The 72089-nt window shown below is 34.5% G+C and overlaps 4 protein-coding genes and 2 non-coding genes across 8 annotated transcripts; 5 read left to right on the top strand and 1 right to left on the bottom strand.

Annotated features, from left to right (window-relative positions):
• Positions 1–2500: 2500 nt before the first annotated feature.
• Positions 2501–2908, top strand: LOC145628043 (uncharacterized). Its single transcript, XM_081680373.1, has one exon. The coding sequence runs from the start codon at positions 2501–2503 to the stop codon at positions 2906–2908; it is 408 nt and encodes a 135-aa protein (XP_081536499.1).
• An 11843-nt stretch (positions 2909–14751) lies between these two features.
• LOC145627111 (pathogen-related protein-like) lies at positions 14752–21073 on the top strand. The gene is made up of 4 exons (XM_081679508.1): positions 14752–14951; positions 15586–15718; positions 20027–20325; positions 20694–21073. Exons 1-4 carry the CDS (start codon positions 14808–14810, stop codon positions 20844–20846), a joined length of 729 nt encoding a protein of 242 aa, XP_081535634.1. The 5' UTR covers positions 14752–14807; the 3' UTR covers positions 20847–21073.
• A 24717-nt stretch (positions 21074–45790) lies between these two features.
• Positions 45791–58479, top strand: LOC145627110 (protection of telomeres protein 1b-like). 3 transcript variants are annotated; one of them, XM_081679505.1, is made up of 10 exons: positions 45791–45928; positions 47598–47734; positions 48865–49054; positions 50446–50510; positions 53539–53627; positions 53905–54186; positions 54349–54425; positions 54524–54588; positions 56674–56826; positions 58058–58477. In XM_081679505.1, exons 1-10 carry the CDS (start codon positions 45805–45807, stop codon positions 58271–58273), a joined length of 1398 nt encoding a protein of 465 aa, XP_081535631.1. In that variant the 5' UTR covers positions 45791–45804; the 3' UTR covers positions 58274–58477. The 3 variants fall into 3 exon arrangements, with proteins under 3 accessions (XP_081535631.1, XP_081535630.1, XP_081535632.1); XM_081679504.1 differs by having other exon boundaries at positions 53905–54425; positions 58058–58479; XM_081679506.1 differs by lacking the exon at positions 47598–47734 and having other exon boundaries at positions 53905–54425; positions 58058–58473.
• Positions 46035–46133, top strand: LOC145629831 (small nucleolar RNA snoR113). Its single transcript, XR_014111964.1, has one exon. It is a non-coding gene; the product is annotated as a small nucleolar RNA snoR113 (small nucleolar RNA).
• Positions 47365–47462, top strand: LOC145629832 (small nucleolar RNA snoR113). Its single transcript, XR_014111965.1, has one exon. It is a non-coding gene; the product is annotated as a small nucleolar RNA snoR113 (small nucleolar RNA).
• A 2509-nt stretch (positions 58480–60988) lies between the features above and the next one.
• On the bottom strand, positions 60989–71025 carry LOC145628042 (pathogen-related protein-like). The gene is made up of 4 exons (XM_081680372.1): positions 70781–71025; positions 70208–70340; positions 63924–64225; positions 60989–61156 (listed from the first exon to the last, which is right to left on the bottom strand). The coding sequence occupies exons 1-4, from the start codon at positions 70937–70939 to the stop codon at positions 60989–60991; spliced, it is 762 nt and encodes a 253-aa protein (XP_081536498.1). The 5' UTR covers positions 70940–71025.
• Between the last annotated feature and the right edge of the window lie 1064 nt (positions 71026–72089).

Genomic DNA, 72089 nt, shown 5'->3' with positions numbered 1-72089 from the left:
TCCCAAACCTGCAATAAAAATTTAAATTTACGGGCCGGGTCCGACCCGATTTGGGGGCAAAAAAATTCAGCCCAAAACCCGTCCAAAATCGGCTCGGGCCGGTCTAACTTTGATCACCTCTAGCCAAAGAACATAAAGTCTTTACAAAAAGAATATGATAATACATTAAAGAATATGTTCTTTTCCCTGGTTACTCGGTTTTTTTTTTATTTTTTTTTTATTTTAACATTAAAGAACATGTTCTTTTCCCTGGTTACTCGGTTTTTTTTTTTTTATTTTTTTTTATTTTAACATTAAAGAGCATGTTGTATAATGTAAAGAACATATATTTCTAACTCAAAGAACATAATAATCAAACTTAAAGAACATATTATGCTCATTCTTTATAAATATCTATAATGTTCTTTTTTTTCCATGTTCTTTTAAATATACCTAATGTTATTTCCGGGTGCACCATGCGCACATGGTGCACCCGGGTGCACCAACCACACATTAATCAATACGTACTATTGAACTCTAAATCGTTAAGCAATTTACACCGAGAGGGCGAGAGATGCTAATATGTGAAGGATATATATATATATATATATATATATATATATATATATATATATATATATATATATATATATATATATATATATATAACTCATGAGCAAAAGTAAGAGGGAGACATGAACATAATCTGCTCAGTTGGCTAGAGTTTGGTGCTGATAACGTGTTATAAATAAAGGGAAAACATCAGAGATTAAGAAAGAATAAAATGATTATTTTACTTGTATTTCATATAAGGAAGGTATACATATATATAGACAGTACAATTGATAAGGTTTGCTTGGAGAATAATAAACCCTAAAATCTAGAAAGTTCAATACAATGATGTAATGGGCATCCACAAATATATTTCATAACAATAAGATCCTTTTTTGCAAATTTTTTATTATAAGTTTTTTTTGACAAAAAGTAGTGGTATCAACCTACAATAAAAGGTCGTTTGTGACAAATCATTCTTTAATTTTCTTTCACTTATTTATTCATTATAGTTGTGTGTTAAGCAACAATTGAAATTGGAGATTATTTTCGAATTAGCCTCAAGCAACACATATGAGTGTTCCATATTGATAATTAGCCGATTGAAAAATGTTTTAAAGTTTGGCTAAATTGGCCAATTTTACTATTTTAGAATGTTTTCGAATTTGGCTAATTGGCCAAACACTCAGATTATATCAACTTTAAGTCCACTAATCAAGATTTGCCAAAGCAAGTATTGTACGGGGAACATTGATGGAATTAGTATTGAAGTAGCAAATTCTGAAACAACAACCATATCCCCTCTAACACGATAAAATATCTAAGAAATGAGAAAGAAACTTTCTATCTTCTTAATTTATAGGAAAATTTGAAAAATACCACCATGTAAAGTAGTGAATTTTGACATTATCACCTCAAGTTTTTTTTTTTTTAATCGTACCACCTAGTTTTTCCAAAACGTTTAAAAGCACTATCACTTTTCTGTGTGACGTATCATAGGTCCCACTTTTTCATTTTCCCTTTCTTTCCCCTATCTTCTCCCATTTTTCTACCTATTCATCTTGCAAATTTGATTTCAATTATAACATTTTCGCAAATTATGGTATTAATTAGTTTATGCAATATAAACCTTCAACGAATTGAATTGAGTTGTGTAATTTGGGTTTGGGTATTCAATTTGGGGGTTTTGCTCAATTAAAAAAAGTTAGGGTTTATGAATTGATTAATTGGATGAATAGTTGGACAATTAAAACATGTTATTGGGGTTCTATCTTTGAATCATGTTCTCTACCGCATTTTGAGCATCACTCACTCTCAATAACAACCTTCATATTAACCAGGTACAACAATTTAACTATACAACCTACCTAGCTCTATGTAAAATGTAAAATGTAAAACAGGTTGTATAGTAAATATTACACGATGAAGTGGGTGAGTTTTATCTTAAAATATTCACCATAATTCAATTAATCATACTACCGTACATTGAACCTACAATTTATTAATTTAACCAATTTTTAAAAGAAAATAATGCAAAATAGAAAGTTCGTTATTCGTGTTAGATGTAAATAATCTGGTGTAAAATTAGTTTGTAATTTACTATTGTATCGTTAGCCATAACCCTAGTATACACTTGTATATATAATCTTGTTTAATTAATGAGAAAGACACAAAAAATATTTTTCATATTCTCTCATGGTATCACGAGTCTAGGTTACGATCCGTCCTACTTCTCTTCCGCTCTTCTTCGTTTTCTCTTCTTTTCCATTCACCATGGCCGAATCCTCCAAGATCTATCCTGCGACCTTGGTCACAAACATCAAGACTTGCATCCCTATTGTTTTTTTTTATTACGATGGTACTCAATACAACAACTGGTCTATCCTTTTCCAACTTCATTTTCGTGCTAATTTGGTCATCGGCCATATTAAACCCAAACCTAAGATTGTTGTTGAACTGACCGCTAAGGATGTCGCACCTGTTGACATGGCTCTTTGGCAATGACTTGACGATATTGTGCGTATATGGATTTATGGGACAATATCCATTGACCTACTCAATTCCATCATTGATCCAGATGATAAAGCGGTTGATACGTTTCCACAATAATAAGTCTGCTAGAGCATTGCAATTGGATGCTCAATTCATAAACACCAAGCTTGAACATTTTGATGGTGTGAAGCCCTATTGCACCCGTCTTAAAACTCTTGCTGATAGCTTGAAAAATGTCGGAGATAAGGTCTTTGATAATCAAATGGCATTACAGCTTTTGAAAGGTTTATCGGAGGATTACAAACCCTTTCGAACTTTTGTCTGTCATCTAAATCCTTTGCCCTCTTTTGATGCCTTGCGCTCAATGCTTGAATTAGAAGAGTAAGACAATGCTGAACTTCAATTCGAGTCTCATGAGGAGGCGCATATAGCTCAATCCTCAACTCCGGCTTCGCAACCTCATGCTGAAAATTCTTAAGTATCTGGTATTCCTCATGGGAATAATGCACGAAATAGTGGCCGAAAACCTAACAAAGTAAAGGGCGACGGAGGCAAGGGAAAGAGCGGTGGTTTTGCTGGCCGGATTACCCAACCACAACAATAGTAGCAGCAAGGTTCAACCACCGCATCTCAGCAGCAACAACAGGCGGGGGTAGATGTTCCCACCATCGTGGGCCTACTAGCAACAAGAGCCATGACCTACACCCCCCTACCAGTACCCAACACAAGGTCCGAGTCCAGCACATTGGGCAGTAGCCGGGCCGAGTGAGGCAAACCATCAACTTGGTTTTCTAGGGCCTCGACCTCCTCAAGCATTCATGACCAATCCTTCTTCTACTTCGGGTTATATGCCAACCAGCATCGAGCAAGCATATGACGAACTCTCAAGGTAACTTATCGTCATATTTTCATTTTTAGCAAAAATCATAATAATTCTATTATTTTTTATGATGGTAGCAAAATTCCAATTCACGATTATGGTCACGATTCCTTAAACCAAAACACACTCCAACTCAAAAATGTCCTACATGTTCCCTAACTTTATTGTCAAAAATCTCATCTCAAAATTCACTGTTGATAATAATGTGTCTATTGAATTTGATCCTTTTGGGTTTTCTGTGAAGGACTTGCAGATAGGGAGCAAAATAGTGAGATGTAATAGCAATGGTGATCTCTATCCTTTCTTCACCGATCGTTAACACATTTCAAATTCCATTACGTCAGCTTTTGCAGTTATCTCTCCTAGTGTGTGGCATTTCCGTTTAGATCAACTGGGAAATGCAATTCTAAGTTCTTAGCGTAGTAGTAATTTCATCAATTGTAATAAGGCTATTAAACATGTATGATTCTATGTCTCATACTACTATGCCCTTTGATCTTGTTCATAGTGATTTATGGACAATTCCTACTCTAAGTTCTCTTGGTCACAAGTATTATGAACTTATGAAGTCATCCTAGTCAAGCTAGCAAACATGTGACAGGAAGAAAATTTTCCATTCTCCAGAGTAGTAGCCTAACTACATCAATGCCTAGCTTGCGGAAAATTTTAAGACATAATATTCAAAGTCAGGGTCTTCTATACTACAACCCTTCTACCAAGTTATAGTACCTAAAGGAAATTGTTTTTAGAACACCACTAATTAATTTTGGCACATCCTTAAGAGTATAGAAAACTGTGCTCTCATATAGAGGTGTGCCAAAATCCATTATGGTGTGCCAAAATCATTTCCCGAAAACAATGTATGAGTTTCAATCCGACTATCCAAATCTGTTTTTTTTTTTTTTTTTTTTGGGTTCAGTAGCCTTGGAGTTGCAATGATACTGGATTACTAACTACATCGTAAATAAACTCGTACTTGGTGTGCTGCAAACTATTTATGGACAATTGAGATGATATTAACAAGCAAATTTAAAATGCATGATACATGAAGATTATAATTATTAATTAAGAAGAAATAACAGAGAGCATGCTAGGCAATAGATCAAATTAATTAATATAGCTGATACAACTCTATCAACAAATAAAATTCTCCTTAATGAACAAATTCAAGAAGAAAGTACTTAGCTTTATTCTGAATTTCTGATCCCATGAAAGGTGCAACCAGAGTTTCAAATTGTGAGCAAACGAGGCGGGCACAATGAAGTTTATCTAGTTGAATACATTTGTGTCTTCCATCATTGCTTTGGTAGATAAACCAACCAGTAGACTGCAACTAACATATACATCAAAATTTTATATATTTTGTTAGAAAGGTATTTATATGTTCATTTTTTTTTTGTGAAAAATGACCTTATATGTTAAAAGTGGTGAAAAATGTCATTATAAGTCACTTTTGTTGCGATGAGGTACCTTGACGTCGAAATATGACAATTGACTTTACTTTTTCGGTGTTGACCATCACGCACGTGGCACGTAATGTTTTTAAAAAGCCCTTTCATTTATTTTTTTCCCCACGTTTTCACATTCTCTCTCTATCTATTCCCAATTTTTTCTAAAAATTCCTTCTCTTTCCTCAAAATCATGGTTAAAAAAGAAGGAAAAAAAAGACATTTTTTTAAAAATCACGTGCATGTCACATGATGGTCAATGCCGGAAAAGTAAAGTTAGGAGCCATATTCTAATGTCAAGATCTCTCCTCGCAACAAAAGTAACTTATAAGGACCTTTTTCACTACTTTGACATATAAAGGTCTTTTTCACAAATTGTGTATATATATATATATATATATATATATATATATATATATATATATATATACACACTACCTCTGTTACGTATTATTTGCAACGATTTGACATAAAGTAGAGAGAAAAAATGTCTAATCGTTGCAAATAATGTTTTGGTGTTTAGAGAGCCACAAAGGGCGGGGGTGTGCATCGATACCAAGATCTTTTACCGGGAGGGAAGCTCTAACTACTTGAGCTATCCCTCACTCTCTCGTATAGTTCCATAATGTAGTTCTTATTATTTGTATTTTTTCATGATATTTAAGAAATACTCCCTCCGTTTTTAAATACTTGCTCCAGTTTCCATTTGCGGCCGTTTTTAAATACTTGCTCCATTTCCTTATTTGGAAAGCTTTTACAATATTTAATCAATTTCTCTCACCTAGTGATCCCAACATATATTCTCTTTCCTCCAATTCTCCCCACTACTTTTGCTTTCTATAATTTTTTATTCTTCCACTAACCCGACTACCTCCATATTTTATTACCTTCTCTAATTTCTCCTAAAACTCCGCGCATGGAGAAATGGAGCAAGTATTTAAAAACGGAGGGAGTAGGAGAAGAAAGGGGATGAAATACATTTTTTTTTTGAACGGGAAGAATAATATCATTAAATAAAAGCCATACGACATCTACAATAATAAGGATCTGTAAACCACAGATTTAGAGAAAATATCATAACTTTTACAATCAAAATCATAACTAATTTGCATATTTGGCAGAGCTCATACTCCACCGCTTCAAGCTTGACGCGAGCAATGATTTTCGATGTCTTTGCATCTTTCCAAGTTGAGACCTCCGCAATCTGCGCTGATGTTTTGATCGACCGGTTGATGACAAATCCCAGACCCATAGGAATCCAAATCACCTTTCCAATTATTATAAGAACCCTAAAAATAAACCCAGAAAAATCCCAGAAAATTGGAAAAAAAACCCAGAAAATTGGGACAGACTTTCACAAATGGAGAGAACAAAACAAAACAAATAAAACCAAAATGAAAGTGGAAAAAAGTAAAAAGTATAATTACAAACAAAAGTTAGAGAGAGAAAGTGGAAAAAAGTACAAAGCATGTGCAAAATTCAAGGTTAATTTAGGAAACAAATAATAAAGTTAAATAAGTGATGGTATAATGGTCTTCACGAAGTACATACTAGTATCTAAAAATAAAAATAGAAAAAACATTTTGGATCTCCGAAATAGGAAAATAGGAACTATATTATGGGACGGATATAGTATATATATACCGCTAGATTATGTGTAATTATATACCCCTAGACTCTAGTGTAGCTATCTATTCCTACACCCCCTTCCTAAACAACACCTAAACAATCCCAATAACCCCACTTTTGGCAATTGTGTAGTAACTGCACAGTAACCACACTTTTTACCCCCTCGTTAATTTTTTTTAAAGAAAAAAAAAACCATCATTTCATTTTCTCTCTCCTTACCCATTTTTCTCCATTTTCTCTCTCTACACCCATTTTGTATTTTCTCTCTCCAAACCCATTGATATACTTTTTCTAATAGAAAATTTCTACGAATTAGTGACAAATTATCAATAAAAATTGTTCAATCATTACAAAATTCAACAAAACAAGGTCGAAATTCGAAAATATAAGAGATTCTGTTCATATTTGGTTCAAAAACAAGTATGAACCGTAGGTTTTACTAAATTTTTGTTGTTATTGTATTTCAAAACAAAAATCGAAACATCAACAATGGAAAATGCATCAACGTAAGTATTTGCTATATTTTTAGGAATTTTTGTTCAAAAACTAGTAAATCAAACCGGTTGATTTTTTTTTTTTTTTTTTTTTTTTTTTTTTTTTTTTTTTTTTTTTTTTTTTGTACAGTGAAGAAAACAATTCCAGAGAAGGAAAACATATGTTCTGGAAAAATTTAAGTATTAATAAAATTAATTCGTTGTGAATTTTTACTTTTGATAAATGTTCATTTTTATTTTGATAAATGCTCATCTATACATTTGTATACTATTATTCACATGTTTTTTTTTTTGTTTTTTTTTTGAAAAAACTATCATTTACATATTAATAATAATTAATATAAATGCTCATTTATTTAATAATTCATAGTCATTCGTGTAATAATGTTCATTTTTTTCATAGTTTGATGTTGAAAATTATTTTGACGAATGTTCATTTTTATTTTGGTAAATGTTCAATCACACAATAGTAGTTGGTCATTCACAATTTCACATATTAACATACGATTATTAGAAATTTGATAAATGTTCATATTCTTTTGTTATCTACTCCAAATGTTTCATGAACATTTCAATTTTGAATATTTCAATATATGCATTTTCTCATATGAATATATGGTCAATCACATATTGATATATAGCTTAAAGAGTTCATTCGCGTATATATTTCATGTTCATCAATTGTTATCTTTCATGTAAGATCATTTTCAAACTAATATATGCTCATTTATAAAGAAATAGTTGTTCATTTTCATATTGAATACGTAAATATGTTCATTTATGTGTTAATATATAGTTGTTCATTTTTATATCGATAAATGGTCATTTTCATACTAATATATATATATATATATATATATATATATATATATATATATATATATATATATATATATATATATATATATATATATATATATATATATATACACACATTATTTGCAACGATTACACATTTTTCCATAGTATAGATTTTCATTTCCATATCAATCATGTTAATTGTTATATTCACTCATTTTCATATTCATATAAATATTGGTTCAATTTAACACTTATTCTGATATTGCTCAAATCTAATACAGTAATTTTTTTTTTCTTATTAGTTAAACAAAGAATCATGGATATAGTGAGTTAGATCACACAATAGCAAGGAAAAAGGGAAGACATTACAGCAAAAATAAGGAGATCAATAAGGCATGGATTCGTCAAGCAACATGAACCAATAACATGGGCTTGGATTTTTCAAATTCGGATCGAAACGTTTATTGTGTTGGATAATATGTGTGGAGTTGTATTGTATATTTTAATATTTATTTTCATATTAATAGATATCCATTTTCATTCTAATCATTTCATTTTAATAGATAGATTTACATTGCAATATAATGATATAAGATGTTCATTTATTAGATGTTTGTTTAAGTTTTAATATATTTATTATATATAGAAAAATGTACAATTAATTTTTAATATTTATTCATTGTCATACATAAAGTTATTCATTTTATAACACACATATGTTCACTTTTAAATAATTATATGTTCATATTTATAAACATCTATTTTCATTTTGATATATATGTATTACAAAGTACAATATTTATACACATGGTTATTCACGTATTAATGTATATATGTTCATTTTCAATTCAATACAAGTGTTATTATTATTATAAAGAAGACTAAAAGACAGTCAATTAAATTACTCAGGAATACCAATAAAATAGTGTCTATCCTATAAAACATGCATCAGATGCATGTAATTATAAAACTACTAGTTGTTCAAACAAAAATTTATTATATAAAAAATGTTCATTTTTATATTGATAAATGCACATCTTTTATTATGATTCATTATCATTTTATTTTTAACAATTAAATGTATTTATTTTAAATAAAAATATACATATACTTAAATGTTCATTTTGATACTAAAACACCTATTATGTCATGAACTTGTTAATATTTTTTTTATATAAAATATACTTCGTATTCTAGAATGTAATAGTAAACGTTTACGCATATATAAATGAACATTAAAATATTACATATTCATGTTGATATATGTTCATTTGCATATTAATGAATAGTCTATAACATATCTTAATACTTGTATGTTATTAATTTTTAGATATAGAGTTATTTGTTCATAATAACTTTTGAAGGTTGTTTGTTTTTATTGATCACTAATAAATTTGTAAATAATACGTTAACCATAATAGGTGAATTTTAATACTCCATGATTAGATGTTCAATTATAAATAATTAAATGTTTATTTACAATCATTAAAAAATATTGTTCATTTATAAACTAGTACATGTTCAATCACGGTGTATAAAAGTTTTCCAATAATTTTTCCTATTCAATTTTCGTAAATCACGAATACAGGACTGCTGCAAAAATCAATAATACTCAATTTTACCAAATTGAACCTAATAACAATCATTTAAAAAAAACAAAAACAACAAATAATACAAAAGTAACAACCTACATTGCCAATAACAATAGCGATAACAAATGTAATTGAATAGGAAAAATACAACTAACTAAATTCAAATCAATAAAATCGAAAAAAATTGCAATCAAATCAAAAAACACAAATACATAAATCAATTGAATAGACGAAATTGCAATCAAACCATAAATTTAAACTAGATAAAAAATCAAAATAATCAAAATAAAAATACAACTATAAGAAAATGGAGAAAATAAATCTATAAAATTGACTCCATTGAATTGAGCTCGAAATCTCCATGGAAGAAGAGAAAGGGGAAAAAAATGGAGAAAGAAGATGAAATAAGTGAAAACAAGGAGAGAGAAAATGAAATTGGTGAAAAGAGGAGAGAGAAAATGAAGTAATTTGGTTATGTAAAAATATTTACATACTTGCTTGATTAGAAAGTAAAGAAAGAGAGGGAAAAAGCCAGCAAAAGATGTCACTAGATGATGAAATGACGTAATATAGAAGGGGGGTGTAGGGTGAGGTTATGGGGAATATGGATTAGATTTTGACTTGGCCTCAAATGTGAAAGTGATTAAATTTAGCTTTACATAAACTCATCCAAAACTACATGTGATTTGATGGGTACTATTTATTTTTTGGCTTGGCAAAATGACAACGGCTACTCTAATATTGATTTAGGTGGGTGTTGACCAATTGAGAGAGAGCTCATAAACATCGATGATGTTATGATTATTCCCCCACTAATTATAAAAATAGATGTATACACCCAAGTCTAAGATGCACCTACCTAAAGATAATTGTTTATTTAAAAATCTTAAAATGAATAAGAAAACATATTAAATAAGTAAAATACAATTCATGGGTGCATTTACCTCTATGTACACCCAAATGTATACTACCTCCGCTCCAATTTAATTGCAAGTTTGGGGGTGATTGCGAAGGCCGAAGCAAAAGATCATAAGCATGATTATTAAAAGATAAGGGTATATGCTTAACTTTTAATCCAACCTTAAAAAAAAAAAAAAAAAAAAAAAACAAATTCAACTAAATTTATACTACCACCACCACCATCACCGGCACCACCTAGATTTAAAGAAACCACCCATTGGCCACCACCACCACCTACCATCAAACCCAGCAAACCCAGCACCAACGACCCTCGGCCCGAACCCACCGACCCTAGCACCAACGAACCTACAACCTACCAACCCACCGATCCCAGTAAACCCACGAGCCGCAGTAACCTACGACCTACGAACCTACCGATCCCAGTAAACCCACCGACCCCAACACCGACGAATCTACGACCTACGACCCCCGAACCCACCGATCCTAATAAACCCACGAGCCGTAGTAACTAGAGCTGTCAATTCAGGTAAACGGGTCGGGTTTGAGTCGGGTCATCTCGAGTCGGGTCAATACGGGTTAATGTCATAATATATGCAGGTCGGGTTTTGGTTGGGTCATGCTTGAGTCTGGTCATGTCGGGCCATACATCTTATCGGGTTTGGGTCGGGTTTAGGTCGGGTTAGTAAAAGATCGGGTTACATTCGGGTCGGGTGAAAAATAGGTCGGGTTAAATTCGGGTCTTTACGGGTTTAAACGAGTTAGGGTCGTTCTCGGGTTCGAGTCGGGTTCGATTCAAGTCAATTATTTACGGGTTATAATCAGGTCGGGTCATTCTCAGGTTCAAGTCGGGTTCGGTTCAAGTCAATAATTTGCGGGTTATAACCAAGTCGGGTCATTTCCAAGTCGGGTCATTCTTGGGTTCGAGTCGAGTTTTGCGAAAAACATGTTTCGTCCCTGAAATTCGTCCCTAAAAACATGTTGTGAAACTAACCTCTTAAAATTCAAAGTGAAATATTGAAGCAATAGAGGTAGGATCCAAGTTTCGTTCTAATACCAACATGAGATAACGATCTATACATATTGATTCGATAACAAGTCGGGTTCAATTTGGGTCGGGTCAATAACAAGTCAGGTTGATTTGGGTCGGGTTTGTAATATGTCGGGTTGAAATTTGAGTCGCGTTTGTAGCAGGTCGGGTTAAATTCGGGTCGGGTTAGGAACAGGTCGGGTTGAATTCGGATCGGGTTAGGAGCAGGTCGGATTGAATTCGGGTTTTGACGGGTTAAAACGGGTTTGGGTCAATTTCGGTTCAGGTCGGATTCGGTTCAGGTCAATAATTTACGGGTCACATTCGGGTCGGGTCGTCTCTAGGTCGGTTAATATTCGGGTTCGGGTCTCAAATACTCGGGTCTAGGGTTGGTTTCAGGTCGGGTTAGGTCGGGTTTGGGTCACCATTTTTTTCGGGTTCAGACGGGTCGGTTAATAGGTCGGGTTAGGGTCGGTATTTCGGGTCGGGTCAGCTTTTGACAGCTTTAGTAGTAACCTCCCACCTACTGTAATACCCCTCATGATTCCTTAAAAAGGATTTGATATACTACTCATATCAATAAGGTGCATCTTTCTTTTAGGGAGCTCATTTGCTAAGATACTCCACAGTTAAGCGTGTTTGGCTGGGAGTAGTCTTGGGATGGGTGACCTCCTGGGAAGTTTTCCTGGGACGCGCATGAGTGAGCACAAAATGTGGCGAAAGGACTCGTGTTGGTTTGTGAGGACAGTTGTTGGCCCTTGATGCGCATTTCGTGGCAATAGGCCCCTTCCTAATTTGTTTGGGGTCGGGGTGTTACAAATGGTATCAGAGAAACCCTGCGACCACGTGCTGACCGTGGATAATTAATCCTATGTCAGTCGTCTAGCGGGGGAGAATTCTGGGGCCATATGGCCGTAGCCAGACTGGATGTAACACTTTGGCTACCTAGTTGCCATTAGGCGTAATACTGGAGTCCCTAGCTTTCCAGGCGCAACGAGGGCGTTGCCGTTCTCAAGTGGGGTGTATGTAATACCCCTCATGATTGCTTTAAAAAGGATTTGATATACTACTCATATCAACAAGGTGCATCTTCTTTTTAGGGAGCTCATTTGCTAAGATACTCCACAGTTAAGCGTGCTTGGCTGGGAGTAGTCTTGGGATGGGTGACCTCCTGTGAAGTTTTCCTGGGATGCGCATATCGTGGCAATAGGCCCCTCCCTAATTTGTTTGGGGTCGGGGTGTTACACCTACCACCGAACCCTCGAGCCGCAGCAATCTACCATAACCTATCACTGACGATCTCGCATCCACAATCTTCAACCCACAACCGTCGATCTATGACCCACGATCTGATGCATAGATCTGAAAAAATAATAAGAATGGTTGAAGGAGGAGAGAAAAATAATGGAGATGAGGAAGAAGATATAGAAATTTGATGAATAATGGTGATGAGGAGGAAGATGAAGGAGGATGAAGGTGGCTAAAATTGGTTTCGGTGGCTGATTAGATGGAAAGGGGTTGATTTTGGTGAAAATAGTTAACTTAATTAATGTTAGGGTTTAAGCTAATTAGATAAAATCATTTTTTTAATAAGGGTGTTATGAAATAAAAAAAAAGTAAGGGTAAAATGGTAATTTTACCTTAAAAAGTTACTAAAAAAGGAAAGAAATTGGAAAGTTACGAGTAATGTTCGTGGACCGGCCGAAAAGGAAATAGTTGCGAGTAATTTGGACCGGAGGTAGTATAAAAGGTGTACCTACTCTTTTTATTTATTCCAAATAAATAATTAAGTAAAGTAGCAGGTGAATACTTGTGAATTGTGATTACTTTTTGAAAAGGGACAACATTAAAGAGTGTAATAAAAAAAAATATTGGCTAAAATACAGTCATTGATTAGAATTGTACCTTAAATAAAATCATTGATATGGATTTATATGTCTTGTCAAAAAAAAAAAAAAGGGGTTTTATATGTATAATGAAATTGAAATGAACATGGACTCAAGATGCTGATTCCGTTGATATTACTCCGTATTAGAATTAGGTACCTCACTTAGGTCTTTTTTTTTCTTTTTTAATTTTTTTATAATTTATTTTTTTATTTTTTTTATTTTTATGTTCCATCCGGTTCACCCTTTGGGTTAATCCGAATTTGGGGATCAGTTCTGGGTGGTTAGGTTTCAATCCCCTACCAATTGTTGTTGTGGGGGATCGAACACGAGTCCTCACTTAGTGTTTAATTAAGGTCACTTAACTTAATATATCTTATAATAAAGCTCATTTTATAATACTATATACGTAGTAGACAAATAGTACTTGTCAATGATTGTTATTGTTGGATTAATCTTCATCTCAATGATGTAATTTTGCTAGTTGATCAAGTTAAGGTTATAGTATGTACAATTAGAGAGTCAAAAATTTGACTAAAAATTAATCATCTTCAATATATAAGAAATAATACACAAAGTATATATATATAGTACATGTGTCGATGTACGGTCTTGTTCTAATGTATAGTTTCAAAATATAAACTTTTTTAAAATAATTATACGGAACTAAATAATTAAATATATTATTATACGGAGTTGTAACTAACCTAAAAAATATATAAATAATTATTATTACATAAAGTAATGGGACAAATTTTTGAAAATGGATGGAGTAGTGGTATACTTCTTCCGTTTTTTTTAAAAGTAACATTTTGACTTTTACACTATTCACATATCTCACTTTGATTAGTTTGGTGATTTATAGTCATATGGGAACTTGTTTTACTCGTCTTAATTTGTACTTTCATAATATTAAAGTTTTATAATTTTACACATTGATGGGTTTCGAACATTAGACCTTAAGGAAACAAGATCTACTTCCTTACAATCTTAGCCAATAACAATTGATGTCATCTATTATCTATACATATAAATATAACTATAAATGACATGCATCAATTAAAAAGGAAATATGAGATAAGCAGTTTGAAAAAAAAAAAAATAAGAGGAATAAAATCAACATTTCACAAACAATAGAGTGTTAAAAATTATCTCTCTATACTCTTTATCAACTAGTATTATTATTTTTAACATTTATGCATAACATACATAATCGATCCTAATATATTTCATTTTGTCAAAAAAAATGATAATATATTTCATAAAAAAAACAATTTAATCAAAGTGGTAACCCGGTGCAACGCCTGGGCCGCACACAAGTTAACAATTGAAATAGTGCATTAACAAGCGTGAAAAGCGAAATGTTGTAAATATTAAGAAACAGAGGAAGTATATATTATTATATTAATATTATTGGTTTGATTTTTTTTTTTTTTTAATCTTGTTTGATTTTTTGAAAATCCTGTTTGATACTCTTAATCAATGATATATCAACCCAAAAACATTTTCAGCCTCCTATAAAAATACTAAAAGACCTCATCTTTGAAACAAGCACTGAAGCACACAAATCACAATATCCACTAAAAAAGCTACAAACTCCAAAGAAATGGCATCCGAAGATACGGTGAAAGTAGACAAGTATAGGACTTTCTTGCATGAAGATGCAACGAACGAAGACATAGTTTGGAGGCATGGTGCTCCACCTACGTATGATGCTGTCAACAAACTCTTTGAACAAGGCAGGCAAAAGGTACGTTTGTGTATATCATCACGTTTCAATAATTTAGCACTTTGAATTGATTTATTTAATTGCGAAAAGTCGTGATTATATGAAGGGGTGGAGAGGATCTTGGTTTGTGACTTGGTTCATGGAGACGATGTAGTCGACTCCATCCTTGGAACTGTTAAGGTCTATATGTTGTTGTTATTGTTGTGTTGAGGTTTAGGCCTTGTTCAGTTTATCTTAATTATAATACAAAGTCGTGATTGCATGAAGGGACTGGGATGAAAGGTTAGAGAGGATAATCTTGGTTGATGACTTGGTTTATGTATCCAACTTTATTTCTTGGAATCAAGGCTTTTTGATATTGTTGTTGTTATTGATGATGTTGTCGAGGCTTATACTTCTTAGATGTTGTGATCCTAAGATAAGATTGAGTAATAAACAAGAAATATATGTTCTAATCCAAAGATAAGATTGAGTAATAAACAAGAAATATGTGTTCTAATCCAAAGATAAGATTGAGTAAAAAAAAAAAAAAAAATATTACGTAGTATTTGTAGTTTAATACTACGTATTTAACATATTATTTTGTATAGTATGTAAATAAGTGCACTTTGATTAATCTGATAATAGTTTGTAAATTGTATATTATGTGAATCAGGAATGGCCAAAAGGGTCACTAGAAGAGACCGTTCAAAATGCAATCAAGTCGTGGGAGATGGAGCTCTCTCACAAACCTCGCTTGCAGGATTTCCGCACCATAAATCCTGATAAGTTTAAGCTTTTTATTAATGGTAATTAATTTAAATTCTTTAAATTAAAGATCTTGATTAATTACCTTCCCTTTCACCAATAGTTACACTCCAATACACTCATGTGACCTAAATTAATACTCCATATTATGCAAAGTAAAAAACATATAAATTGAAATGAAACTACAAGTAACAAAAATATGTATCACATATATATACCACATAATCTTTATTTTATCTTATGTAACAATGAGAATTAATGGTCAAAATTTTTAGTTACATTGGGATGGATAAGATCTTTTTAAATCAATAAATGAGTGGTTTAAGTTGTGATAATTATGTTTCTTTATGGTATGACATGAGATAATAGAGTGGTTGACTTAAGACAAGTAACTTCAATGAGCCTATTCCAAAAAAAAAAAAAAAGTAACTTCAATGAGCCATTTAGTCTATTGCGTGAGCTTTTTTCGAATGGTCTATTATTGCTTACTTATTGATTATACATTTCTTTAATTATATATATATATATGTTGCCTGTAGATTTGAATTTAATTTTAAATTGTTTTGTTTGCAATAATTTGTATCAACTTTTAGATGAACCTTTTAAGAAGGTCAATTGTTACTTAATTTTTAAAAAAAAATTTAAAAATTAAGTGAAACATTTTCTTTATTTACTTAACTTTTTTGTATATTATCTTCTTGGGTATATATTACCTCCGGTTCAATTTACTCGCAACAAAGTACAAGCTTTCGGAAACCAAGGCAAAAGACTAAAAGCATGATTATGGAAAAATAAGGGTATATGCTTAACTATTAATCCAACCCAAAAAGAAAAGGAAAAAAAAAAACGAATTCAACCTTAATTAAATTAACGGCAATTTCACCAAATGCACCAAATGCCACTAAGCAATTTAAAAATTCACCAAATGCCATCGGACTTTTTAAAATTCACCAAATGCCACCGAGTTTTAAAAAAATTCACAAAGTGCCATTATTGTCTAACGGAGTTAACTCCGTTAATAACTAGGGCTTAATCATGACACATGTGGACATGTGTCAGTCATCTATTGATTTTTAAAAAAAAGTAAATTAAATTAAAATTTAATTTAAAAAAAAAAAAACAAACTCTTAACCCAAACCAACCCCCACTACCATAACCACCAGCCAAAACCATCCGACAGCCCAAAGCCAACCGCCGGAATCCACTAACCTCCCGTCGGAATCCGCCGGAACCCCCTAACCTCCCTCTTGAACCCATTGACCCCACCAAAACCACTGACCCCTCTTAATCCCCCTTTCCTCCTCCCAATAAATCACCCCAGCCATCGCAACTGTCTCACGCAATGCCCACAATTCCGCCTGCCCGACTCCAGCACCTTGACGACGACCTACAGAACTTCGCCTACCCGACACCCTCGCCGTGATCCCCACCCCAGCCCCCGCAACCACCTCACGCACCAACCCGACGCATCACCATAGCCACCGAAATCGACCATGGAAACCAAAAATAAAACCCGACTATAGAAACCCTTCACCCTCAAACGGCCGAAATCGACCATGGAAATCCTGAATGGTTGATTTCTATGGCCGATTTCGTCGTTTCAAGGGTGGAGGATATGAGTGGTTTTGCGCGGTGGTGATGTTGTTGTCTCGTGCTCGTTGTTGGTTTTTGGGGTCGCGGCAGTTTGTGTGGGTGATTTTCGGGGTCGGCAGTGGGTTAGGTGGGGCGTTAAAGGGACGACCGGCCGATTTTGGTGGTTAATGTGGTGGCATGCCGTTTTCAGGCGAGATAAGGGCAGGGGCTAAGGTTTGGCGGTGGTGGGGGTGGCTGGGAAAATTTTGGTTTTTTTTTTAAATTTTTTTTTTTTTAATTTTTATGAATTAAGATAAATGGACCAATTATATCATGACATGTGTCATGATTAACCCCTAATGACTAACGGAGTTAACGGTCGTTGGTCATTAATGACACTTTGTGAATTTTTTAAAACTCGGTGGCATTTGGTGAATTTTAAAAAGTCCGATGGCATTTGGTGAATTTTTAAATTGCTCAGTGGCATTTCGTGAAATAGCCGTTAAATTAAATAACCCACCACCACTGACACCACTAAACATCATCCAAACCACCCACCACCATTACCCATCATCACTGAAACTACCCACCACCACCCAGCACCCCACGAACCCTACACCCACTGAATCCAACACCCCACGAACTCAGTAACCCAACAACCCCACGAACCCAGCAACTCGCCGACCCACCACCACCACCACCCCATGCACCCAGCGACCCCCGAAACCCATGAAACCAACCCACAAAACCCTCCGATTTGAAACCACGAAACCCGACCCACGAAACCAAACCCACGCCGCCGCCGATATGCATCCCCCGCCGCTCTTAACACCATGAAGCCACCATGAAAATGGGGTAGGAGGAGGAGAGAGAAAACTAAAGGGGATGAGGGTTTAATTAATTAAGCTTGGGGTTTAATCTAATGAAATCAAATTTGTAGTTTAATAAGGTTACGTTGTTTTAAAAAAAAATAAGGGTATATTGGTCAATTACCACTCAAAAAATACTAAAAAAGGAAAGAAACAAGTTTATTGCGAGTAAATTGAACCACCTAAAAAAGGAAATTGTTTCGAGTAAATTGAACCGGAGGTAGTATAATTATTGAAAGATGATCATAGCAATAATAATATCATCTCTCTATAAAAACATATTATACTCCTCCTCCATATAAAATTGTGCAATATATCCGACAACAACAAATTAATTGAAATAATTAGATTTATAATACATGTTCAAACTAAAGGCATGTTCACATTTACTGAACTGAACGGATTGGAGCTGAACTAAACTAAATAAAGCTGAAACAAATATTCTATGAGAGAAAGAAATTAAGAGTTGAACTGAACTGAACTGATTAAAGCTGAAGTGAAGTGAAGTGAACTGAAATTAAGCTGAAGTGAACAGACCCTAAAAGGTATATAGAATACGTGATATGTAAAGGTGGGCATGGGCCGTGCCGGCACGATAGTGGCACGGCACGAGCCCGCCACTGGCACGGCACGACACGCTGGCCCTGTAGTGGGTCGTGCCGTGAACAAAATTTTGATAGAGTGGCACGAGCCGGGGCATGGTGGGCGGCACAGTGCTTGGCCCGCAGGTTGGCACGCCAGCACGACCCGTGAGCACGACACGAGGCACGGCCTGACCCATACTCAACGCACGACTACTTTCCGCAGCCTAACAGCCATAAACGGCTATAATACAACAATAATATTAAGTACCGGCATATAATAAAATAAGGGGTTTTTCTAAGCTATGCGTTGTTGAGTTTCTAAGGTGTGCCCATACTTTTTCAAAATTACAAGTTGTGCCCTCCAACTTAAGTTGTTTAATCAACCGTACCCTTTGACGTAAACTCGACGTTAGAATTGTAAATAAATAGGAAGTAATAAGAAGCGGATGAGAAAAAAGAATAAGAAATACACCGAGAGCTTGACATATCAATGTTTGCTTTTAGAAGAAATAAGGAAAAACAGATGAGAAAATTTGGAAAAAAAAAAATGTTAAATGTTAACCTACTTATATAACTCTAACCCAATCTGGGCGTGAAATTTCTCTCCAAAGTGTGGTAATGAACCGTTAACACAACTACTAACATTGGATTAATGTTATAGGGTACGGTTGAATAAACACCTTAAGTTGGAGGGTATATCTTGTAATTTTAAAAAAGCATGGTCACACCTTAGAAACTCAATAGCCTTGGGGGCATAGCTTAGAAAAACCCTAAAATAAGTTATTCATCAATTTTTGTTTTATCGCATTTGTAAATTTTTTAATTATATATATTGTTGCTTTTTGCTAACTATTAATATAATAATACAAAAACATAACATAAATTAATAAAATTATTTAAATATACTCTTTTTTTTAAAGTTGTTCAAAAAAAATACACATCGAATTTTATAAAAATTAAAAAGAAAAAAAAAATTGAAAAATTGGGGGCGGCCCGCTGCCCGGCACGGCATGCCAAGCACGTGGGTCGTGCCGTGCCGTGGGCTGGGGTGTGCCAAAAGGTGGCACGGTACGCGCACGACCCGCCAAATAGTTGGCGCGGCACGAGCCATCCCAGGCATGGCCAGGCACAGCCCGCGGTGGCCCGAGATGACACGATGCCCACCTTTAAGGATATGCCTAACTTTAACTATTCCCTATAATCTCAATTTAACTATTTTATGATTATTTATGAGAGAATTTTTGCTTACAGATATTTACAATAAACAAAAAAATCGCAATTTTTATAGTTGTTGAAAAAGTTCTAATATGGATAATTTGTGTAGGTAGGGAAGGTTTATCGGGAGAAGAAGCTCTTAAGATTGGGAGCTATAATTCTTTGTTGAAGTCTTCTTTACCTAAGAACTTCCAATACTACAAAGCTGAAGAAGAGACCTTCGAGTCCTCTCATGAAGTGTTTCGATCAGCTTTACCTCGTGGATTCGCTTGGGAAGTGATATGTGTTTATTCTGGACCTCCAAACATTGCTTTCAAGTTTAGGCATTGGGGTTATTTTGAAGGTCCTTACAAAGGTCATGCTCCTACAGGGGAAATGATTGAGTTTTATGGTCTTGGCGTTCTCAAAGTATGTATTACTCTCCACTCGTTATCTTTCTTATGCGTTGTATGTCATACTATAATTAAGAGATAATGTAGACAAGATATCGTTACTTTCAAAACTATTTAATACAAGTATGCCATCTCTTACACCTACCCCTTATTTTTATGATCATCATAGTCACTTTAAACTGCCTAGCCCCCAAAAGTAAGATATCATTACCATCATTTTAAACAGTTATTGTGTTATATACATGTGTAATTGTGTATCGTGGAGGAACAACACTCGTATTTTTTATTTTATTTAATTTGTTGGAATCATAATGAAGTTAATCTAATGATGATCTAAGTAATTATCATCTTTATTATTGATACTTGGCATGTATGTGTATGTAGGTAGATGAATCTTTACTTGTAGAGGATGTGGAAATCTACTATGACCCAGCAGAATTGTTTGGAGGACTTTTGAAAGGAGAGGCAACTATAGGCCAAGGTCAAGATCAAGATCACAAAGTTGTTCAGGGCTCTGGTTGTCCCTTGGGCCATTAAATTTGCTAATGTATTACTTTTCTTCTAAGTAGATGCTTTGTATCTTTAAATAATTTTTTTAAAACGTTGTTTGTTCTTTAAAGTGGACCTTTTGTGAGAAATGTTCTTTTGTATTAATTATTTAATAAAAAGTGGCAAAGTCTATATTTAAAGTAATGAACTAGTTTGTGGCTCGGGCGTTGAGTTTTGTTTAAATACATACAAAATGGAAAAAAATCTTAAATAATATTTTGAAAGCATCACCTTAAGTTTAAAATACAATTAAAGAAATAGAAAAAAAAAATGGGAATAGAAAGACAAAGATGTAGTAGTTGTAAATATTCCCTGTATAATTGCTTAACATGTACTCCATATTAAATCAAGAAAATTAGCATTCAAGGAGTCAACAACCATTAGTATGTGATTAATTTCTAATTGTAGTTTATTGTGCAATTACTTCAAAGTTACATTCTGCAAAAAAAAATTAAATGCAAAGGTTACACATATGAAGAGTTTTAGAATGATAATTTATAAGATAACACGTAAGGGTGACACATAGTGTGATGTGGTGCCAAATCATATTGAGGGATTGGTGACACATGACATTAGCATGTTCCTTTGTGTTTTAATAATATTATAGATGATTAATGAAAGTTGAGGAAAAGATCATTTAATATATAATAAATTATTATAGATGATTAATCTTAGACCCTTCAATTTGATTTTACAAACTAAAATTATTTTTACAGTACATAAATAATTTTTATTGAATTGAATTTATTTTAACTAAAATAAAATTAATTTTATTGATTGTTTATTATATTTCTTTTTCAAAGTTATTAATTTTTATTGAATTGAAATTATTTTTATCAAATTAAATTTATTTTTACAGAACTGAAATTATTTTTACTTAATATTATCTTTTATAGTGAAGAGGATAGGAGTAAATTCAAGTCACTCAAGTTGAGTAACCTAGCATGTTACTCAAAGGGCACGGAGGTCCATTTCCCTTCAAAATTAGGGTTAAATGAGTAATGTTACGCTTTAATAGACTAAAATGTGGTTAACCTCTGGTAAAGGGTCGTAAACCGAAAAATCTTGATTCCCGTTTGACTTAGGGTTTGCTAAAAGCGAATTTGAAAGATTCCGACGTGCAACTCCGATTGCTTTCATGTCAGCTCCGATTGAATTCAATAAACCCAAATTTTGTTGAATCTCGTTTGAGTTAGTGTTTGAGTGAATTTGAGATCCTTTGAGTTCTGGTACGGTAGCTGAAGCAAATTTGAAACACTCCTTTGAGCGAATTCCAATGTCACCTCCAATTTCTTTCAAGTCCGATGTCACCTCCCAATGAATTCAAGTCCACTTTAGAATTCACTGATGAAGTTTAAACCTGCGAATTGATGTTCATGTAGCCACTTGTCACTGTTTATTTCATCCCGATGTTGATAAATTTGCTCCATCATTAGCCTTTCACTGCGAAATAGCGAGCCCTTGTTGCAGTTGTCTTAGTTCTCCACTTACTTTCGATTGCTGTAAAGTTCCTTTTGCTTTCCCTTTCCTGACAAAACCAAAGACATTTGCTAACTCCGTGAAAAAACGATAACTAACCCAAGTTATTGCTAGAAGACCCCAGTAGCAAACATAAAATATTATTATTTTGCAACTTTCTAAGTAAATATTTACCAAATTATCACATTGTCCTTTGAGTAACAACTATTGTTAACCCAGGCTAGCTCGAGAGAATAGGGCCTTACTTGATTGAATGTCATCTTATGTCATACTACCAGAATTATTAATGCCTACACCCTAGTGTAGGTATACCTACCCCCACCCACCACCAATTAACCTCCCTCCCAAATAAAGTCTCCCCCAAAAAAATTCAGATTATATATATCACCATTGTTATCTTCTAAAAAGCTTCATTCTATGATTTCTCTCTTCAAAAACCATCATCTATCCTTTATTTTCTCTCTCCAAACAATTTCATCATTTTCATTTTCTCTCTCAAAAAACCTTCATCCTTAATTTTCTCTCTCTAAAAACCTTCATATTTTTCATCATAGAAGTTTAATCATCATCGGTTCATGTCACTTCTTATGAGAGCTTCATTGTTGACGCAAATAACCATTGACGAGGTACTAATTTCTCTCTCCTTTATTCATTTCAATGATTTGATATAATTGTTAAATATTGATTTTATTACTCTATTTTTTCCCCCAAATTGATTGCCAAATCACAGAAAAAAATTACTATATTGGTTGAATTATATCAATATTTGATGTACTCCTGTGTTGAATTAGTTTATGGCGTGTTATTATATTATATAATTATTAGACACAAATAATTGAAAACATAGTGTTGTTCTAATTTTCTGGTTAGTTTGATCTATTTTGTCATATTATTGAGATGTTGTTAGTTGAGACGAACACTATAAAAGGGGGGTGAATTGTAGGTGAGTTCCCAGTGACTAATTTTGCGGAATATAAAAACTGAATATAAAAGGAACTTGCACATCACACAATATTTTATGAGAAAACCTTTCAGGGCCCAACTAGAAGTAAAACCTCGACTCTCTAAGGGATTTCCAATACCAAAACACTTCACTATAATTGGGCAAACACACTTGTTACAAACCTATTATAATCAAACCTAAACTCACAAGTTCCAGACTGAACTTGCTACACAGTAGAATCCTATTCTACCCAATCTAAGTCCCTGACTTAGATTCACTCCATACTCCCCAAGTACTTAATCTATGCAAATACAATTCACTCACCCAAACCTAACCAGTACAAACACTTGTTTTCTAGTTAATGAAAGGAAAGCTACATGTGGAATCCGAAACTAATACGACAAAGTTTTAGACTTGGCAAACTTACACAATTGAGCTTTCTTCAGATTCTTCATACATAAACTCACAAGTTCTATAAAATGTGACTACTACTTTATATACAAGATGAACTCGTATAGTAAGTAGGGTTTTCCAAAAGATAGATTTTATAAAATGTGACTACTACTTTATATACAAGATGAACTCGTATAGTAAGTAGGGTTTTCCAAAAGATAGATTTTATTAAATAAACCAATTTAACATAAACATGTTTTAAGTAAATCATTTTCGTAAAGAAAATCTTTTAAGAAAAACTTATCAAAGATAGATTTATGAAAAGAATAATATCTTTTTAAGAGAATTGGATTTTATAAAATAAAATCTTTTTGAAAATCTTTTCATAAACTAAAACTTATCTTTTTCAAACTTTCCTAATATAAGTTTGCCAAGCTTGTCATGTTTCTAATAAATTCCATGCATAAACTATCCTAACATATTTACAACAATCTTAGAAAATATAAACTTAACAAAACCACTTTGCTTCGTCAAATGTTGTAGATTAGGATACTTGGGGTTCACGCAGTTCAGGACTAAGTTCCTACTGTCTTTACTTCTCCAGTATTTCTATTGGAACCTCGTAGGTCAAGTTCTTGTGGAACTTGTTGTATTCAACGCAGACCAAGTTAATCTTCTCAACTTGTTGTCTTCATGTTCCTATTAGCTTAAGAAACTCAGTTAGTTCTAGTGTGGAACTCAACTCTTCTTCTACTTCCTTTAACTTTCCTCTAAATTTCCTTGAGTCTTCATAAGTAGGTTTATCTTCCTTTAACAGATGTAAATTTAGTTTAGTGTGGAAAATGTTGAAGAATATTCACTTTCATTTTTATAAATGTTCATTAGCATATTAGTAAATGATCATTTGCATATTAATATACAAGCATTAGATTTCTGATATATGTTCACATTATTGTCATCTTCATCAATTTTTTTCTCTAAAATTAAAGATTTTGAGTAAGAATTTGTGACTTCTTATACTTTTTTGTGGAACTTAGTGATTCTTATAATTGTAGTTGAATTATATTATTGTTTGATATTCTCGATCTAATTTTGCGTTAAGGCCTGATTTTATATTATTAATTGTTGTCCTAATATTTTAAAAATTGTGTGCAATTTATTCTAGTTCTTATGATTGTTATGACTAATAATGAAAATTTCTTTTTTATATCATCCATCTCATATTGATACTCTTTATGATCTATATATATGTTCATTCACATATTAATTGATGACCATTCGAATTTTGATAAATGTTCATTTGGATTGTTATATATATATATATATATATATATATATATATATATATATATATATATATATATATATATATATATATATACATTCTCATATTGAAAAATAGTCACTTAGATTTAAATGCACGTTCATTTCATTCTCATATTTAGAAATGCTCATGAGTCTCATTTGGATATTGATACTACATGTATGTAAATTATTAATTAATAGATGTTGATTCAAATATTAACATAAAATATTCATCCTTGCTCGGATACATGTATATTCACATATTTATATAATGTTATATGTAAAAATCATATGGAATTATGAAATTATATATTTTTTGCCTCTAAAAATTGAATATAGAGTATAATTGTGCAAATTTTTTAAATTAGTTGAGCTTTTGTAGAATTATTGAGATTTGAATTAGTTTATAGTGAAAATGACTTTTGGATAAATGTTCATTTTTATTTTGATAGACGTTCATTATGATATTAATTAATATATGATCATTCACATTCTTACCTTAGATCAAATCAACTAGTTTAGGGTCCAGTCTTGAGAGAAGACTACTGTAGGCGTCGCTCGAAGTGTGCCTACGTTAAAAGCATGTTGTGAATATGCTTGGCACTCATAGGAAGTGGGGATTGACATAATACAATTAGGGACAAGGAAAGTAGGGAGCCGCCAACAAGTTTTTAAGGAACTTGTAAACCGTTCACGGATCATTTAAGGCAACCACGAATAAAGGGACAACGATAGGCAACAACGATTGACCCGTGAAGGTTACACCCCATTCATAATCCATGAGATTACTAACTCCATATGGTTCGGAACCACGAAAGGAGGATCGGGGATGATGGTACGAAGTGAGTCATGGAGTCACATTCGCCCGTATTGGCCTCTACTCGATTCTTATAATGAAAAACATTCCTGTGATCTCAAAGGCATACAAACAATAATTTAATTCGCTCCAAACTATTATTTAACTAAATTGGTTCAAGATTAATGCACACATAATTCTAAAATTTGGTGATCACTTGGTTAAACAACAAGATTAAAAAGGAACCTAAGCCGGTTGTCCAAATTATCTTATTAGGCGTGATTTTCAATTACATTTTTCCTTTAACATGCAATATGGTGATCATAATAAATAATAGAATCAATATTAATATAAAAACCAATTTAATCATAATTCCAACAACATAAAAAAATCGTTAGAAAAATAACAATAGTAAAAAGAGCATGATCCTTACTTTGAATCTGTTTGTTTGCAACTACAAAATAATAAACGAGTTAGTAACTTCAAGAAAAACAATAACTAAATTAAATTAAATAAAATAAGGTTGATTTTGGGGCCAAACCCTCAAACGATTCTACCTTTCACGCCTTGGCTTAAGGACAGAACCTCGAGTAAAATATGGACTCCTTTGAGTGCTTGAAGAAGGAATTTTTGAAGTGAAAAGGGTAGGCTAGTGTTTAGGTTAAGAACATAGAAGAGAGAAAAATAAGAATAATCGAATTCTGGTCGCCCCGTACATCAGAAATGAGGGGGTATTTATAGGGAAATGTGCTGAGGGAGCACACGGAACCCTAAAATGATAAAAACCCTAAAAAAAGTATCTCGTGACACGGTCAGACTGTACCGTCAGACGGTACAAGTTCCCGTGACACGGTCAGTTTTGGAGTGACGCGGGAAATTTTCAGAAAACGGAACGGAAAACGCGTTAAGGGTTTACGCGGAAAGGACACGGAACTCTCCGTGTCACGAGAAGTCCCACCGTCAAACGGGAACAGTTCCCGTGACACGGTCAAGCTATACCGTGACACGGTCAATTCCAGTCCATTTTTCCGTCTAAATTCATTTTTAACCCTAATTTCTTTCGGCTTTTTAAGTGCCGATTGATAGTTTCGGGCTTTTTTCTGACTTTTATTATTCGGGATAAAATAATAAAATAAAATATTTGGGCCAAAAATAAATAATAAAATAATAAAATAAAAAGGGTTGGGTTTAAAATTAATTAACAAGTTTGGGCTAAAATTAAAACTATGCTTTTACCAAACACCAAGACTGATCCATGGACCTTTCAAAGGTATGAATTTAATAAAATACGATTTTTCAAGCACTCTCGGGATTAAATACTAAACCCGACCAACAGTGGCGGTGAAAGGTTATTTATCATCGGGTTTGGTTTTGGGGAGACATTTTTAGGTGTCTACAGAAGCCCCCACTTTGACTGAGTTTGTAGAAACGTCAGTTTCGAAAACGATAGTCAAAGTAGTCGATAGGGACGGAGAATGATTTAAGACGTTATGCGATCCTAAATCATTCTGTATACGCCGATACCTGCAGGAAAATGTTAATTCCACAGATAAAAGAGTAAAGGGATAGAATAAATATCTGGCACCAGTGTGTCGGTGACAAACGAGTTTGGTATTTTCCTATGCTTGAAGGAATCTACCGAGTGACATTGGTTGAAACGCTTTCCATGCTTGAGGAAAGCCGACTGAAGAGTTTGGCAGTTTTCTAAGCCTGAAGAAAACTACCGGATAATACCTTCCATGCCTGAGGAAAGTCGACGAACGAATTTGGTGTCATTCTATGCTTGAAGAATTCCACCGATAATGCCTCCCATACTTGAGGAAAACCGACAAAGGGATTTTGTGGTTTTCTATACTTGAAGAAAAATCCACTGATGATGCTTTCCATGCCTGAGGAAAGCCGACTTGGCGGTTTTCTATACATGAAGAAAAATCCACCGATAACGCTTTCCAAGCCTGAGGAAAGCCGACTTGGCGGTTTTCTATACTTGAAGAAAAATCCACCGATAACGCTTTCCAAGCCTGAGGAAAGCCGACGATTGCTGAAAATTGATAAGTGTATGGTGGTTCGATTATCCCCGAACGTGGGCCGCAGATAATTCACAATTTTAAGCCGATTATCCAACCATATTAAATGCTTAAAATGCCGAAAAATAGGCTTTGACGCTTGCCAGGGGTAAAATGGTAATTTTAGCCCCCCCTAAACATCAGTTGGGATTTTCCGCGTAACTGTAGCGAAAAATAATCGCCCAATAAGCTCGGAAAATTAGTCTAACTGGTCAAAAAAACCAAAAATATTCCCTGACCAAATGCAGTTTTGCCGTGCCACGTCAGCAGGTTGCCGTGACACGGTCAAGGCTTCCCGTCAGACGGGACAAGGATCCCGTGTCACGGGACCCCTATTTTTTTTTTCTTTTTTCTTTTTTTTCTTTTCGTTGTTTGAATCAGTCAACAACGGTCACTTTTTCTATTTTTTGTCCTTTTCTGTCTTTAAATCCGCATGCTTGTTTTCACCATTTCACATTTCACATTTCTTCTTCATACTTGCTTTCACACTTCACCATTGCTCCTTTCTTACCAAAAACTGCCGCGCCACGTCTGAGGTTAACCGCCGGCCGTTCGAAGCTCGCCGTGACACGGTAACGGCGACCGTGACACGGTTAGTCCGCAAATCTTTTCTCTTTTTTTTTTCTGTTTTGTTGCGGTTTTCCTGCTACTGTTCTGCGCTGCTGCTGTCTGCCGTTGCTGCTTCTGCTTCTGTCCCGGAGCTGCCGCCCAGTTCGCCGGAGCTCCGTCAGCCTTGAAGGTCGTCGTGACACGGTACTGCTTCTCCGTGTCACGGTTAGTCTTGACCGTGTCGCGGCAGCTGCGCTGGTGGCCGGAAATTTTTTTCGAGTTTTGCAGTTCGAATTTCACCCATTTTGCTGTAATTTCTCGATCTTCTCCTCATTTTCGACCCTCTACAAACCGAGGAGAGTCGCGGGTGGAGTCTGTTCCGGCGCTTCGTGGGCTACTACGCCGTGGCACCTCTTCTGTTGGCGTAAGGATTAGTTTTGTCGCATTCTTTCCTTCTGATATTGTTTCTGTTGTTCACGCCTAAATTTTTATGATTTCCAGGTCCCCATCGATGTCCAGTACCGTCCTTGGGCCGGGATGACTGACCTACCCGAGGCCCTACGTCTTTCAGCGTACCGTACCATCTTGGTTGGTACCGGGCGCTTCGTCTGGTATTTAGGGGAGCGAGTCGTCCATCAGCATAGCGGCGATCGTTTTGTGGTGCCTTCTTCCCCGCCAGAGTCGATGCTGGACTCCCGCTTGATCAGAGGGCTGATCAACAGGGGAGAGCGCTACACTATTCCGTGGCAGGAGCTCGTTCACATGGAAAGCGACTACGCGCGGGATTTGCTTCCCTCTCTGGCTCCTCCACCCCGTCTTCCCGAGGTATGATTTCTTTCGAGAATCTTCTTTGCTAGTCTCTGTTTTAAATAGTCGAATAACTTAATTATTCGATCATATTTTAAGACGACCATTCACCCTGTGGGGAGGATTCAGATTCCTCCTCAGTCTGTCCGCTACCCTGGGCCGATCGGTATCACGGAGGACCATATTGCCGACGCGCCGGAGGGTTACAGACAGGCGCAGGAGTCAGTGCCCGAGGTTTTTGAGCCGGTGAGTTTTCTTCGACGCATTATCCACTCTTTTAATGCTGCTTATTACTGATTTTTCTTTGTTTTATCTTCAGCCTAACCGCCCGGAGGTGATGGGAATCATGAAGCTGGTGGACGCGCTGAAGTATTGCATCATCAAGCTTCGGCGTGGTGCGAGTTGTCGGAGCTCTAGCGACGTCCTTGAGGTATCACTTATTATTTTTTCATTTCTACCATTTGTTTTATTTTGCATCGTTGACATCTTTTGATTTTGTGTTTTTCAGGAGCGACGGAGGTCCCGCTCGCGCTCGAGGCCCAGAGGCTCGGACGAGGAGGAGCTTGGTCGTAGTAGACGATCTCCTGAGGCTCACCGGCGTTCTCAGCGAGAGCCGCAGACTACTTAACCGTTCCAGGAGTCTCAGTGGCAGCAGGGTCAGTCTTCTCAGTGTCTGTCATTTTCACAGCCTCCAGTTCCTGAGTTTGGGTCTCCTTTGGATCCTGGTTCATTCTCGGCCCCCTTATCCGGGATTCCTCCACCACTGTCGAGCTTGTTCTCGGTTCCGCTATATGGGACGATGCCTTCGCCGACGATTCCAGTATCTTTGGGCCAGTCTACTCCGTTCTCTGGCTGGACGGGTCCTGCTTTGAGCTTGGCTACTACTGGGCCTACGGGGACTAGTAGGGACGCTACTCCCCGTACTCGGATGGTCGAGGGACTATTCGGTTCGCTGTTCCCATACACACAGGGCGGACCACATGCACAGGGTCGAGATGAGACTGATTCTGATTCTAGAGATTTCTGACCGAGGGTTTTTGTACATGTTATGACTCTTTGTACATACTATGATGACACTTGACACATTTATGTATTACGACTCTTTGTACATTATTTAAAGTTTATATATCTATTATTGTGTGTGTTAGTGTGTGTTTGAGACTCTTTGTGTGTGATTGTGTATTTATTAATGACACGACGAAAAAACATAAGTGGAGTAATGGAGGGTACCGACCTTCCCCAAAAGAAAAGAAATAAATACTTAAAATAAAATTTCCCAAAAGAAAAGAAAATAAAATGATGAGTAAATAAATAAACAAAACAAATATAAAGAAATAAAATAAAAATAGAAAGGTGAGAATTTTATTAGAAATAAAACTCTCGGAAATAAAATCGTAAAATAAAGATAAAGAAGGTGAGAATTTTATTAGAAATAAAACTCTCAGAAAAGACTAAAAATAAACGTTAAAGATAAGAAAATATAAAAAATCCAGATAGATACGGAAAAGATGAAAAAATCAGGCGCGTAAAGTGCCGTGACACGGCACTGTTCACCGTGTCACGGCAAAACCTGTCGTGTCACGGCAAAGGTTCCCGTGACACGGTGGAATTTCCCGTGTCACGGGAAGCGTATTATTCAGCGGTTAATTTCACGCGTGCGAAAAGATAAATTCTGGGCAGTTCCGAGCGCTTTTGGTATAAAATAAGACCAGATTATTCATGATATGCATAATTACGAAACACAAAATAATTTAGAATTTCATATTTCAATAATCATGTCTCAGAATTTTGATAATACATTGCGCGACTGGTCTTATTCTTTGACCAATGCTGAAAAAAGAGAGTTAGAATTATTTCATGTCAGGGGTTTGCTAGCCCTGCGACATGTAGCTATTGAACATGATTTTCTTAGAGCAGCATTAGATTATTGGAGTCCAGAAACGCACTGTTTCAAATTTGATTATGATGAAATATGTCCTCTGCCGGAGGAATTTGGTGCGATATTTGGATTTCCTGCTAGGAATCTTATAGCCATGCCTACCTTACGTGAATATTATTACCAAGACTTTAAACGCCATCTGAATCTAACAGATCCAGATTTAAACAAAATTGTTTGTGGTAATGAAGTAGACTTAGAAAAACTTGCTAACTTATATTTTAATCGCCCTATCTCTGAATCTTATCATGTATATCGTAGAAGGGCATATATTTTTTGCATGCTTAGCAAGCTACTATTTGCAAACGGTAGGGTAGGACATGCTTGTCAAGCGTCTGTACTTGAGCATGTAGAATCCGGAAGATCTCCTATGCCAACGTGCCTTGGAGAAACATTTCGTGGCCTTGACGAGGCAAAATCTGACCGGAAAGCCATCATGAAGGGCTCTCTGGTACTATTACAGGTAAAAATACGCTCTGAATAGCCCCCGTGACACAAAACAGTCACCGTGTCACGGTTAGGGTCTGCCGTGACACGGTCAAAACTGCCGTGTCACGGGAATCTGCAGTTTTTTTTTTTTTATTAATATTCTTTTTTTCCTTGTTTTGCAGATTTGGTTGATGGAGCGTTTGGAATTATTTGAAGCCCCCGACGATATTGAAAAATATGGCCCTAACGACTTAGTCCGTAGGAAGAAGAATTATTCTGCGAACATGTCGTATGAAGATTGGAAAAATTTCTTTGCAAAGAGAGAATTTTCCATTCGTTGGGTGGTGCCTTGGTGGAGGCTTACTAGGATGGTTGGCACGAATGAAACTCCATATTGTCGTGTTCCTAGTATCTCCAAACTGACTTTTTACTGTCCCTCTCGACTAATGCGGCAGTATGGACTGGAACAAGTAATTCCACGCTATAAACGATAGTCCTCGTGAAGTATCGTTGCATGAAAGTAACGTTCACAAGTACGAGGCTTATTGGATTGGAAGACCTTTGTGGACCGTTTCTGCAAGTGACCAAGCTCCTCCTCCATTATCTAGTGCATACAAGGCGTGGTTGAATCCTATAAGTAGGAGGGAACGATTCGGATCGCGCAAGTCTGATGTAAAGAGTCGTCTTGGAGAGAAGAAAGCTCCTCTTAAAGATCGCCTAGGTCCGAGAACACAAGGAATTGAGTTTAAGACTCCTAAGATGCCAAGAAAGAAGACCTATGTGAAAGGAAAGGGTAAAGAAAAGATGGTGTATAGGGAGAAACAACCGAAAAGGTTCAAGAAAGTTGAAAGGGGTGAAAGTTCGACTAGGGGTGTGACGGTTCGGGCTACAAAAGACACACTAATGGTGAAGGCTGACCTAATTGAACAAGAGAAGGATGTTCCTAAAGAAAAAAGAGACTAGATCAATAGTGCTTTGCTTTTTATTATTTAAAATTTTTATTTAAAATAAGGCGTATGATGCCAATATTGTAGTCGTATTTATTTTAATAATAATAGCGCATTTATTTCTTAAAATGACTTTTTTTTTTTTATTGATTATCAATAAATAAAACGGGAAACTAAAAATCTGCCGTGTCACGGTCAGAGGGTCCCGTGACACGGTTCAAATTCCCGCGTCACGACAAATTTTTTTTTTTTTTTTTTTGGCAGACAGGGTGACGTGGCACGGAATAGTTCTCCCGTCAGACGGGAACAAATCCCGTGTCACGGGAGGCACTTTGTCCTCTTTTGCCGTTCAGAGTTTGCCGTGACACGGGATTTTCTCCCGTCAGACGGGAATTCCTCCCGTGTCGCGGCATATTTACCTTTTTTTTTTTTTTTTTTGCCGTGACGCAATGTTGAACCGGGCACATATTAAATCAATAGAGGGAGGATTTTTTTTTTTTTTTAAAGTGGTCGGGCCCCCTTGAGGGGTTGCCTACGTATCCTAAAAAGGAATCAAGCCAGACGTAGCTCTATTGGGTCATGAACCCATGCGACTAGGCGTAAAATTTCTTGAGTTGATCCAAGTTGGTTAAATTATGGAAACCGTTGTCGTCCATGTCTACCAGTTGTGCCGCTCCGCCCGACAGGATGGCTTTAACAATGTACGGGCCTGACCAGTTCGGTCTGAACTTTCCTCTTGGATCTAACACGTTTTTGCGAAGTGCCTTAAGCACTAGGTCACCCTCTTTGATGTTCCTGGTCTTGACTTTTTTATTAAAATGTCGTGCCATACGCTGTTGGTAGGTTTGGACATGATGCAAAGCTACCAAGCGTTTTTCATCAAGCAAGACCAGTTCGTCGTATCTTGCTCTAATCCAGTCGACTTCATTTAGTTGACTTTCCAATGCGATTCGGAGAGAAGGTATCTCGAGCTCGATTGGTTGTACAGCTTCGACGCCATAGACCAAGGAGAAGGGGGTAGCCCCTGTCGATGTACGAACAGAGGTTCGATAACCCCAAAGGGCGAAATGTAGCTTACTTGGCCAATCTTTATAATTTTCCGTCATCTTTTCGATGATGGTCTTCACGTTTTTGTTGGCCGATTCGACTGCTCCGTTCGTTTGTGGTCTGTAAGGTGATGATCGATGATGTTTGATATGATATTTCTGCAACAATTCCGCGCATTCGGCTTGGAAATGTGTTCCATTGTCACTGATCATCTCATGTGGTACCCCATAGCGGCATATAATATTTTTCTCAACGAATTGAGCTACATGTCTTGCCGTCATCTTGGAATATGAGGCCGCCTCAACCCATTTGGTGAAGTAGTCGATTGCTACGAGAATGAATTCATGCCCCCCTTGTCCTGGTGGTGTGATTTTCCCAATGATGTCAATGCCCCAAGTGGAGAAAGGCCATGGAGAAGTATACGTGTAGAGAAGTGAAGGTGGAACATGCTGTAAGTTTGCATAGATTTGACACTTCATACATTTTTTGACGTACTCGTAACAATCTCGCTCCATAGTAGTCCAATAGTAACCTTGTCGTTGAATCTTTTGGACTAACATCTTTGCATTCATGTGAGTTCCACATATACCAGCATGAAGGTTTTCCATGGTTTTATGTGCTTCTTTCTTGGCTATACATAAGAGATTCCTTCCTGTTGCGGTTCTCTTGTGGAGTTCTCCCCTGATGAGCACATACTGTGAGGCCAGGAGCCTCAAAGCACGGCGTGCCCTTTTATCAGTATTAGGAGGATATTCTGCTCTTGTCACATAATTAAGGATGTCTGTATACCATGGTTCTTCATCTTTCTCCTGTGATTCTTGTTCATCATCAAGTGCATGAACATAAGCTGGTTCATACCTTCTCTTTATGGTCAATGGCATTCTGATCGTGTCAGCTGGAATTCGCACCATTGATGCTAACTTAGCTAGTGCGTCAGCGAACTGGTTTTCTTCTCTTCGCAGATACGTATATTCCACTTCATCTAGTTGCTCCGTGAGAGTTTCCAGATGAGCTTGATATGTAGCGAGACTTTCACTCCTCACTTTCCATCTCTTAGAGATTTGGTTAATGATTAGTGAAGAGTCACCGTAGATTCTGAGTTTCTTGATTCCCAAGGCGACAGCTGTTTCTAATCCCAAAATGCATGCTTCATATTCTGCGGCATTATTGGTGACATCAAAGTCAAGCTTCATGGAAATTGGGATGTGTTCTTCATTGGGCGATACGAGCAAGACTCCCACGCCACATCCCTTTTGGTTTGAAGCTCCATCGAAATAGAGCGTCCAACTATCGTCTTCGGTCATGAGTAAATCTTCATCAGGGAAATCGTACTCATCTTCTTCTTTTTCAGCTTCTTCTAATGGAAAGTCTGCTAAGAAGTCAGAAACTACAGAACCTTTAATGGCCTTTTGTGGCACAAATCTCAAGTCAAATTGAGCTAGATTGACTATCCATCTTGATAATCTGCCGTTGAGTGTTGCTTTCTCGAACAGGTATTTAAGAGGATCCATCTTAGACACGACATGGACTGTATGAGTGAGCATGTAATGTCTCAGTTTCTGCGCGGCCCATACAAGTGCGAGACACAATTTCTCGAGTGGCGTGTATCGCGTCTCATATCCTTGGAGTTTCTTGCTCAGGTAATAAATTGCATTCTCCTTGCTTTCAATCTCTTGTGCTAGCATTGCCCCCATCGTTTCTCTTGTGACTGTAAGGTAGAGTCGAAGAGGAAAGTCAGGTATTGCTGGCGCTAGCACGGGTGGGTTTGCCAAATACTCTTTGATTTTGTCGAAAGCCTTTTGGCAGTCATCATCCCATGTGATTGGGACATTCTTCTTAAGCTTCTTGAATATAGGTTCACATATCGTTGTGAGCTTTGATATGAACCTACTTATGTACTGCAACCTTCCAATGAAGCCTCGAATCTCTTTCTCATTTTTGGGTGGTGGCATGGCCATGATCGCTTTTACTTTTGAAGGATCTATTTCAATCCCTTGGTAACTGATCACATATCCAAGTAATTTGCCTGACGTGACTCCGAATGCACACTTTGCTGGATTTAATCTCATGTTGTACTTACGGAGTCTTTCAAAAAACTTGCGAAGTGCGACGATATGGCCTGGGCGATCCTTAGACTTGACAATCATATCATCGACATAGACCTCCACTTCTTTGTGCATCATGTCATGTAAGAGTGCTGTAGCTGCTCTTTGGTAGGTGGCACCCGTGTTTTTCAACCCGAATGGCATTACCGTATAGCAATATGTACCCCACTGTGTGATAAATGTGGTTTTCTCCATATCTTCTTCGGCCATCAGTACTTGATTATATCCGGCGTAACCATCCATGAATGACAGGAGTGCATGGTTTGCTGTATTATCGACCAGAATGTCAATGTGAGGTAGAGGGAACCCATCTTTTGGGCTTGCTTTATTGAGATCCCTGTAATCAACACACATTCTGACCCTTCCATCCTTCTTTGGAACTGGAACCACATTTGTTATCCATTTCGGATACTTGGATACTTTGATGAAACCTGCGGCCAATTGCTTCCTGATTTCTTCCTTGATTTTGAGAGCCACATCTGGTTTCATTCGGCGCAGCTTTTGTTTGACAGGCTTCATACCTGGAATGAGTGGTATCGTATGCTGAGCTATATCCCTGTCAATTCTTGGCATATCTTGGTATGACCAAGCAAATACATCAACAAATTCACTAAGCAAGTTAATTAGCTCTTTGCGCTCATCTTGACTTTGTTAATCCAATTTTTACTTCTTTAACAGTCGTATCATTGGAAATGTTAACTGTTTCTGTATCTTCAATAACTGCTGTTTTATTTTCATGTTCTTCCATTGCTTTTATTATTTCTTTGTCATTTTTATCATTAGCAAAGCAATATTGATCAGGGCTAGGGGAATGGCACACATCGTAAGCAAAGGTACTCATTTTATTGAAATCACTGGCTAATACATCAAGAGAGGCAAGGTCAGCTGCGACCTCACCAGAATTATTAGGACTAGAAGGATAGGGCTCAACAAGAGACTCAGGGTTGAACTCTATAGCAGAAAGAGGGTCAACCTCAGACTCTAAGGACTCATCTACAGACTTAGACTCAGACTCAGACTTGGACCCAGACGATTCAGACTCATCAAACATAGGACCCTCGCCAGCGGTTATTTCTAACTTCTCTCCACTTGGCGTAGTGATCCTCAATGTCTTGCGCCATCCCCTTGAAATGTTGTCAGCTTGGACGATTAACTTGGAGGGATCAAATTCCTTGTTTGCTATGACCGCTTGAACGAGCTCAGAGCTGTCATTGCAGACCGGCTTGGATTCATTCTTCTCCATTCCGAAAAGAAGGTTAATTCCCAGATCATCAGAGTTCAGGCTAGCTGACTTCTCGACTGTGGAGAGCTCTTCATCGATGAAGTCACAATCGAGGAACACCTCGAATCCCGGTTCACGGATCCCATCATGGACAAATGGTTCGGGGAATTCATAACATGGGAAGTCTTCCCCTTCTTTGATGTACTGGTCGTTAAGAGTGAATGGATATGGATCCATGGTCATTTCCGTTTTCGTGATTCGAGCGTTGTTGCGAGCCTTCATTTTCAACGCAGCCTGTTTCAGATCTTCCTTTGTCGGCTCGAATCCTAAGCCGAAAGTGTCCTTCTTGACTGCACCAGGATGGCCCCAAGATTTAGCCATTTCCTTCTTGAGCCCAAGGGTCATTCCAGGAAAGTGACCTTGCTTTTTCAGAATGGCGTTGATACTGGTGTTTGAATAAGGATCGAAGTCGAGATGACACTTTTCCTCTTCTTCGATCGCAAGAACATCATCTAGTGAAAATCCCCAAAGATCTTCATCTTCCTCGTCGTGTTCAACATGGACGATGGGAGTATCAATAACTTGAATGCGCATAGGAGAAGCATCGATGGTAATCGGAACCCCTCCAACTATGGCTTTCACCTTCTGATGAAGCGACGACGGAATCGCCTTTAGCTCATGAAGCCAAGGGCGTCCTAACAACAGATTGAAAGAGGCCTTAATGTCCACCACCTGAAATTTGGTGCGACGCTCAACGGCCCCAGTAGTTATATTCAGTATGATAGTACCCACGACTTGACGGCGAGTATTATCGTAAGCTCGAATCCCTTGAGTGGAGGGAGTCAACTCTTCATTCTTTATACCCAACTTCTTTGCAGTACGGAGTGGGCACACATTGATTGCAGAGCCATTATCAACCAGGCTCATAGGAACATTCATCTACCTACACACCACAGTGAGGTGTAAGGCCTTATTATGTTGGTCCCCTTTCGGAGGTAGATCCTTATCAGAAAAGGAAATCAGATTGCTGGTACTCGGCAGCTCAGTAGTGAGAAAGTTGACCAGTCCTTGGGGAGTCATGTCGTCATCGACTCCTATCTTCACCAGAGCATTCATTACAGCCTTTCGATGCTCGTGGGAAGTGGCCAAAAGCTTCCATACATTCATCTCCACCTTGGTCTTTTGTAGCTGTTTGACCACATCGCTATTCACAGGGTCGATGGGATCAACTATCGAATTTTATTGTGGTGGAGGTGGAGGTGGGTTAGGTTGTTGAAACCGTCCAGTTCTAGTGAGAACCTTGACCTCAAGGTCCCCCCAAACATCTTTACTGGTGCCGAGAGACGAACAGGCTATATCTTTGAGATAGACATCTTCATCATCGCTATCCCAAATCCCATTCACTTCTTCAGTGCTTCAGATAAATACAATTTCCGGCAGAGGTTCATTCACAGGTTGAATGAGTATTGACGGATCAAAGGAGACTTCATCTCCCATGATAGCCAAAGCATCAGAAAGAGGACCTGTTTGAATGTTAGGCTTCTTGCCCCCTGGAGGGATAGGAAGTTGGTTAGCATCTATCAGGTCTTGGATTGCGTCTTTCAGCCTCCAACACTTCTCAGTGTTATGACCCTTTCCTTGATGATACTTGCAATAAGCATTGGGGTCATAATTAGCGGTCCTATTCTCAGGTCGAGGTTCTGGAAATGGCCCGATTGGCATAATCAGTCCCTGACCATGCAGACGGTCATAAGCCGCATCATAAGTCATTCCCAAAGGCGTATAAATCCTCCTTTGCCTTTGGAATCTTTGAGTAGGAGCATTAAGGGCCAGCACATCATTGATGTTGATATTGTTGGTAGCATTATTGGGCTTAGAAGACGAAGAAGAAGGAGTGTCGTTCTTCTTGTTTTTCCAAGTGTTGTTGTTATTGTTGCTACCAACAGACTTCATCAGTTCGTCTTCGATATTGATTCCAATATCGTATACAGCATCAAAGGTACTTAGAGGCAGAAACTTCAGGTGTTGCTTGTACTTATGAGTCAGGTTGGCAATGAACAAGCGAACCATTTCCTTCTCCTTGGGAGGATCCACCAAGAGCGCAGTTGTTTCTCTCCACCTGCTTAGGTAAGTGGTGAAGCCTTCATTCTCTTTCTGTTTGAGAATGGAGAGTTCACGTTCAGAAGTCTTGGCTTGGATGTTACACTTGTACCGATTCATAAAGCTTTCAGTAACATCCTCCCAGGTCGCGACATGCTTGGATTCCAGAGAATAGAACCACTGTTGACAAGCATGTTCTAAGGAAAGAGGAAACACCGTAGGGAAGAGTGTCACATCTACTCCCTTAAGAGCCATAGTTGCAGAAAAAGCCTTCAAATGGAAAAGTGGGTTATCAGTAGGCTTGAACTTAGGAATATCAGCAGTGGAAAACTTCTCAGGAAGCTTCTCTCTTATAGACGAGGAGGTGATAGGATGTTCCACATAAGTGAACTCTTCGGAAATCTTGCTCATTTGTTCCTTGATCTTGTCCATCGCAGCAGTAGTGACACTGTTTTGCTTGTCTTGCTCTACAGTGCTGACTCTAGTAGTGAGTATCTGCATCATGTCAGACAACCTTTCGATTGTCCTGTTGAGGTTCTCGATGTCTTCTTTAGTGGCCATTGGTTGAAAGTAGACTGGAGACGGATCTTGTGGAGATGACTGAGGTGGTTTCCTTGTACGCCTCTTTGGTATAAGAGGTTGTTGAGGTATGGACTCGAACCGTAACAATCTACCCTTGCTTCTTTCCCAAGCGCTGTGACACCGAAACAAACACACCTTTAATGACCACACTTAACCTTAACCTATCCGGATTAAAAAAAAAAAAAAAAAGAAATTTGAAGCTCTACTTATTTATTATTTTGTTTTTAGAAAAAAAAAACATGGGAGGATACTATCCGACTTACTCCGAAAAAAAACGACACAAAAACGAAACTTCCCTAAAATACGGTCAAAAATGGTGCACGACTAAAAAAAGTGTGTGGACATAACATGTGAGTGATTAGGTGAGGTTATAGACGCGTGTTTTGACCGTATAACTAGACACGACTCAATACTGGACACAAAAATCGAGAAAAAAGACTGACGGGACACTTTCCTGGGCACCGTGTCACGGTGCAGACTGGCGTGACACGGTTAAGCCTACCGTCAGACGGTAGACTCTCCCGTGTCACGGCACTGTTCACTGTGACACGGCAGACAATGCCGTGACACGGTGCGCAGTTCCAGGTCAGTTTTGTGATTTTTTCAGATTTTAATCGATTTTAAGTCCGTACTAATTACTATGTGAGAATAAAAACCCTCGGTCATGGGTCAAACAAAAAGAGCAAACACATTAGGGTTAGCACCGAACAAACACATAGCATTTAGGCACGATGATGTAAAAAAAAAAGTTCACAACCTAAAGTCAAGATCTATGTTCAACTATTGGTCAAGTTTTGGGTGTCAAAAAGGGTACCATGGTTAAGAGTTTGGACGCGTTAGCAAGGCAGCCTCCCTTGAGGGTGTATGCCAACGGGCGGCTCCGCGAGTTCGTGATGAAATCGAACTCGACTCCATGGTTTGGGTGGATTTAATAACTCGGATGAACCCTTATTGCCATGAGCGTTTTTGGGTTGATAGAGCTTAAATCCCCCGGGGCTAAGACGCATGTAGAACACATACGTTTTTTCAGAAAAATCGAAGGAAGTCGACTGTGAGAAAAGAAAATAAACCACCAGTCAGATTTTAGGACTGCCGTGACACGGCAGAAATTCCCGTGTCACGGTACAGTTTACCGTCAGACGGTACATTGTACCGTGTCACAGCAGACTCTGCCGTGACACGACAGTCAGAAAATCTGACTGGTGCCCTGTTTGCTTTTGCGCGCAACCGAGTTATCCAATTTTTCCTACGGGACAGACCTGAATGCGACGTTAAAACATCTATGCAGATGCAAAAATGCCAAATTAATCACAGGAATATTTTTTCAAGAATCTTTCAAGTCTCATCCACTCATCTTAATTAAATACCGATCACTCAAATCGATAAATAATTAAGAATCCTCCCCAGTGGAGTCGCCAAATTGTAGGCGTCGCTCGAAGTGCGCCTACGTTAAAAGCATGTTGTGAATATGCTTGGCACTCATAGGAAGTGGGGATTGACATAATACGATTAGGGACAAGGAAAGTAGGGAGCCGCCAACAAGTTTTTAAGGAACTTGTAAACCGTTCACGGATCATTTAAGGCAACCACGAATAAAGGGACAACGATAGGCAACAACGATTGACCCGTGAAGGTTACACCCCATTCATAATCCATGAGATTACTAACTCCATATGGTTCGGAACCACGAAAGGAGGATCGGGGATGATGGTACGAAGTGAGTCATGGAGTCACATTCGCCCGTATTGGCCTCTACTCGATTCTTATAATGAAAAGCATTCCTGTGATCTCAAAGGCATACAAACAATAATTTAATTCGCTCCAAACTATTATTTAACTAAATTGGTTCAAGATTAATGCACACATAATTCTAAAATTTGGTGATCACTTGATTAAACAACAAGATTAAAAAGGAACCTAAGCCGGTTGTCCAAATTATCTTATTAGGCGTGATTTTCAATTACATATTCCCTTTAACATGCAATATGGTGATCATAATAAATAATAGAATCAATATTAATATAAAAACCAATTTAATCATAATTCCAACAACATAAAAAATCGTTAGAAAAATAACAATAGTAAAAAGAGCATGATCCTTACTTTGAATCTGTTTGTTTGCAACTACAAAATAATAAACGAGTTAGTAACTTCAAGAAAAACAATAACTAAATTAAATTAAATTAAATAAGGTTGATTTTGGGGCCAAACCCTCAAACGATTCTACCTTTCACGCCTTGGCTTAAGGACAGAACCTCGAGTAAAATATGGACTCCTTTGAGTGCTTGAAGAAGGAATTTTTGAAGTGAAAAGGGTAGGCTAGTGTTTAGGTTAAGAACATAGAAGAGAGAAAAATAAGAATAATCGAATTCTGGTCGCCCCGTACATCAGAAATGAGGGGGTATTTATAGGGAAATGTGCTGAGGGAGCACACGGAACCCTAAAATGATAAAAACCCTAAAAAAAGTATCCCGTGACACGGTCAGATTGTACCGTCAGACGGTACAAGTTCCCGTGACACGGTCAGTTTTGGAGTGACGCGGGAAATTTTCAGAAAACGGAACGGAAAACGCGTTAAGGGTTTACGCGGAAAGGACACGGAACTCTCCGTGTCACGGCAGACCTCCCGTGTCACGGGAAGTCCCACCGTCAGACGGGAACAGTTCCCGTGACACGGTCAAGCTGTACCGTGACACGGTCAGTTCCAGTCCATTTTTCCGTCTAAATTCATTTTTAACCCTAATTTCTTTCGGCTTTTTAAGTGCCGATTGATAGTTTTGGGCTTTTTTCTGACTTTTATTATTCGGGATAAAATAATAAAATAAAATATTTGGGCCAAAAATAAATAATAAAATAATAAAATAAAAAGGTTTGGGTTTAAAATTAATTAACAAGTTTGGGCTAAAATTAAAACTATGCTTTTACCAAACACCAAGACTGATCCATGGACCTTTCAAAGGTATAAAGTTAATAAAATACGATTTTTCAAGCACTTTCGGGATTAAATACTAAACTCGACCAACAGTGGCGGTGAAAGGTTATTTATCATCGGGTTTGGTTTTGGGGAGACATTTTTAGGTGTCTATAACTACCATAGTATTGTTATGATAATTCAAATTTTAATAAATCACTACAAAAATAAAAGTTTTTTAGCAACTAAGTTTGGCAACAAATTTTTAAAATGTTGCTAAATAGCAACGAATCTAAATTTTTTCATTGCCTAATTAAAAGCGACATTTTATGATTTAGTTTTTAATAAACAATGGCTACATATTTTTGATTTGTTGCTTTTTAAAACAAATTGTTTTACTAGTTGTTACTAGACGACATCATATTTTTCTCTTGTTGCCAAATAGTAACAAACTATGACAACAAATATTTTATTTGTATTGATTTAGAAACAAACAAATACAATGAACTTTTGAATTGTTTCCATTCGAAACAAGTCTTCTAAATTATTGTTGCTAATTGATAACGCATTATTTTGTTTGTTTCCATTGGAAACGAGTTGTGTTACATATTGTTGTTAATTTATATGTAAGCAACTTTTTGCTATAATGTATAAAATTATTTGTTGCTAAAATGACATCAAATAGAGACGAATTTCAATTTCGTATCTAATTTAGAGATGGATTTTTTATTTTGTCCCTAATTTGGAGACAAGTTTTTCAATTTCGTCTCTAATATTTTGTTCACTTATTATAAATTATATGCATAGAAGTAAACAAATAGTACTTGGTATAGTTGGTAAGAGATTCACTATCTGACTTTGAGGTCGCAAGTTCGACTCCTACCAAATGCGATTCTTGAGACTGGGGATTCAAAGAGCTTTACATGCAAAGTCGAGCCGAGTTGATTTCAGATAGGTAAAGGCCGAGATCGGGTTGAACCGAATTGCTAATAGGGATTGGGTTTTTGTCTCGTAGTGTTGATAGCAACAAATATTAATGATTTGTAGCTATTTTTATGAACCAACTTTAATAATTTGTTGCTATTTTTAGGAACCAACATTAATAATTTGTTGCTATTTTAGGAACTAACATTAATAATTTGTTGATAATTTTAGCAACAACCAATGGTAATCTGTTGCCAAAGTTGGCAACGAATGCACCAAAAACAGCAACAATCATTGAAACTATATTTAAATTGATGCAATATTGCAACAAAATTGCTTTGCAACTCGTTTCCAAAATCCCATGGCAACAAGCCTTTTAGCAACAACAAATTTTTGTTTCCAACCCGTTGCTAAATAGAGTTGGCAACGGATTTTTGGTGAATAGCAACAAATTTTAGTTGATGCTATATTGATTTTTTTTTTTTTTGTAGTGAATGTATATGTAAAGGGATTTATTTAAACATATGTTCATTTAGATTTAAATACGTACATGTTCATTCTCGATCATATTGAAAATTTTCACATAGAATACAATAATACATGTTCAACTTCATGTTAAATTAATATATACATACATTTTAACTCTAATATTGGTAGATAGATGTTTATTTGAATATTGATAAATAGATGTTCATTTGGATATTCACACATATATTAATGCATGATTATTCACATATCAGAAAATGTCCAAAAATAAATCACATATTGTTCATCTATCGTAGATTATGTATTATTTTATAACTTTATAGTGTGTTCATTTTCGAATTCGTAAAATATTTAATTTTGAATCCTTAGATTTCATGTACTTTTGTTTGGAATGTGTTCATGGTTGTCATTATTTATTTATTTTAAAAAACGTGATCTCTTATTATACAGGATAATCAAGTAAGAAAGTTGAAGTCGACAAATATATTGTGCTCATCGGTTATATTTTTCATGGAAAACACACCAATATTATATGATTAGAGGTGCAACAAAGAGGATATATCTATATAGACACTTTATTATACTAAATGTAACAATAAATAATGTTCATTTAACAAGACATATATGTACATTTAGGATTTAATGGTTCACTTTCATGTTTATGAAACAATTACATGGAATAAAATAGAAATGTGTTATTATTGTAATTAAATTAAATTTATTAAATATTGAGAATTATTTTTTAACAATGTTTTATTTAAATAAATAGAATTCTTAGATGTATGTACTTGCATACATCTTATTATATTATTTACACAGTTACACATAACTCTTGAAATGAACATTTATTGATATAAAAATGAACATATGTTGTAACGTAAATAAACAAAAATGAACATTGATGATGCAATACTTCTTATAATAAAAATGATTTTAGTACAGTAATCCTTATAAATAAACTTGTTCTTAGTTTTATTATAGACTATTCTAAAAATACAATTTAGAAAATATACGAAGTATTATTTAGAACAAAAAAATCCTTGCTAAAACATGAACATCTAATAATACAAAAATGAACATTTACCGATGCATAAATGAACATATTATAAACATTTACAGGAAATGTAGGAAAATTTTTGTATCGAGTGACACAATTACAGTAGAACTAGTCATGGGCTGAATTGATCAATTGAGCCATGGAAAAAAAAAGTTAGCCCATTTTGGACTGGATGGGTCCAAATTAGGGTCAATAAAAATATAAAATATGTCCAAACCCACTATTTTAGGCAAAAAATATTGATGTTTTCGAATGATTGGACCAAAATTATAACTAAAAACTAATAGCTTGTTTGACATCATTTTTTGGTTTCAGTTTTTAGTTTTTATGAAAACCAAAACCAAAACACAGGAAACAAAAAAAAGAAGTTTCAGCTTTCTTATTGTAAGTTTTTCAAATTATCACGATTTTAATAAAATTGACTAATTTATAATTCATCATTTTCTTAAGGTGAAAGACTAATGCAGAAAAAGTTATATGATTACTTTAAAACAGACGAGGGATTCCAGGTTAATCTTAGAGATTAACATTTCACTTTATCTCCTCACACAACTTATGCATTGATTTTTGTGCCACTTTACTATTTCACTATTATCATTTAAAAAATAAAGGAAAATAATTAGAATTTTTATTTTTTTTATGAGGGAAAGGAAAATAATTAGATTGTGAGTGGAGATATATATAATATACAGTACAAAAATTTTATGTTGGAGAGAAACTTGTTTACCCCCCAAAACAGAGGAAATAAAAATTAAAGTTATTAAACTCTCCGATAAACCCTAATCACTTCTCAGTCTTCTTACAGTTTCTTCCTTAAAACCCCTACAGTAGAGTACAATTTCACACAACTTAAACCCTCAAAATGAGGAACAGAGATGACTACAGATTTCTCAGATTGGCTGACGCCATGACTGCTTTGAATCAGAAAGTTAACCTAATCGGCATTATTGCTGAGTATGGAACTCCTACTCGAAGTAGAGGAACAGGTATCTTCCTTTCTTCATATACATTGCATTTTTTGGTAGAAAGATTAAAATTTTTTGGTTGGTTTTTGCTTAAATTGCATTTTGAAATTACCCAAATGATTTATTCTGGCTATGATGAATAAAAGGCCGGACTTACAGCTGCCCCCTGAAAAGGGTATGGTAGTAGATTGATGATTAAGTCTGAGTATAGGTTTTCCTGAGCCAGATTTTCTGCAATTTTTGATGTTGGGTTTTTAAAATATTTGAATTTTTGGCTAGCATTTTGATATGGTAGTTTGACATTTTATTTTGGGAGGATGAATTTATGTGAAGTTATTGTTACCAACTAATGTTGTACATTTGGACATGGTCTTCATTTGGGACCTTTAAACATGCTAAAGCTTTGTATAATGGTCAAATCCGACATTTAGACATGCACCCGTGTTTGATACTGGTAGCTGAAATTGAATAACTATGTACATTGTACAATAGGATTGGTATTGGTTATTGGCAGTGAACTGTTGGTGTTGTTGCTAGTAACCACATTATGTATCAGTTTTGTTGTTGATGCTGCCTTGGTTAATTGACTTTTTTGGAGGGAGGAGGGGATGTTTATGTGAAGTGGTAGTATTATGATCAATCTCGTGCCTTGGGAAATGCACTTTATTTTGGAGTCAAAAACATGTAAATGATTTAATTGTTTCATATATGGCCAGGTCCAACATTTGGACATCGTGTTTGACACTAGTAGCCAGATTTGAGTAACATATCCCACTTTACAATAGGATTGGGTTTAGATGTTGGTGGTGGTGTTGCTGCTATAGGGCTGTATTGTATATCATGTGATGTTGATGCTAGGCTGATTTTGAAGGTAAAAGTTTCTGTTAGCTGTGGTTATAGTACAATATTTGTCTTCCTATGAGGATCAAATCTAGAATAAGGATGCATATCTTGGTCCTGGAAGAAGATGTTATTAAAGAACTTTGAACATATAGTTCATAGATTACAAACTATATGTTACTTGGTATCTGTTTTCCTTTGACTTAGGTTTTGGGCGAACAACTCTTTTGATGCTTGACAAGCATTTAACAATGTTGGCATTACTAAATATATAACTATATAAGGGTCAACTTACCGATGCTCTTATGAAATTCTTGTAATAGTATTTCAGAACTAGTCTTTTACTAAGCTATCGATGGTGTATTGGATAAGGCTGCATACCTCTTAGCACTAGCAACAAGAGCATCCATGGTTGCACTTGTTGCTGCTTTGCTGGGGCTCTTGATATCCTATTCCTATGTCTAAGGTCTGGATGATGATGGTTAATGTTTGTACTACTATTTATCATCTCCCCTGTTACCCCCTCAAGTTTCTTTTTTTTGTTTTTTTATATTTATTTATATGTGCTGTTTTCAGTGTGAATTAACTTTGCCAATTAACATGATTTGCTTGAAAGTTGGCAATGAGGAGTAAAAGGCCGGACTTACGGCTGCCCTCAACTATGAGCTGGTAGTAGGTTGATGATAAAATCCGAGTATAGGTTACTCTGAGCCTAGCTTTTATGAAAATATATGTTCAATTTTTCTACATCACCACTCGCATGTTTATAAGAATTTGCTACTTTCTGCGTTAGCATGTAATTATTATTTTCCAGAATGTGATTGCATATATACTCTTGTTTTTTTAACAGATTGGTTTTGTTCATTGAGAATTGTGGATGAGTCACATAATGTCCGTGGACTTTTAGTTAATATCTTTGCTGAAACTCAAGAGAAGCTTCCGCAGGTTAAGGCATCGGGAGATATCATCCAACTTTCCCATGTTTTGGTACCTCAACTTGCAGACTCTTTCTCCATGGAGCTTCTATTTCTTACTCATTTCGTTTTCTGGTGACTATATTAACCCTTATTGTGATGAAGAAAAATTTGGTCAGATTTACAATTTGTTCTTAGGAATTGACTTTCTCTTTTCTTTCTTTCTTTCTTTTTTTTTTTTTTTTCCCTTTCCCATTAATGTACATTTTTTTGACCTTGTAAAGGTGGAAATATCATCTTGTTTTACTTTAATTTGACTGGACATAAGAAATATTTTGTCACTATATTTATTAATCAAGGTGGTGACAGGAAGCTCAATTTATATTGTCATAATTTTGTTTAAATATATTTTGGAACTGTATAATCTTGAAAAATTTGTTTTTTTATTCACATCTTCTTGTTGATGAAGAGCTTCATCCTTTATCTTCCTTGTCTTAGCTTTGTTTGTTAGATGAAGCTTATGCCTTAATAGCAACCTGTAATAGACCAACTTTAGGGGGTAATTAAGTAAAAGACAAATTTAATTAAGAAGAAGAGAAGGAAAGAAAGCAATCAGCTTTTAGTATGTTTTATTATGGTTTTTCCATTTTCGTTTAGTAGTCACATGTAAGCTTTAAGGTCAACCTTGACCATTAGTATAAGTAAGTTAGTATGTGTAACATAGAAGGTAGGCAGAAATTGAGTGAACCTCTTGAGAGACTTGTAGCCTCAAGCTACTAGAGAGATTTGTAGCCTAAAGCTACTGAGAGATTCATAACCTCAAGTTATGGCTATCCTTATGTAATCCAACCTTTAATCAATCAAATGTTCAAGCTTTTAGCCTTAAATTTATATTAATCGTGCTTAATTAAATCAGTAGAATTCAGTCTATAACACTACCCAATTAATTAAGAAATACCAAGTGAGTTGTAAATAGATTTTCCCAGTTGAACTTGGTATTTTTCAAAATTTCTTTTCCTGTTTTTCCTTATATCTCGTTTTGTCTTTAGTTTTCAGTTTCTTTTACTGTGTTTTAGCTGTTTTCTTTAGTTGTTGATGCCCTAAATGATGCTATGCACATTTCTGAAGATGAAAACTCATAATAAGGAAGACTGTTTTCTTTAGTTGTTGATGCCCTAAATGATGCTATGCATATTTCTGCAGATGAAAACTCATAATAAGGAAACCTATGCCCTATTCAACAAAAAATTCTCTTCATTTGCGCTCTATGAAGGGAAACATGGTGAAAACTATAATCCCTATCAAATCTCATCTATGTTTCGGCCAAGAAACCAAGACACAACATTTGTGGATGGATTAAGAAAATGGGTAGACAATTTCCAGCTTGATTCAGGTACCGTTCTGGCAATCTAGCTACTGTTTAGTACCGATAGACCACTTTTTGGTTGAATGTTGCACTTTTATTGTTGTTCTCTTAGATGTTTAGCTCTGCTATCTGCTCTCAAACTGATTTTTTGAAATGACATAAGAAACCGACCCCCTTGTATGTAAGAGTTGACCAGACTGTTTATTACAGTGCCAAATAATTTCTTGCTAGAGATTTATTATTGTAGATGTATTTTTCTTGAGATAAATGGAAGAGTAATTGTTATGGTTAATGATTTCAATTTGTTTATGTGATCAAGTCAAGGCTTCCATGATGGATGCTTTTATTAGGATTTCTTTCCCATTTCTCAATGTAATTTGTCCTCGTATAAGTTAGTTTATAATACAATAATCTACTACCTTTTTTGTTCGCTTCCTTTATCTCTTTTGATATAAATCTTCCTTGGCCATGTTTTCCTATTACTAAAACACAACTAATTGCCACTATTTTGCTCCTTTTTTAGATCTTCTAAGTCAAATGAATATGTAATAAAGATAATACTTCCTCTGTTTTTTTAATTGTACCATTTTTCTTTTTGGGAAGTTGCTTATTAATTGTACCATTCCCATTTATGGTGTGCTTGCATTAACTATTAGCATGTCTTCACACACCAAATACCCATTATACCCTTTTAGACTTTTGATAATAACTATTACCCTGCTTTTTCTCTCTTTTGTTTGTAGTCACATAGGCATTCTTGGGATTGCCCACCTTTTATTTCCTTTCTTAAATCTTGTGCCCAAAGCAAATGCTGCAATTGAAAAAAAAAATGGAGGAAGTATGACACAAAACTATTCTTACAAGATGTCATTTTCAACCAAAGAAATCAGGATTACTCTGGCTATTCACAAGAGAACTTGCTGATTGTTTTTATTTATTTCTACATATAAAGATGTTGTAAATGGTAAGCACTTAGGGCCTGTTCTCATACGTTTATTTTAGTTCAGCTCAATTCAGTTCAACTCCTAATTTCCTTCTCTTATAAAATATTCATTTCAGTTCAGCTCAGTTCTCAGCGAGTTCAGTCTATGAGAACAGACCCTTACTGTGTTTACTAGGCTGATGCCATGTTCAGTTAGCTCTTCTCCTAGCCTTCTCATCTCATTTGAGTCTTGGTGCTTAAATTATTCATTTAATTTTTTTATTTGATTCATGTAATCTTCTGTTTTTTAACTTTTAGTTATGTAAACCTATAGAACCTACTACTTTTGTCATGGTTATGATTTTCCTCAGTCAGTTTCTTTCATTTGATCTACTGAATATGGAAGCTGAGTGATAATCTTTACCTGGTGGTTCCTTTCCATAAGTTAGTACTACTGGTTTTTCCACAATATTAAACCTTTTTATGAATGCTGCAGTATCAGAAGAATCTGTGTTGTTGAGGCAAATCAAGGACGGACAATGTTATGATCTGGTTTGCAAGGTAACTGTTAAGGTGTTGCTGCCTCCTAAATTATTGATATTTTGTTTCGTTGACCTTGGTGATGAGGAAATTTTGGGAAGACAATTGAATTTATAAAGATGCATAATTTAAGTTTGAATGGAAACAAAAATTATTTGGAGGCTTGTGAGTGGTAAGAGCTAAGTAGCTGGGGAAACCATAGTGTTATATATATAGCGCCTCACTCCCTCTGGGAAATTGGCTTTAGCTAGGCGAGGCTCAGTCACCTACGGAAGGTGCGCGCCTCGTGCGCCTCAAAGTGCCTTTGGTAAGACGCTCCTTTGCGCCTCAAGGAAAATAACTAAGATTTAAGTTATAAATTGAAGAATGATGGACATTTTTTCAAGTTCAAACTACCTTAGCTCTAAATATATCATTATTTAATTTATTATGAATCTTTTTAATTAGTATTAAGTACTATCAAAGTAAAAAATAATTTAAAATAAATATATAAATACATGCGCCTTGCACGCAAAAGGTGCGCATCTTCGCCTCGCGCCTAGGCTGCAAGGACCATTTGCGCCTTGGTGCGCCTTGCGCCTCATAAAACTAAGATATATATATATATATATATATATATATATATATATTGATTATAGAACCAAGTTATAATGAGAACCAAGGCTAAAAGAAGAATTAGGAACTAATATAAGCCCTTATATCATGTTAATCGGACGGTTCACATGCTTCCCATGTCATTAATGACATTTTTGTAATATTTTAATTTTATAAAGTAGTTTCCAGTTTCATTTCTCAAAAGTAAATTAAAATTTTGTAAAAGTAAATGAAATTAGTCTTAAAGTAAATGAAATTGCCTTAAAAGTTTAAAAAAATTGGAAAAAAGTTTGAAAACAGCAAGATTTCGAGAATGTCATTAATGAGAGTGGGTGCAATGTGAGCCATTAGATGGAGTGTGATCAATGGCTGAGATTAGTTCCTAGTTTCTATTATTCACCTTGGTTCTCACATGATCTCAATTTTTTATACTACCTCCGGTCCAAATTACTCGCAACTTTGGGGTATTATTTGTGAGATATGAAATATTCCTAAGTTGCGAGTAATTTGGACCGGAGGTAGTATATATATACACATATATATACATAGAGGAGGGATCCAGTGAGAATAGGTTCATATGTGAAAATTCTTACTTATATGATAACTGAACTATAATTTAGAACACGTGAGTAAAAATTTAGAACATACGAGTAAAAATTTAGAACATGCGACGACTCAAATTAAAATTTAGAACATATGACTAATAATTTAGAACATATGAATAATGATTTTGAACATGTGTGTGAGCAATAGTTTAGAACATATGATTCAAGAATTAGAACATGTGAGTAAAAATTTAAAATATTTGCTTTATGAAATTTAAAACATGTGATTAAAATTTAGAACATCTGATTTAAAATTTAAAACGTGTGAATAAAAAATTTAGAACACTTGGTATAAAATATAGAAAATGGGAGTAAAAATATTGAACATGTATGTAAAAATATAGAACATGCGAGTAAAAATTGGAACATATTCTTTCGAATTTAGAACATATAACTAAAAATCTGAGAACACGCACGTTTTAAAATTTAGAATATATAAGTTAAAAATTCGGAATAATTTCGGAATAAGTCATTCAAAATTTATAACATCTAACTTAACTAATTTATGGTTTAGAACATGTGAGTACCAATTTAGAACACTTGGAAAAAAGTTTAGAACATCAGATTTAAAATTTAGAACATAAGAAAAATTCTCACGAGAGCCTCCCCATATATATATATATATATATAAAATTTAGGACATCTGTGTGAGTAACAATTTAGAACATCTGTATGAGTAATAATTTAGACATTTGATTTAAGAATTAGAACATGTTGAGTAAAAATTTAGAAAATTTGCTTACGAAATTTAGAATGTATGAGTAAAATTTAGAACATTTGATTTAAGATTTAGAACATATAAATAAAAATTTGGTACACCTGTACAAAATATAGAAAATATGAGTAAAAATTTAGAACATACGAGTAAAAATTAGAACATATGCTTTAAAATCTTAGAACACACATTTTAGAACTTAGAACATATAAGTAAAAATTTTGGAACAAGTTGTTTAAAATTTATAACATTTAACTTAAACTAATTTATGGTTTAATTAAAACATGTGGGTATTAATTTAGTGCATCTGACTTAATTTGGAATACTTGAGTAAATATTTAGAACATTAGATTTAAAATTTGATGAGTAAAAATTTAGAACATTTAAAGTGTTCTCACATAAGAAATGGTTCTCACATAAAGTAGGGGTTCTCACGAGAGCCTTCCATATATATATGGGGGGGAGGGTTGTAAAGTAGGTTTGGCCCTTCAATTTTTAAACTGATCAATATATCTAATTTAGTAGAGATTCTAGTCATGTAACACTAATGAACACCATGGGTCTCTGGTTTCCATTGTTCTTTTACAGGTAACACTATATTTTGGTGTCATTGGTTATAGTGTGTCAAGGGTTTGATATCGACAGTTAGAGACTGACGTACGATTGTGTTTCTTTAGACAATTCTACATATCAATATTTGATGAATCAAATCAGTCAATATAAAATTTGAACTTTTCAATTTCCAATTTTGTTCTTGCAAAGACAACCTAGAAAATTAACAATTTTCATTACTTATACACAATGTTATGCTCTTTTTTTCCTAGGGTTTTATGTTAGTTTGAGTTGCACATATTACAGACAGTTGGTGATATTCTTCTTTAAAGTGGGTACTGACCCCAGGCTCAGGAGTGGTGGTTGTATTTACTCAAAGATTTTGGCATGTGTGCTGTGAAGTGTGAACATGTAATCAGTAACCATGTTTAGCAAAAATTCATATCCTTTGCTCATTTACTGTATTGAATCTTAGTATGATTCTGATTTTATGTCTATGTGAATGTAAAAGAACCATTAATGCCTATTAAATTCCTTTTTGTTTTATTTGTGTGTGGTGTTTTTTTTGGGGAGGGGAGGATAGGTTCTGCATGTGTCTCAAGTTGATCAAGAGGAGTGGATGCTGTTTGTTTGGGATGGAAGTGATGCTCCCCCACCTCAACTTCTATCTGAGTAAGTGTGCATAAGTCACAAGCTCCTTAAAATTTAGCCGGGGATCAAATCATGGATCTGTAGAAGACCCACTCATATTTCAACAACTTTAAATGAGAACCTCTATTATTAACTGGAAGCGTTATACTTTTGCTTCTTCAGAAGCTCTTTTGAATACATTAACCTTCTTTTTTTCATTGGTTTTAAAAATTAAATAAGCAGGGTAGGCTGCATAGTTTGTTTTAGGCATATGCTTTGTTTATTGAGATACCAAATCTACTTCTTGGAACATGTGCAGGCTACACACAGAAAAGGAAAATCCACTTCCACTGCAATTGGAACCTCAGCCTTTGGCCAGGGAAACCTTGTGTAAATTTCCGACTATTGGAACTATATTGAGAGTTTCTGTTGATCAAAAAAATGTCAAGCTCAATATATCTTCAGTTAGTGCTGGTAGATGGATAAAATTTATCAACCTAATGTTTAAAGTACATGAAGGTTTGTGGTGTGGTGTACTAACCTCATCAACAAAAGTCCGTTTCTTACCAAATGAACACCTTGTTATATTAGAGAGGCAAAGGTTGGTAATACACATGCTTTCTTTCTTTTGGTGCAAGGTTTACTTTGATTTGGTAAATATAATGTATCTGAGATTTGTGGCAGTATATCTTAGTAATCTGCATTTTTGCATGGTCTGTGTGATTGTTATTAACAACAAAAGGTTGTACATATGTTTCATTAGGGATTTTGAAAAGAGGTTATCCTCTAAATTGGACCGGATGCCATTTACAAGCTTTCCTTGGCCGTGTCGCATTACAGGTGTCAAATTGTTCTCTCTTATCTTTATTGTGTTAGTATATGTGTAAAGATCTCGATGAATAACTGTTATTTACATCTTCTGTGGGAATGATAATCAGAAGTTGATGATAAAGTTGAAGATGTACCTCTTGTCACCCTAATGGACATTATGACATATCCACAGGTAGATTTGTCGTACCCCACTTCTTTCCCTGTTTTAAGATCATAATATGTACGCTTTTATTGCAAACTTATCTGGCATAATAGCAGATTCTAATTTCTTTATTTTCTTTTCCATGTTAAGAGGGGAAGGAGAAGCGTATTCATTGAATTTGAATATGGCTGTTTTCTATTCTTTACCCTCTTTTCCTTCCCAGTTTTGATCTCTTGGATAAGGTTGAGGTGCTTTTATGTGAAATATTAATTCCGGCTTGCCTTCTCTTTTATACTTCTAAAGTTCTGGGGCTAGTATACTAGAATTTTATAGCTATGAAATGCTATACAGAGTATTAGTCCAATGTAAATTCTGATTCCTCTTTTAGTTTGTGTTCCTCTCTCACAAACATATAACATCACTTGTGAATGTGCCAGTGGACTTTGCATCACTTAGACGACCAAAATCTTTATGCCTTTGACCTTTATATTCCTGTAAAAGTCTAGAATCTTTGTTCCAAATCATATATAGGACATGTTAATTTCTTAAATAACAAACGTCAAATTTGATTAGTTTTTTATGGATAAAGGAGAGGAGTTTCAGGCCCGATGCACTTTCTTGTGGTTGCCTGGCTAGTATTTTTTAGAGGGGGTAAAAGGTGTAGTGACCCTCATGATTACTGGAGGGGGGTAATAATAAAGTTGTCTAGCCATGCCCAAGATGTCTCCCCTGTACACTCGTTCCGTATCCAATTCTCCTAGCCTTTCACATTGTTTGTCAAGACATTTGAGTACATATTTTGGCTGTATTTGTACCCATCCCATTTCCGGTATGGGAAACACTAGGAAATGGGATACCTGTGCTTCATAGTCAGTGGTATCTTTTACTATGTACTAATTTGCTTACAAGTAAAACATTTGTTGTTCTAAGTATCTCATTCTTAAAGACTGAAATTTGTGCCAACAAGTGTAACTAACTGGACAGAGATTAGATTTAAAGCTTGATGATTGACTGGTTGAACAAAAGGATTAGAAAGAATAAATTGATAGCTTTAGGTTGTCACTCTTGTGGGTAACTTGAGGTTACCAATCTCAATACATATTACTCAATTCTCCAAAAGCATAACATCTACCCCCCCTCCTTTTTTTTCTTATACATTACAATTCGTACTACAAAAGTGATTCCTTCTTAAAGACTATTTGTCTTCTACTGACAAAAGAATCAAGCTATTAGAATCTAGGTGGTGGTTGTTGCTTCTTCACTTAGTGGAACATTAATGACCCTTGCCCTCATTCCCCTACAACTAGCTGCACTCCTTAGTTGCTTTTGCATTGCTGCAGTTTGTGCCTCTTAGTGTACATTTGGACAGGTGGTGCTGGTGGGCTTCGGCCATTTGAGTCTTACCACACTCATTTTTAAACAATTTAGCAGGTGATTATTATATGACAGAGAATTGAAATGGTAATGTACGGTTAGCATGACGAGCAAGAGAAGAAATAGAGTATCCTGTCATAAAATTAGTGTGTGGGTTCTTGACAGTTGGGAAATTAGCAGTGATTTCCAATATCCAGAAATTAATTCAGTGTAGAGCCATTGGAAATTATCTCTAAGTCTAAGACGATGATGAGTTGATGACAATGGTTAAGGTTATAGTTTTTTACTTTCAATCTTAAAATTTGACAGATTGAATAAAAAAAAAGTGGCATATTGCCACAATAACAGATCTTGTCTTTGCTTCCACGTTATAACTAGCAATTATCTTTCATTTGCTTACTTGTACTTTCAAACTGATTATTTGTATGCCTTAAGTTAGGAAGTGTTATACTAAGTATATATTTATACCAGTATATGATTAGGGATTGAGGCTAATCAAAGCAGGCCTTGATATCATCCTATTTTGCATGCATGCATGCCAAATACTTGTCAGATTCTTTTCCTGTTTCTAGCTCTGAAGGAACAATTCTCTACCCCTAATCTTTTCACCTCCTTGTTTATTGAATTTTCAAACCATGAAAGCGCTTGGCTTTACTATCTTGTCAATTTGTCATACTAAAATGCTTTAGAAGATTCTGCATGTGTGATAGTATAATAATTTGTTGTGCTTCATTCATTTAGGTGACAGGAAAATATAAATGTATTGTTCGGGTTGTAGCAGCACTTCCATGGACTATTCAGGACTTTCGCTCTCCAGATGGAACCTACCGGATCCGGCTTACTTTAGAGGACCCAACTGGAAGAATTCATGCCTATTTATATGCTGAAGATGGGGTATGAGTTCTTTCCCTCATCACTTAATTTAAATATTGGCATTGTGTGAAATCTAAATAATAAACTATTGAATTCTGGACATCCTTGTGGAGGTGTTTGGTTCAATTGATTTTCGTATCAGGTATGGTTTTGAAATCATCCAAACCAATTTTTGATGTTTGGCTCTGTACTTGGGGGATCCACCCTCCAAATCCCCCTCCCACCCCCCTCACCCCCTGGGTGTAGGGAATCTTTACTCCTGAAATCAGCCATTAGAATAAAATGTTACTCTGATTTCCACGCCTGCCTTTGTCTACCATAGCCTCAGTCTACCCAGTAGTCCAGTGCCCACCCAAATTACTTTACAGATCCAACACAATTTCCCCTGTAACCTCCGTCAATACGCCAACAAAAGTGCTAACATTACCACCAAATTGCCAAAATTGTAACAGTGAAAAAAGAAAAGAAAAGAAAAATAGACTATTCGTCCACCACTGTAACACCCACAATAACCTAAATCCCTGCTGAAATTAAACCACCACAATCATAGCTACCCAAAGTATTTTTATAAAAACAATTTGAAAAAGCACCATCAATTTGCGAGATTATTAATGATAATTTTTTCCCTTAAAGTTCAGACTAACACTTTGTTTGGATAGGAAGAAATGGAAGGAAAAGAAGAGAAGAGAAATGGAGGGAGACAAAATCTCTTGTTTGGGTAAAAGATTGGGGGAAGGAAGGGGAAGGAGAGGGAGGGATCCATTTTCCCTCTCTCTTTAATAACCATAATCTCTCCAAAATTGGAGAGATTTGGAGGGAAAATGGAGCTCACCTCCCCCTCCCTTTCTTTTCCCTTCCCTTCCTTCATTTTCCCTCCCCTTCTTTTCCTTCCTTCTTTGCTATCCAAACAAAGCGTAAAAGTAATAAAGGGGTTATTTGTAGCATGAAAAAAGGTAATACCCATGGAGTTGATAACTGATATCTTTTGGCTGAACCAAACAACCTTTATACAGGACTTCATTTATGATAGAGGAAGTACAAGCCAGTCTTGTGATTTATCATTAAGCTGAAGCAAGGAACTTCATTATTTGGTGGTTTACCAAATTTCACTACGTAGCTCGTTTAAGAGAGACATGTGACTAATTCCTTCGTTGAGAAAGAGGCAGATATGGCAGCATATAGATACTTGCATTCTTAAATACTGACAGTCAAGAGTTTGAAGTATGCTTATTTTGTTGTTATTGAATGGCAGGAAGTATTTTTTGAAGGTAACCCGCCAATGGATGCATTAATTCGCAAGTGGAATACATTGCTTGGAGTTGCTGAAGTTGATAGTGGTGGTGTAATAGAGAATGCTCCCAGAAATCCTCCATGGGTTCTTTGCTGTGTCAAATCATATTATGTTGACAAAAACGATGTCTGGGGAAGCAGGAAGTACCGAATCTTTGATACAAAGCTCGTATGCTGAAGGTGAACCTTGCAGTATTGTTTTTTTCTTGGGTTCTGACTTGTACTTCTGGTTCTGATTTGTCCTAAATCCAACTTGTCTTTATGCTGACAAAAATGATGTCTGGGGAAGTAGAAAGTACCGAATCTTCAATACAAAGCTTATATGCTGAAGGTGAACCTTGTAGTGTTGTTTTTTTTGGGTTCTGACTTATCCTAAATCCAGCTCATCTGGCGAAACCCGTAACTTAGGCATTGAAACCCGTAACTTAGGCATTGAAATGCATGACAAAAGGCTGGTGTAAACTGGACTAATGTTCATATGATCATTTCAAAGATGAATGAAGAATTCCCTCACTTTGATCCACTTGAATGCTTTAGTTTACTTAAACTGTTAAAAGAAAATTTATTGGATGACAAAAAAATAATAAAAAATGTCGTTAACAAAATTGTTAAATTTTACTCTTTTTTTTTTTTTTTTTTTTGAAACATTGTTAAATTTTACTTGATCGCAATAGTCAACTTCTTTTTTTTTTCTTTTTCTTTTTTCTTTTTTCTTTTTTCTTTTTTAGGGAATCACATGGTTTAATACTTTAATTTACCAAGTTTAGAATTTTTTTTTTCAATCTATATTGTTTGTGGTGGTCTGGTGGAAGGAGTATTGTTTAGTAATTTACTCCATCTGTTTTTAAATACTTGTTCCATTTCTCTTGGACACATATGCCGATGCTAATACTACCTCCGTTACATATTAGTTGCAACTTTGGAATATTTTATCTCTCACAAATATTGCCCAAAGTTGCAACTAATATGTAACGGAGGTAGTATTTGATTACTAATATCTTTAATTACCAATAAGTATAAATTCTAGCAATTGAAAATTAATAATCTAATCATCATTGAGATGATTCCAACAAGTACCCACAAGACAGTAGGACAAATGAATAGTGCAAAAAATAGAAATGGAACAAGTATTTAAAAACGAAGGGAGTAATTAAGAGAAAAATGGTCCGAGAGTAGGAAAAATTTCCGTTGGACAATGATTGATCCACACTTATTCAACTCCATAAGGCACTAACTTAGCAAGATGGTGTGCAACAAAATTACCCCTTTACCTTTACTTACAAAAACTGCAAATAGTATATTAAAAGAAATCATAGCTACTAGTAAATTATGACTAATATAGCAACTATTTTGAGCATTTAGACGTGTTGAAATGACTTAGAGAGTTGAAGCAATTTGCCTAGACCTAGGGTTATCAATTTTCCATTAACAACCTATGTTTTCCTTAAGTAGTAATCATTTTTCACTAAATTCAATTTGTTTTTTTCGATTTATAAGTGTTGTAATTTGACTTTGTTATTATAATCACCGCAAAAATTTACCCCTAATCATTTAATTCGTTTCAAATCAAGAAGATTAATTGATAACCCACTTAATCTTGCCTCATTTGTGGTAACTCCATTAATATCTAATTTTCTCATCAATCTTTATCAAGCTGTATTATCTATATAATGGTTAAACTCTTGGATTGTTTAAGACATGTGATCAAGACTCATCTTCAATTTTTGATCTGTAAGTTTTTTTGTTGCTTTAATTAATCAACTTTAGGAGAATAATCTTGTTTCATTTATATATACTCGTTAATTTGCTAAGGTATGATTATTTAGATCGTTTTTTATTGATGTTGACAAATTTGTTTTTACATCTTTTACACTATCTAAATATTTTGTGGAGATTAAGTGCATTGATATTTTAAAAGGATAGAGATACGTGAAGATATTTAATTAATTATGTTTAATTTTCTTAACAGAAATTGAAAGGTGTTACGACAAAATGAAGCTTCAAAGTGTTGCGGTAATACTTATAATCGCAACCATATGTGTGACTGGCAATATGAAAGCTTTGGGAGTGAATATAGAAGAGAAGCATGGAACCCCCCAACCTAAAGAAAACGAATATGAAAGTGCCCCAATATCTTCTACCTATTCTCACCATGAGATTCCTTTGTATAAATATGTCCCTCCATAAGAAAATAGCTCTATAAGAGAAAAAAAAAATTAAATGGGCTAATATATGTACAAGTATGAAATAAATTATCAATGATCTTTAGTCTTGCTAACGTTGTGGCTGTGTTATGTACGCATGTAGATTAGTAGTTCTCACCTTGTGGTGTAGGATTCGTTTCACTGGCTTGGGAGATTGTGCTACTTATACATGGCTATTATGGGTATGTTTTACATGTCTTGTACGAGTCTTACCTAATATTAGAGACATGTACTTTTAAACAATACGTACGTATTAGTATTTGTTGGAATAACGTCCTTTTGTAATTAATTATTAAACAGTGGCAAGGCTTTACTACTTACAAGATTAAAAAATGTTACAAAGTTTACCAATTCGATGCCAAGCTCCAATTATTTATTCGGCTCATTTCGTATTATTTAGTTAGTTGGAAGATTATAAACTCATTTTCGAAATAATTTCCCTTGTAATATCATTACACAACGTATATTAATATGTTATACCCATACAACCTTGAAATATATAAAGCAAAAAACAATTAAAACTAAAACCTCACTAATCACAACCATATATAGCATACAAACCTTGCATTCTTGCAACAAAAAATCTTCTTGTAATTTATTTAGGCAAAGATGTTAAGAAAGATATATTTTTTGGTATCTCATATCTCTAACAAAAGATCCGCTCCAACGGGTGTTCAGTCCATTGTCTCTTAGTGAGTGTTGTAACTGTTGTCATTGCCTCTGCATATACCAACGGTATCGTGGTGGCTGGTAGTGGCTAGTTGATCATATAAAGGTTGACCCTTTAGTAGCCCCGCAAATAACTCTACGGGATCAAAGTAGATTTCTACGTCCTCTGCTTTCATCGATTCATCCACCTACATTAAAGTTAAAAATATTCATTGTTGTTGTACACAAATACGAGTCATTAAAAGTTGAACTTTTCTTATTATTTTTGCTAAACTTAAATTAAAAATAAAATTAATTATTAGCCTATATAATATAAGATGAGTGGTCAATTTTTCATGCCTCCAACAAAAAGCGAGCGCTCATATTATTTCACATGTGATAAGATCTTAGAACGTCAACAAGCTTCTTCGTCATTTCCGCTGTGTGGACTCCAAGCACATTTATAGAGAAAGCAATCGAGCAACAGATTATGTTGCTTCCTTGTGTCATTACATGCAAACCCATCAAGATATAGATTTTTTTAAAAATTATTATTATTATTATTATTATTATTATTATTATTATTATTATTATTATTATTATTATTATTATTATTATTATATAAAAAAAAACCTACAAAGTCAATCAATTTACAAGAAATTGGTGGGGAGCCGAGATACAATCTGCGCCCCCACCCCTCTAGCTATAGCGAACCCGATCCTGCAGAATATATGAGCAGCTGCACGAGCACCAATATCCTGAGTCTTAGCGAACGCCTGAACCCGTTTCAGAAACGCAATAGCAGCATTCTTTAATTCCCCCAACGAAGAAAAGGAGAATGGAAGAAAACCATAGCCAATACCCCTGCAACGCGCCCCATACTTGTCCCGCTTCCGCTGAGCCGTCGCAGACACAACACGACCAGGAACGAAGTCAGGCAACCCCAATTGTGTCAAAGATGAAGACCCCGTCAAGTCAACATAGACATCAAGGCCTCTATCCCAGGAATAAAGCAACACATCTGCTGGTGGAAGAGCCCCGTTGTTCCCTCCAGTCAACCCAACGTTAACCTCCTTTCGAGCAGAAATCCCAGACCGAAAACAAATATCAACAAGGGTGTCACGAACAACGTTGTGCCGATGTTTGATACCCACCATCCCAGCACAAGACACTACATGATCCCCATAAATATCCCCATCAAAAACCCTTAAGCAAGCAGAACACGGTGTTGAAATGGAGAACAAAGGAACACCCAACCTGTAGGCTGTAGCAAAGAACACTACGGTAAGTCTTACCATTCATAGTCTGACCCAAACCCGATATCGGGACCGTCCGCAACCAGGCCGAAGAGTGATCCCCCTGTTGGGACTTCCATAAGGCAACCTGACGCGCAGATAAGGAGAAAGAGGAATCCGCAGATGCAGTGACCTTCGTGAAATATATATATCTGCCAATTTTTTCATGAGTCTGGGGGCAGCGATCTCACTAGGGTTACTCATAAGGTCAGTCTCCACAGTCCTGTTAAAAAGACTAAGAGCACCATCGAAGGCCGGTCTCGAACCAACAATACCAGAATTGCTAAGAAGCGTAGCCTAAAGACTAGAAGACTGCAAACGCGACGTAAGGAAAGTATAGTGTCGAACATCACCCGCTGAATAGACACCTAAACCACCATAAGTAAAAGGTTAGGTGGCAAGTCGCCATTGCCAATCACCAAAACCAGGCCCCGAAGCAGTTACAATGCGCTCTAAAGAAGCCCGAAGGGCTACATCAAAAGAAATCTGAGCCGTTTCAAAAAGACGAGGAGGACAAGTGCGCATAGCAAAGTACAGCTTCGAAACCCCAGTACACGCACGAAGAAGCAACAACTCGCATTGGGGATCATCGAGCTTAGCAACAACATCCATTAGCACAATGGTTTTCGACACTCTCTGCATAACAAGCTCACCACAGAAAGAGGAATCAACACTGACAGGACCACCCAGCAACTTAACGCCATGGATAGGACGGCTAATATATGCTGGAAAGACACCCACGAGACGGCTACGAGGGTCCTTCGAGGGCCTGAAAACTTCCGTTTTCTCAACGTTGACATGAAGTCCGAGACGAGGTCCCTCCGCCAAAATCAACTCCAAAACCTTTCCTACCACTAAGGTGTCACCAATAATAGTGCCGTCATCTAAATACCATGTTATTATTATTATTATTATTATTATTATTATTATTATTATTATTATTATTATTATTATTATTATTATTATTATTATTATTATTATTATTATTATTATTATTATTATTATTATTATTATTATTATTATTTATTATTATTATTATTATTATTATTATTATTATTATTATTATTATTATTATTATTATTATTATTATTATTATTATTATTATTATTATTATTAGTATTAGTATTAGTATTAGTATTAGTATTAGTATTAGTATTAATATTACTACTATTAATACTACTACTACTACTACTATTATTATTATTATTATTATTATTATTATTATTATTATTATTATTATTATTATTATTATTATTATTATTATTAGTATTAGTATTAGTATTAGTATTAGTATTAGTATTAATATTACTACTATTAATACTACTACTACTACTACTATTATTATTATTATTATTATTATTATTATTATTATTATTATTATTATTATTATTATTATTATTATTATTATTATTATTATTATTATTATTATTATTATTATTATTATTATTATTATTATTATTATTATTATTATTATTCTTATTACTACTTTACTAACTTTTGTGTAGCTTTTATTAAAGAATAAAAATATGTTATAAGATCTTAGAATCCTAGAATTTCATATTTCATGTGTTTTATTTTGTTTCACAAAAAAGATAAGTTTAGCAAAATAAGTTAAGGAGATCGGTCAAAGTCTTAATATCATTTGTTGTAGAGTAATTAAAACAAAATAATGATGTTGTACCTTCAAAATGCCAAGGCCATAAAACTGAAGCATTTCTCCGGTAGGAGCATAACCTTTATAAGGTCCTTCAAAGTAACCCCAATGCCTAAACTTGTAAGCAATAACAGGCGGTCCTGAATACACAGAGATCACCTCCCATGCGAACCCTCTAGGAAACGCTACTTGGAACGCGTCGTGTGATGATTCGAATGTCTCTTCACTGGCTTTGTAATATGTCTGAAATTCTTCTGGCATTGAACTCTTCAATAAGGAATTGTAGCTCCCTAGCCTTAGCACTTCTTCCCCTGTTAACCCTTCTCTTCCTGTTACAAACACAACATATATATATACTTCTTTAGTGGCCTATCTATCATTTTATAAGTTATAATTAATGTTGTTTACATTTGTTATACTTGTACGTACTTAAATTAATTCCAATCTTCCAATTTACAAGGTTGTTAATGTTAAAGTGAATTCATTTACTTTATGTACACAAATGCTCTAATACTTCAACAATAAGGAAAATAAATTCACTTAACAATAATCGAATCCAATTAGAAATATATATTGGAGGAATACCTAATCAATGCTGATCTTGATTGCAAAACTAATAGCATGACATGATAGAGTTATGAGAAAGAGAATGTTGGAAAGCTTAATTATATTGATGAATATACACGAGTATATATAGTACTAGATTAGAACATTGAACACACCAAACTATGACTGGATACAATATGTAATTATAAGGGATATACTTTGACTATCAAAATTAAAGAGTAAATCAAGAATTTATATATTCTAAACAATAACTAATAATGATAATGATGATATAATCATCTTTATCCTTTATACGCCCCCGCAATACGGACGTTCGAAACGAGAGACCGATCTTGGATATAACATCTCAAATCTTGTTCAATGTAGGAATTGAAATGGTGGTGAGAAAGGTTGCATTGCATTGCGATCCTCCAATAAGGTTTGGAGGGAGTGGAGCATTAGAAGGTTTTATTTAGAAAAAGAAAAGGAAGTGTATTAAAGAAGAGTTGCGTAAAGAAGTAAAAAGATAATATATATATATATATATATAGAGAGAGAGAGAGAGAGAGAGAGAGAGAGAGAGAGAGAGAGAGAGAGAATAAGAACTTGTTTAAGGGGTGTTTTTCACGGTTTTTAAACACATGAACCATTGATTGTAAATATTTAAAAAAAATAAAAATTTGCTAGCAAATGCTTGCAACAAATGGGAGGGAAAAAAATATAGAGGTTCCTTCACCTCCATTGAAGGCGAGATAGAAAAATTATAATGGTGGTGATGGTGGTTTAGAACAGAATGTTATTTTTTCTCCATAATGGTTTTAGAGAGAATTTCGTATATGGTAACACATGGTAGGTAAAATACGGGATATCGAAAAAGGTTTGTTTCTCCGTGTTAGGGGTTTGGAGAAAAAAATATATCAATGACATCTCTTGGTATATGAAATACGGGGTGCCAAAAGAGTTGAGCGAAAAGTGTGATTTTGGTTTGAACCTTTCCGAGAAGAAAGGTTTGATATGGTCACCATCATTTGTCGGCGTCAACAAAGGGTTTTGATAGTGTAACCATGGTAGTAGCGGAAGCAAGAAAAGATAGATCAAAAGCTTATGATACCATTGGAAAGCTTAATTATATTGATGAATATACACGAGTATATATAGTACAAGATTAGAACATTGAACATATCAAACTATGACTGGATACAATATGTGACTAGGTATGTTAGCTAATTATAAGGGATATACTTTGACTATCAAAATTAAAATAGATTTGTGTTGACCCTAAGTTTTGATGATGACTCAAGAAACCTAAGCAAACCTTAACTAGTTTAACTTCTGTTTTATCTTTGATTAATGATAGGTTTATGCTACGAAATTCTAGAGTAAGAAGGGTGCATGGAACAAGGTATAGGTCAGCTATGGAAGGATAAAGAAGACAATCACAAGTCATGTTCTTTTAGTGAGGAACTGAAGCTCCAGAGTTGAAGCTTCAGAGGCGAGTTCCTTGCATGAGGAACTAAAGCTTCAGAGTCGAAGCTTCTCAGAGTTTCAAGGAGTCTAATGTATTTTATCTTTATTTTAGGCTTCCTGTACAATGATAAATTAGGATTTAAGTGGATTTAATTTTTATTAAGTAAAGATTTTATTTTTCATATTTTAACTTGCTTATTTTTCGAAAAATATCTTTAAGTTAAAATATCTTTTTGTTAAAGGCCCTATTATAGTGAAGATTCTTTTCCCAAAATCCCAAGTGGTCGTGGTTTTTCTCCTTGTTAGGGCCAATGAGTTTTCCACGTAAAATCTCTCTTGCATTCTTTAGTTCCTTTAGTTAATCTCTCAGTTCCTTTAGCTAACTTAATTTTAATTCCGCAAAAAGTTTGGCTAAATTTTCATACTACAATTCAACCCCCCCCCTTCTTGTAGTATTCATTAAAATAACAACTAGGTTTTATATTCGCCTATGAAACTAACATTCCTAGCATCTTAATCATCCCAATATAAATGATATATATTCAAAATCAATTTTATAGGTTTATTCTTAATATCAGTGGGTTTCTTTCTTCTTTCACCAACAAATGATTTGTCCAAACATTATCCTTTATACTTACAAACAGGGTATTGTTATAACTATTAGGATTAAATTTGTGTGCCAAAAAGAAAAGTTTTAGAATGAATCTAGTAATTGGTGTATTTTTAGGTCATTTGCCAATGATGACGATTTTTTTTTTTAAAAAAAGAAAAAAGGTTAATTCTATTAAATGTAACAAAATAAGTTGTACGAAGTATAAATTAGTTAATTATACCTTTTAAATTTTAACTAATTGGATTATATTTCATTAAAGCAAAATTAATATGTATTCCATTTTATATATTTTTTTTGTTATGGAATGTCTTGGTGTCAAATTCACCCACTCCTTTATTTTTATTTTTTTTGTTCTTTTTTTTGGGAACACTCCCTTTTTTTTTCTTAATTAAACTACTGGTGTTTTTAGATAAAATACAAAAGGAAAATATATATAGATTTTTGGTTGAAAGTTTGGATTAAAATCTGGTTCTAGATGTTGCCACTTGGATCAAATTAAAGCAATTAATAAAATAGAGAAGATATTTGTTTAATTAGTTTTTTTTTTTTTTTTTAAGTTTCAACTTTTTCTTTTTTTAGGAAAATAAGATTCGACTAATAGAATTATGAGAAATTGCATACTGTATCCCTTGAATTTCAAAGATTCTATATGGTGGCAGGGTGAAATATATAAAGTGAAAAGGGGTTTTGGGTAATAAATTTCACTTTCCCAAAATACCCTTCTTATTTTTGTCTTTTTTTTAAAATAAAAACTTACCATCTAAAATAATTTTTTTATAAAAAATCATCTCAATAAAAAAAAACCCCTTTAATCTGGAAAAAAAAATTAGAGAATTGAGCTTGATAAATTACTTAAATTCACACGCACGAATTTTCGTGCGTTTCTTAGCTTGTTAGTATAAAGTGATACGTAACTTTCTAATAATAATCATAGTGACACCTAAATAACCTATCCTTTAGTTAAATCAATAATTACAGAAATATTGCTTTCTTAGTAGTCAATTAAACAAAATATTTCAACTTAGAGTTTTTCAAAAAATAATAATAATAAAATAGAAATAAATAAAATAAATAAATAAACAAAAAAAATTAAATCTTAATTATTTTTCAAGACTCTTTTTCTGCATTCTTTCATATGTTCATTCCAAGTACTTATATTTTCTTTCTTTTTTTATAATGAGAAAATACGGACTACAAGTTTATCTATGCAATAAACAAATTCGTATATCACGAAAATGGGTAAGTAGCGGTTTTTCCTTAACACCCTTAGGCCCTGTTCTTTTGAGCTTCTGGACAGAGCAGAGCAGATTAAATTTCAGCAGAGCAGAGCAGATTTCAGGATAACAGAATCGAGCCGAGTAGAGCAAATCAGATTTCAACATTATTATTATTATTATTATTATTATTATTATTATTATTATTATTATTATTATTATTATTATTATTGTTATTATTATTATTATTATTATTATTATTATTATTATTATTATTATTATTATTATTATTATTATTATTATTATTATTATTATTATTATTATTATTATTATTATTATTATTATTATTATTATTACTATTATTACTATTATTACTATTATTACTATTATTATTATTATTACTATTATTATTATTATTATTATTATTATTATTATTATTATTATTATTATTATTATTATTATTATTATTATTATTATTATTATTATTAAGTGCATATACGATTTAGGTGAGTGAAAACATTAATATATGTGTACCATATTTAACATATCTTAATAGTAGAAAGATAAAAGACAACGGTTTACTTATATTTATTTCACAAAAAATTTAATATAAAATGATTTAATGAGTAATAATGATTTTACTTATAAATTTGTCTTAGTCATATATATATTTTTTACCCTAAAAATAATAATAATATACAAAGTACTACTTGAAAACAACCTCTTTTTTTTTAAATCTTAAAATGTATGGAAAGATTTGAAAAATAATTCAACTCAATGAACTAACAATCAATACCCACATAAAATGTTTCTACACATTGTGATTCTAATATCAAATGTTTATAAAAGAAATTGTTATTAATTGTTTATTATTATTATTATTTATTTGTTTTGAAATAATTGTTATAATTATTAGAAATTATTAATTAATAATATTATTAAATATTAATTCTTAATAGTTTGAATTATTAAATATTATTATTGATAATTATTATTAATAATTATTATTATGATTAATAAATATTAATTATTATTAATATTAATAATTATTAAAATTATTTTTAATATTAATAATTATTATAATTATTCAAAATAATAAATTATTATCATCAATACAATATTTATTATTATTATTGAATATTAATTATTGTTATTGTTATTATTTGAAAATAGAGCAGAGCAGAGCCGAGCAGAGCAGAGCAGATTTGATTTGAGCAGAGCAGAGCAAGGCTCAGCAGAGTAGAGCAAAGCAAAGCAGAGCAGTGCAGAGCAGCTCTAAAGAACGGGGCCTTACTCGATTTTGCTATGTGGTATTTAATTTTTTTAACTTGTATTTATACATGCAATGTATAACCTAAGTAATTAATTCTAACATAATTTTGGTTTCAAGTTTTGCAAGGTATGAAAGGAAGGTCCTTTCACAAGTAAAGAACTTAATGAAGTTCTGGACATGTTGACATCTTTCATCACCTTTCATTTGAAAATGTCACTTCTATTTGAATTTATTTTTTGTTAACTTTTTAACTACAATATTAATTAATATTGTTTGTAAATGTGACACTTTATTATATTGCATTTGGAAAAATAAATATCTATATATTGTTTTTATTATTTCAGTTTAGAAATTATTATTATTATTATTATTGTTGTTGTTGTTGTTGTTGTTGTTTGTTGTTGTTGTTGTTGTTGTTGTTGTTGTTGTTGTATATATATATATATATATATATATATATATATATATATATATATATATATATATATATATATATATATATATATATATATATATATATATATATATATATATATATGGAGAGAGAGTGTGTGTAAAGGCATCGGCAAACCGGTGCCAAATCATCTGCACGAGTTAACAGGTGCGAAAAGAAAGAAAAGCCACCGGTTTTGAACTTGTGCGAAAGTTTTACTTTTTTCGCATCCCTGAAATCTAGTTAGGTTCAAAACCCCACCAGTTTGAACCGGTGGGGATTTATGTTTTTCTACTAGTGGTTGAGACACCCTCTTTTATAATTATTATTAATGTAAGTGAACTATCTTAACTAAAAGCTTAAGTTGATGGTTAAGGCCTAATAATATGTTTTATACCCTATCAATTACACTAATTTAGTAATTTGTTTCTTTTATGACTTGTTTTGGTGATAGAGTATAAAACATATTCTTATGCCTCAACCATCAGCTTAAGCTTTTGGTTGAGATGATCCGTTAACATGGTATCAGAGCCAGCGTGACACAAAGGTCACGGGTTCGAATCTCATCTGTCCCTCCTTCAAAGTGGACCTGTGTTGCATCCACATTTTAAGCCCAAAGGGTCTTTGATGTTAGACTAGGTTAATTAACCTCTCGTAATTTTATTTTTTGTATTTTCAAAGTGGCTAAATAATGAGAAAAGGCATTAAAAAAAAAAAAGAATTCCTACAAATGGAAGATAAAATAATTAATAGATAACAAAATACCATTGACAAAGAGCCTGAACTTCTCAGGGCAAATAGATTTAAAGTCTTGCAAACGAGTTTTGTGGGAAAGCTCCATCTCCCATGTCTTGATTGCATTTTGAACTGTTTCTTCAAGTGAACCTTTTGGCCAAACCTGAATTTTGTTTTTTAGTTAATTTCCTAAAAAAATATTGCATGTAAATACATACATAGATCTTAATGTAATTATATTTAATCACCACAATTCTCAAACTTTAAAATAATTAATTCCAAAGGGAAGGATTTAAGAGTTTGGAATTTCATAATACTCTAATGAATTGTCGAACTTGAGACCTCAAAGTCACCAGGCCAAGTTCCACATGCACTACTAGACCAATTTCAAGTTGGTAGACGACTACACAAGAACATATTAATAATCAACTTGTCAATCTTGTTCACGAGCTACTCGAGTCAAGCTTTTGTACTCGAGTCTAACACATTAACCCCTAGCCAAATTTGAGTTGCTTGTGAATCAACTATACTCATCATTACAAGCTAAGAAACTCACTAGCTCGTACATAAATGTAAGAGATCGAATGAGAGAGTACATTGTACCTTTGTTCTTCCTTCTTCAAAGAGCTTGTTAACCTTGTCGAAAATTGGAGGACCACCATGTCTCCATTGGATGTCTTTGTTTTCTATTTCTTCATGCAAAATAGTTCTATACTTGTCTCCTGCCACCTTAATAGCAATTTCCTTTTGTTCATCTTCCATCTTAAATTTCAAAAATTAACGAAGTTTGGTGTAATTGATCCAAACATAAGACCATATATATATCTACGTACTAATTCTTATCACTGCCTATAAAGGCCAAATAAAAGCATGTGGTCTGTTTAAATCTCCAGAATTTGTTCCTTAATTTCGTCATAAATTCATGGCAAATGTCCCTTCGGCAATAGTAAATTTACATGAAAACAAAGGCAACCGAAAGATAAACTCCCTTGTTCAGTTTCCTCTTCGGTGTCTTAATATAATTTTCTTATACTCGTGTTCCTAAAATCGTTATGTGCCACGTCATTCCCCTCTCATAGCATTGTGTCATATCATCACTTAATGACATGTCATTACCAGCCGATGGGTTTCGAATACTAAACCTTGAGAATACAAGATCTAACTCTTTACCATCTTAGCTAATAATAATTCATGTCATCTATACAAATAATAATAACAAATATAACTATAAATGGCATGCGCCAATTAAAAAGAAAACGAGATAAGCAGTTTGAAAAAAAAAAATTAAGGAAATAAAATCAACATTTCTCAAACAATAGAGTATTAATAACTGCTTTCTACACTCTTTGTTAATTAGTAACATTATGTTTAACATTTATGCATAATTTACATAATAGATGATAATATATTTCATAAAGAAACAATTTAATCAAAGTGGTAACCCGGTGCAACGCCCGTGCCGCACACTAGTTAAATAGATTAAACATTGAATATCATTTTTTACGTTTTTAATTCAAGAATGAGTAATACTACTCCTTTTGTTTCTTTTCATTTGTTACATTTTTTTTTATTTTTACTGTCTTCATTGCACATCTTTGACCACAACATATAAAATTAAATGTGGAAAATATTTTATAAAATAAATAAATTAATTAATAAATATTTGAAAATATATTTCAAAACGAATCTAACAATATATAACATAATATGTTTTTATCTTTATCATACGGAGTAGTGTATTTTATAGTAGTCCACAAAAGTCAAAACATAACAAATAGAAAAAAAAAATGAAGTAATAAAATGAAAATTTTTTAAATTGCCACAAAAAAATGACTCCATTTTCAAAATTGGGAGGGATCAGGTTGCTAAGGCACATAACATAGCAAATAGTTTGTAGAGTCAACTTACATAG

The sequence above is a fragment of the Chenopodium album genome, chromosome 4 (genome assembly GCF_948465745.1).
Source record: "Chenopodium album chromosome 4, dcCheAlbu1.1, whole genome shotgun sequence".
Lineage (NCBI taxonomy): Eukaryota > Viridiplantae > Streptophyta > Magnoliopsida > Caryophyllales > Amaranthaceae > Chenopodium > Chenopodium album.
The sequence above is the reverse complement of the archived record's forward strand: the minus strand, read 5'-3'. Positions and strand labels throughout refer to the sequence as shown.

What these genes read in the sequence shown, in the direction of transcription:
- LOC145628043 (XM_081680373.1), top strand. Translation starts at nt 2,501, where the DNA reads ATGTCGCACCTGTTGACATGGCTCTTTGGCAATGACTTGACGATATTG.
- LOC145627111 (XM_081679508.1), top strand. Translation starts at nt 14,808, where the DNA reads ATGGCATCCGAAGATACGGTGAAAGTAGACAAGTATAGGACTTTCTTG. An exon ending in TTGAACAAGGCAGGCAAAAG is followed by an intron (nt 14,952 to 15,585) that starts GTACGTTTGTGT and finishes TATGTGAATCAG; the next exon opens with GAATGGCCAAAAGGGTCACT. An exon ending in ATGGTCTTGGCGTTCTCAAA is followed by an intron (nt 20,326 to 20,693) that starts GTATGTATTACT and finishes ATGTGTATGTAG; the next exon opens with GTAGATGAATCTTTACTTGT.
- LOC145627110 (XM_081679504.1), top strand. Translation starts at nt 45,805, where the DNA reads ATGAGGAACAGAGATGACTACAGATTTCTCAGATTGGCTGACGCCATG. An exon ending in TTGGCCGTGTCGCATTACAG is followed by an intron (nt 54,426 to 54,523) that starts GTGTCAAATTGT and finishes AATGATAATCAG; the next exon opens with AAGTTGATGATAAAGTTGAA. An exon ending in ACATTATGACATATCCACAG is followed by an intron (nt 54,589 to 56,673) that starts GTAGATTTGTCG and finishes TCATTCATTTAG; the next exon opens with GTGACAGGAAAATATAAATG.
- LOC145628042 (XM_081680372.1), bottom strand. Translation starts at nt 70,939, where the DNA reads ATGGAAGATGAACAAAAGGAAATTGCTATTAAGGTGGCAGGAGACAAG. An exon ending in TTGAAGAAGGAAGAACAAAG is followed by an intron (nt 70,341 to 70,780) that starts GTACAATGTACT and finishes AACAAAATTCAG; the next exon opens with GTTTGGCCAAAAGGTTCACT. An exon ending in ATGGCCTTGGCATTTTGAAG is followed by an intron (nt 61,157 to 63,923) that starts GTACAACATCAT and finishes ACTTTAATGTAG; the next exon opens with GTGGATGAATCGATGAAAGC.